At 36.6% G+C, this 72089-nt stretch overlaps 3 protein-coding genes across 3 annotated transcripts; 2 read left to right on the forward strand and 1 right to left on the reverse strand.

Moving 5' to 3' along the window:
* Positions 1 to 5284: 5284 nt before the first annotated feature.
* LOC139139322 (transitional endoplasmic reticulum ATPase) lies at positions 5285 to 22398 on the reverse strand. Its single transcript, XM_070708200.1, has 15 exons — positions 22225 to 22398; positions 20084 to 20198; positions 19306 to 19559; positions 17914 to 18106; positions 17591 to 17722; positions 16717 to 16819; positions 16118 to 16251; positions 15526 to 15661; positions 13750 to 13862; positions 11038 to 11202; positions 10035 to 10370; positions 9430 to 9608; positions 8848 to 9136; positions 7761 to 7918; positions 5285 to 6200 (listed from the first exon to the last, which is right to left on the reverse strand). Exons 1-15 carry the CDS (start codon positions 22239 to 22241, stop codon positions 6092 to 6094), a joined length of 2433 nt encoding a protein of 810 aa, XP_070564301.1. The 5' UTR covers positions 22242 to 22398; the 3' UTR covers positions 5285 to 6091.
* A 10836-nt stretch (positions 22399 to 33234) lies between these two features.
* LOC139137983 (uncharacterized) lies at positions 33235 to 37100 on the forward strand. Its single transcript, XM_070706209.1, has 5 exons — positions 33235 to 33356; positions 33890 to 34024; positions 34637 to 34747; positions 35635 to 35782; positions 36899 to 37100. Exons 1-5 carry the CDS (start codon positions 33294 to 33296, stop codon positions 36967 to 36969), a joined length of 528 nt encoding a protein of 175 aa, XP_070562310.1. The 5' UTR covers positions 33235 to 33293; the 3' UTR covers positions 36970 to 37100.
* A 13429-nt stretch (positions 37101 to 50529) lies between these two features.
* On the forward strand, positions 50530 to 54152 carry LOC139139323 (uncharacterized). Its single transcript, XM_070708201.1, has 5 exons — positions 50530 to 50703; positions 51063 to 51194; positions 51759 to 51875; positions 52433 to 52580; positions 53978 to 54152. The coding sequence occupies exons 1-5, from the start codon at positions 50542 to 50544 to the stop codon at positions 54046 to 54048; spliced, it is 630 nt and encodes a 209-aa protein (XP_070564302.1). The 5' UTR covers positions 50530 to 50541; the 3' UTR covers positions 54049 to 54152.
* The last annotated feature ends 17937 nt before the right edge of the window (positions 54153 to 72089 follow it).

Below are 72089 nucleotides of genomic sequence, written 5' to 3' on the forward strand. Positions count from 1 at the left end.
ATCATTGAAATCGCCTCCTTCGTCGCTCAAGCTTCCCGGCGCAATTCTACCTTAACGGTTTAGAAATCGTCGTTAGGCAATTATTCTAAATATAATGAAAACAAATGGAACACAAAAGATACGTTTATCATTCCCAAAATATATGCATTTGTCTGCTTTGCATACGTCATTGACAGTATATTGGTTGTCATGGAGAGAAATCGCAATCATGATGGCAGACACCTCTGAAGTCTGGTGATACTCAGATTTGTCAGTCAGAGCTTTCATCTTAGGGACGGACCATTAGATCTTGGGAGGGGGTGGTCAAAAACAGAAGAAAAAAATATTCAGAGCAGAAAGTTAGGAAAAAAAAATCTTCAAACTAATTTGCAAAATAAAAAAAAAGAAATAAGAAGACAAAGGCGTAAAAAAAAAATCTGCAAAAGTCTTTAAAATTTTGAATTTTTTTTAGATTTTACCGACAAAAAGCAACTTTCTGTATTTTTTAGTACATCCCCCAGGCACATTTTTAATTTTAATTTATACATTTAGAGTGACTGTATCCCTTATACTGGAAGTTGTGATTATCTTATCTTTTCAGGACTTTTGTATTCTGATCACTTGAAAATATGAAATTATAGAGCCTGTTTTCTACTTGTTTCCTGCGTACAAACCAAGCAGGTGCACTAGGTAAAACATTGAAACTATGGTATGGTTGTCAAGACAGAAAGTTGTATTTGCCTTTTAAGATCAAGGTAAACAGATGCAGGCCACATCAGTTTCATTTATTTCACAGCATTTTATTGCAATGATGAATGCAAGAATGGGTGAACAAGTTAGAAACACGTCAATAATGATAAACAACATATCAAGTCATTATGTATTATTTTGCTTTTAAAAAGGCATTTTCTCAAAAAACAGCCTCAAAAAACAACAGCAACACATGTTTTAACATTCAACAATACACTACGTAGAATGCCATCTATCCAACAAATCCCAACACAAAAACACACAAAAGGGTTGAACTTTGAAAGTTTCTCGATAGCAAATACTGAATAAATCTGCATGAATAATCGTTTTTGTGTAGCAAATTTCAAAGAAATTGGACAAGCCCTTTCAGAGAATACAGATTTTTTGACCATGAATGGCATAAATTGCCCTAAAAAGACAAATGTTGAAATTTCAACACATCTATACACATCCAATCAATTTGGACATGCTGCTACAGAGAAATAGATGTTTTGATCAAAAAAGGGCAACAATTGCTCTAAAACACAAATATGCAAATTTAACTATATTATTTAGCTTATTTAGCTTCTCAGCTTGTCAAAATCAATTGTAAATCATGAGATATGCATGATGTTTGGTGGGGTGAATGTAGGCATTTCACCACGCAGTAGAAAGGGAAGCCAGGAAACCAAAATAGTCAATTTTCAAAACTATAGGAAGCTACTGAGGAGCAAGAAGACCATGTTTCAGAGGAAGATGTGTAATCCGAAAAAAATGCTCCCAAAGTGCCACCAAATAACACCATTTTTATCTCTATTTTTCAAAAGCTCCAACAGCAGGAGGGAGACACCCCCTCCTGACCACCCCCTGCAAAAATACTCCCCAAGTGCCACCAAATAACACCATTTTAATCTCTATTTTTCAAAAGCTCCAACAGCAGCAGGGGGACACCCCTCTAGTCCTGACCTGACCTCCCCCCCCCCCGTGACCGCTTGCTTGGCCGCTTGTGGTGCTTGGCACCACATCTTTGCCCTCTTTATCTTCAGACAGCGACGAACTAAAAAAAAATCATAAATCTGAAAATTTACCCTGAAATAAAAAATTTGCACAGCTAATCTCAATTGGAAAAAAATAATTTCAGAAATTTACAATAGTAAAAAAACAATTTCCACAATTTCATTGTGACCACCCCCCTCCCAAGGTCTAATGGTCCATCCCTTACACGAGTATACTATGAAGTATATGTTTTCTTTCATCGCCTGCTCTGTTGACATTTGAAAGAAGAGTGGTGGTAAAATCGTAAACTTACGAGGGAATCCTGTGTTTGTGTCTTCGTAGCGTTTCTAAAAACACATGTATATCATGCGACAACACCCTATTTCAAAGAGCTGATACTGGACGTTGTTCAGCCAAAGAGGTTTTTCTTGCTACGGATTAAAGGATGTATGATGCGGTGCTTAGAAAGCATAAATCCAGTTCTTTATCTACCATTGTTCAACTGGAACACATCTCCCATATCTTGTATTAGAAAATTATATAGTGGTTGTAAAACACATGTATACCGAAGGCCGAAAATAAAAAAAAAAGGTCATTGGGTCAAACGTATCGTCAGCACTGTTGCCATTAAATCTCTTAATTCAATTTCTTAGATAGATAGATAGATAGATAGATAGATAGATAGATAGATAGATAGATAGATAGATAGATAGATAGATAGATAGATAGATAGATAGATAGTTGGTAGAGAGATAGATAGATAGATAGATAGATAGATAGATAGATAGATAGATAGATAGATAGATAGATAGATAGATAGATAGATAGATAGATAGATAGATAGATAGATAGGTGGATGGATGTATGGATGTGGGTGGGTAGGTCGGCGGATGGATGGATGGATGGGTAGGTGGGTGGGTGGGTGGGTGGACGGACGGACAGACGGACGGATTGATGGACGGATGGGTGAGTCGATGGATGGATGGATGGATGGATGGTTGGTTTATTGGATGAATGGATGGATGGATGGGTGGATAGAACCTTCAACCATGCGATCCAACGGTACATCGGATCATAACCATCCTTCCTCTTCAAGTCAATTTTTATTAAAAATGTATTTTTTTTTACAAAGAAACGAAAATGAAAAAGCAAAAGTTAACAAAAATATTTGAACTGTAAGAAGATTAAATCTGTCTGTGTCATTATTCGACTTCCTTCATTTGCATTTGGAGGAGGAAAGACAAGAAATGCATTAAACGTGTCGATGATTACTCTGTGACATACTTCTCCCTGTTTACTTTTCCTTGTATTGACTGATAAACAACAATTTGAACTTTTAGGAATCTGCTTAAATTCGAAACAGGATTTTCCTGTAGCATAACGACATTGTTTTACATGCAGTTGATACTTTGTTACAGAGAACGGTCAATTTTGGTTCCGGCGGTGACACTCTCAAAGAGCATGGGCATCTGTGCTCGTTAGACAGAATTTCAAGATACCCCTAATCTGGGATTTCTCAACAAATTTGTCCGCAATGAAAAAAATAACTTTAGCTTTGTTTTCTGGATCAAATTTCACTAGAAATTGATACTAAATATGACAAAATTATCTTCACAGCCTTAAACACTGTCTCACAACATATCATGGGTTGGTAAAGGTCATTTAAGGTTACAGACTGAGAAAATTACCTAAATTATAAAAATTTTGGGGGTTTCCAAACACTTTGAGCAGATTTATCTAACTAAAAGCATCCTTCGGAACTTTTATACCAAATTGCAAAGCTATCAGGCAAGTAGGTTTTGAGAACAACTTTTCTTGACCAAAAATGACAAAATTGTCGTAAAAATACATTTTCTTGATGGAAAATGACAAAATTGTATTAAAAATACGAATTTGCGTATTTCAGGACAATTTCCACATATTCAACTATTGTCATCCCTGGGCATCTGTACATCAAATATAAAAGCTGTCAGTCCAGCAGTTTTAAAGAAAAAAGATTTTTACGATTTTATGACTAAAATGACAAAATTGCCCAAAAATGGTAATTTTGCCAATTCTGTCGTAATTTTAACAAATTAGAAGGGTAACACCCTTGCAAATATCCAACCGAAATTTCAGAGCGATTAGGCCAGCGGTTTCAGAGAAGAATTTTTACTTAAAATGAGAAAAATAACCAAATTCGGCAAAAATACAAAATTCAAGATATCTTCATGATATACCGGTACATATAACTGTATAAGGTCCATCTAAGGTACTAGCACACTAATTTTCAAAGCAATCAAAACAGTGATTCTTGAGTTATTAATTTTTGACCATTTTCACATTTTTAACCTCATTTGCATAATTTGGGAAATGCAAACTTCATTTGAACAAAATCCCATCTATAGCCCAGGATGCATCCACACACCAAATACCAAGCTAAAGAATGCAGCGGTTCGTGAGTTTTTGATGTTGACAGACATACTATACGTACACACATACATACATATATACATACAGACGCCACCAACTTCAACATATACGATAACCTCACATTGGTATACCAAATGTGAGCTAAAAACACCCTTCCCCCTGATTTTGGGTACCCATTTCCCCCGATAGTGCCACCACCGGGGTTCCAGCAAGGGACCTAACCCCCAACTCATAGATTTTATCGCAAACCCGGAGGTAAAAGACAAGCCTAGTAAACATACATACATCACCAGTGAGTCAGACGAAAAGACCTGTAGCCTGGCTAGATATATAACTGGTGGTTCTAGCAAGTAAGACGTGTTTTCTAGGTAGGTCCGATAAGCTATATCTCTATTTATGTATTTTTTTGTCAAAATGAACCACAAATGTACACCTTCACCACATTCTCATCAGTTTAAATAAAATATGAATCATAGTTTGTTTTTAGGAATAGAGGGATTGGAAAAACTTGTTGAGTTTAAGAAAAACGGTAAATGTACGAGGGGTGAGACAGATGTCAGAGTGCATACTAAGAGCAATTGGACCCAAAAGATCAGGTAATTTGTGCCATGCATGGGTCAAACCATTACATAAACAGGTGAAATGAATATAATACAGTGACTAGGTGCAGTATGTTGTGAGTTGGAACCCAATTGAAACCACCATATCAAATGACTATGAGGTTAATGAATTCATACGGACTTGAACTCGTAATGCTATTCACATGCCAAAATTCAATGAGTCAATATCAAAGACATCTGGATGGGTGTTGATATAATGTCATTAACTTTCAGATGGTTGACACAAATTGACACTTAACTTGATGCACACCTTAGTTATTGTGACTGATTAGAATCTGTGGTAGAAGACACTGACTTGTGTTGATTAAATTTAATCTACCTTTGTGACATATCATTATTTTGACAGTAATATCCCAGAATGATAGCTAATAGTTTTCACAGTTGAAATTCTGATTGACTCATGTCTAATGTTGACACAAATGTAAAGCTAATGTTCTCACTCTGACATGGATATAACCACAAAAATAACACGCATCAAAGTGTCCTCTACCAGCAGAATATAACTTGACATATGATGTCACTCAATAAATACCACTGACAATATCACATGTAGTTTTAGAGCTTTTAATAAATCATTTCATTGTACACACAGTAATTATAGAAAAGTACAACATTTAGATCAACCACAATGGACATCGACCAAACATTGGACACTCATCATCTTTAACTTCAAAGAGTCTAACATCTGAATGAGTGGATCTTTTTCATCCCCAATTCTATGCTTATCAGTAGAATCTGCTCACAACACATACTATAGAGGGATGGAAAAATTCAACATTTTAAACTTGTATATGTTATCAGATACACCTCTTCACTTTACAATAAAATTCATGTCAAACTTAACACAGTGTGTGTAGACAATTTACTAAACTAGTTTTTTTTCTTGAAACTGAAAACTTAATATAGAACAAAGGAATTTCTTATGTTGAAAAGTTTTTTCTCATGTCATAAAATCTTTCGAGCTAAAGAACGGTATGCAATCTTTCAGGAAATTTACATTTTATCAGTATTACCAGAATGTACACACTGATACAAGTCGTCGGCCACGCACTGCTGAAAAACTACAGTGACTTGGCAATATGTCAATCGTTCATAGTAGAGTATTTTCATGTAAAATTATTCCTCACATCGTTAGAGTATCGCCGTCGGAAATACAGAAAGCGTGCTATGAAATAATTAATTTATATGATTGTTCAATGACTAGGGTTCATTCCTGTAGAGATGAGTCACGGATACCAGTTGCGTCAACTATTCTCCACAAGTTGTAACGCAATTGCTGGTTGTCTGTGTATTTAAGGGCGAATATGATAATAATTTAAACAAAAAAAAAAGGTAATCAGAAGTCACATTGATTTTCAGTTGTACAAATCATCATCTCCATTGTCAGCAAAGAGATTGGGATCGTTGCCACTTCCAGAACCACCCTGACCACCATCGCTACTACCCTGTTGGGAATCTGGGAATCTGAAAACAATGGATAATGGCATTAGTTAGTACATGAATACCATAACATATCACTTAGTTCATAGACATCAAAATATTGCACTTGTAGAAAACATCCCAGACTTAAGAAAAAATCAACTTTATTACTTTTGATGTCAATGACTACCTATACTGACAGTACAGAGATAATGTACAACCTAACCTTTCATTGTCTTACATAAAAGTGTGTGACACAGTACAGCTGATTTCATGAAGTGCATGTTCATACTGCAATGTAGCACTAGAAATCACTAATGAATTGTTGATCTCTCTCACACAGACACACACACTAATGCACTGATTCTATCAGCAGCTCTATGCTGACTTTAACTCACATAAATGTATCATGTCTATAGTCTGGGTGGTTACCCTTACAGAGATGCTTCTCAAAAAAGAGGTCACCTTGTGTCAGTCCTGAAACACTTCATATATAAAATACCCTCTATAGAACAGCCACCTCCCTTGCGGCCACACATAATTCATCTAATTACCAGGTACAAAACCTGTGTATAGTGGTCAACTTATCTGACTCTGAATGACCTCTCTACATAACTGCTCTAACTGAAGGCAAGAAGTCTATTTTAACTGAGTTTACGTCTTTATCACAATTGCTTCAGAAATTCAAAGCACGCATCATGATTTTCAAGAGATTCATAATATAGGAATTTATTATTACTGTTATCTTTTCCTAAATTCATCACTCACCAACTAAACCCAAAGTAATTCAACATCCAACCTCTATAAAAATGCCACCTCCATATAGAGGTGACTTTTCCTTGATCTCTTGCCTGACCATAATACACAGGTTTGAATGTACATGTTTTGTTGTACTGTAGGTTTGACTTGAGGAAATTGATTCAAGTACAAAAATCTTGAGTCAATACCAAAGGATTCAATTGCTGAGCAACTATTGCAAGGTAAAATCCAATGTGCTTGAAAACATGAATTTTCATGATTTCATTTGTGAATGAATAGACAATGATATAACTCTGAGCATTCCCATGCATGATTTCTTAAATCATAGACATGCAAATGAGATTGCAAAGTTTGGAAAAGTTTCAGGTTGTACCAATGTAAAAACAACATCTTTATGGAGTTTGTACACTGGATACCCTTCTATACCGTATAGAATGAAGTGGGATGGATGCCTCAGTCAACAATATGAAACAGCAAGAGTCCACTTTGTAATTTTGTTAAAATTTGAACAGACCAAATCTGGCAAAACATTTTTCAAAATTCTATGCACACCCATGTTTTTCTAGACGGTAATTGTATCAAACTTTGAGACCATAGACTCAAATCTGCCTGACTTCGTATTATAGATTGTAAGATGTTAAAGTAATACTGAACCCCTACAGTACAAAGCAAGCTGTACATGTACAAACATGTGCTGCAGGAGCCATTGCCAGCATTAAGACACCTGTGCTCATTAAATCCTTTAGTTTTGCCTTAAATGCTGAGGGTACACAATACATTATTTGCAGTACTATATAATTGCATTGGGAATTTCTCTAAAAGATTGGTTATGACTTAATCACTGACCTGAAACCTGTGCCAATTCCTCTGCTTTGTTGTAAAGTCTGTGCAAACATCTCATATTTCCTGATATCATTATCAGTGACAGAACGACGTGCAAATCTCATGGCTTCTTCAAAATGATCACGACGAATCTCTGGCACTGGATCTTCTTCTTCAACTTCCTGTATTGAGATTAGCATCAAAATATAAACATGATATATTGAGATTTCTGGTTTTGACGCAGTAGGTCTCAAGATTCAAAACTCCGTCAAGGCATCCTTTACTGTACACATTCTAGAACTGAAGTGTTTGGTGTGTATAGTTGAACACTTAATTCACAAAAAATACCAAGTCACTACAACTTCAAAGTTACATTTCTTTTTGTTCCAAGGAAAGTAGCATCCAATCATACTGATAACACATTTCTGAATCTTGAGTGTCAATGGTCACAGTAATACTACAAGAGGTGGGAGATATAATAACAATCAAGACATTTAGTAAGGAGCCCAGCCTGGCCTTAATCTGCACTTTTCAATGTCCCATCAGGCATCTGTGCAACCACCTATGGATACAATACAAAAACTACAGCCTAACCAAATCTCCCCTACTTTTCAGCGACATATGTTTTGAATGAGTACAACTTACTAGCCACAAAAGTAAACTATCACTTAACCTTTGCTGACCTGGCAAGTGTAGTATTTCTACAGCAGATGATGTCTTACCATCAGACAATGTCCTCATTAGTATTGTGCCCTTTCTTTTGATTTTGGTACAGCTATGGAACATTTAATATCAAAAGAATGTGTGCCCACCAGCTCAGTGCGTGGTATTTCATACATAGCAGGGTGTGTGTTCATTGGCTAGTGTGGAAATACATCAAGTAAACAGCTTGGTTGAGCTAGTCTTTTGGTAGCCTACATGCCCACCACTGAGATTGAACACAATTTGCTGTATGTGCCTTGTATACGTAAATAGCTTGTTGAAATTTCCAAGTGAAGATTGAGTAACTTGCTGGAGAAGGCATTTCATGGTAAAACAGTAAAAGAGAGTCGTTCATCACAAATTGTGTGTTTGATGGATACAAAATACAACACAAATGAAAGCTACATACCATATCAAGGTCTGGGTTTTGCGCTCTTTCTCTTTCTTTGCGAATTTCTGCTTCAATGTTCTCACGGATGGCCAGTTTGCAAGATCTCTGACAAATTTCAGTCAGATCTGCACCACTGAACCCATGAGTTACTTTAGCAAGATACGCCAAGTCGACATCCTTGGATACAGGAGATTTCCTGAGGTTTGCTTGTAGGATAGATTCTCTGGATTTCTCATCAGGCAGTGGGATGTAAATGAGTTGATCAAGACGACCTGGACGTAGGATGGCAGAGTCGATGATGTCAGGCCTGATTGGAGAAATGCAAGCTTGTTAGATAAGAGTGACTGAACTATGAATAACAAATACATGCAACAATTTTGAGAATAGCTTTCAAATTTTACTTATGGTGCCATTTTTGTAAATGCTTGATTAGAACCACCTATCTTCCAACCTGTCTTTAGTAAGTACAGCCAAGAGAAACCTACTCAGTTAAGATGTGAAGTGTAATTCTCAAGTTTGTCTTACACTCTGTGAATTGCTAGAAAAATCATCTTTCATCACATTCAAATTACTAAGGAAACAGTGGCTGATATCACTGACCTGTTTGTGGCTCCAATGATAAATACATTCTTCTTGTTACTCATACCATCCATTTCTGTGAGTACTTGGTTGATAACACGATCAGAAGCTCCACCACCATCACCAACATTGCCACCACGAGACTTTGCAATGGAGTCTAATTCATCAAAGAACAACACACAGGGAGCTGCTTGACGAGCCTGTAAAAATAATAGCGTATTTACCAGATTTAAACATTGTCACTACACATTGTCACTGCACTGTTTGGCTGCGCGCAGGAACTTGTGAAATACAAAATCACTTTTCTTGTGCTACACACTGGAATGGCTTTTAAATGGATACATTGCAAAATTATAAAATGATCTATTCTGTTGGCAAGTGAATCGCTATACAGGTTGATGTAGCACTTAAATTACATTTCTTAAACCTTTTACCTCTAGATTTTGGTAATACCAATTGTTAAAAGGTTGGGTGTTAAGAAAATTGGGTAAAATGCCTAGGTTTCATGTTGCATGGGTGAGCATGCAAAAGTGACGTGTCAATCCTTTCAAATGGAACATACATATTCACATATATAAAGTAATGAACAAGATGATATTAAAGCCTAAGGATAAGACAATACTTACCTTATCAAAGACATCTCTGACATTGGCTTCAGATTCACCAAACCACATTGTCAGCAATTCAGGACCTTTGATGGAAATGAAGTTGGCTTGACATTCATTCGCGATGGCTTTTGCCAGTAAAGTTTTACCACAACCTGGAGGACCATAGAAGAGGACACCACGGCTTGGTGTCATTCCGAATTTCAAGAACTTGTCTGGATGTTCCACTGGATATTGCACAAGTTCCTGGAGCTCTCTCTTGACATTCTCTAATCCTCCAATGTCACTCCAAGTGACATTTGGTACCTCTACAACTGTTTCACGGAGTGCACTGGGACTGCTCTTTGACAACGCAAACTGAAAAACAAGTATGGTGTCATGGTAAGATGTACAGGTCAATGTGGGAATAAAATATTCATCATTACAGATACACACTAGTTTTTCTATAGCTGCTACTCATCGTGATATTGTTTAGGGTGATGTCTCCACTTTGCAGACACTATTTCACATTCCTGGTATCACCACATTGACACACATTCTTCAATGCATATCAACAAACTGTATTTACTGCAGCTGAGTAGTGTACAGTAAGATTAAATATGAAAACAAAGAATTACTACACATCCGTGTGTGAGTGAGAGTTGCATAAGTGATCAATGGAGAGTAAAATGTATACAGGGAACATCAGCCTGACAACCAAGACATCAAACTTGAGAAACCCACCAATGAAAGCTTTACTTTTGGTTGAAATAAGTGGTTACAACTTACACATTCATTGTTCAGGTATTCAACCTGCTTACATGGAAGATATTTAAGCAGATCAGCCACATTCAGTATTGATTGTGCTATTGAAGGGTAGCAAGAAACATGAGTTTCACTCAAGCTACTTTTGTAGCATGCAATCCCTTTACTTTGGAAATCATCTGTACTCCCCTAATGGTAATTACTATCAGTGAGAATAGAACATGTTTGTAAAGTATACTGTAATCTGAGAAAGCATCCAAAAGAGAAAGTTGTAACTTACCCTGAAGTTGTCCATTGTAACTGCCAATGAGTCCATCACTTCAGCATCAATAGTTTCATCTTCTAAATCAATCAAATCCATCTTTTCTCTGATCTGTTGCAAAGCTGCTTCTGAACACAGGGCTGCCAAATCAGCACCAACGTGACCATGAGTCTCATTGCCAACCTATCAAAAACACACATAATAGATGGTTTACATTGAGAGGACCACACTCTCTTCTGCTACAGCACAAGTACATGTAATATCAAAGCAATACACCACTCCCAGTGACAGGTATAGCATAAGATTTTGATCAGTTCACTTGATATCACCTGTGTATATATGGAATGAAATGGTCAAAACCAAGTGTTGTATCTGTTGACAGACACCTCCTTTTTTGAGTGACTACATCAACTCATTTGATAGTATATATCTATGTGTCTCTACAAAGACAAGATTGGCTTCAGTCTACCCATCGTTTTCCTGATAACTTCAGGCTGTATGTTTGTGTGTTCTACCTAAACATTTGAATGAGTCACTGGCCTCTGTCTACTGTTCTCTATAAAACTTGTGTGTGCTGTAAAAGAGAAAACCTATCATGTACAGTGTTTTTGCTAAGATTGGGGAATATTTGTAAATGATTTGGGTACCCAAGTAACATTTCTACTGTCCCCTCATCTGATGGCATTGATATACCAAGGGGAACCTTGGTAAAATGACTGGAACCCCGGTAACATTTAACTGCTTACAGCCCTTAGCAAAAACACTGATGTAGGAAACTGTCCAGCAAGTCTTATTAGCCCTGTATATCATTACAGATTCAGTATACTAAAATTAGAACTTTAAAGGGCGGTGGTCGTCGCGCTGCATAGCTCGTGAGGGGGTCTCCCCCTTTTGAAAACATATACAAGAACACCATACAAAGTTACGGGTTGATTACAGTGTTTGGGATATTGCCCACTTGTTACTGTAAAACGGCGGCCGATCTGTCTCAAGCATTCCCACTTACCAAAGTTAACATGTAATAACAGGTCAATTAATCTGAGTTAAATATCTGCTGAATATTGAACAGGAATTACACGCTGTATTGAGATCACATTTGATCATGATTTTCTTGAATTGGGCTTGGCTACTATTATTGCTTGAGCGTACTTGAGAACACTTACCCATACGCATGTTATATGCCCACACACTATGACATGACATCGCCATCAAAGACGAGAGCTTTTATTTCTAGAAGCCCAACAGGAGTCCAGTCGGACAATAACGCAAATGACAGAAATCTATGGCTAGCCGAGCAATGCCCGCTGTGACAACTAACTGAGCAAGGAGAATCTGTTTCGTGGTCTGCGTGAACGTCCATGTCAAGAAAACAGGGTATATGGCGCTCTTTTCAGCTGTGGAGAATCCGACTCCACTACAAAGTTTGCCCCCGTGGTGTGGTGCAACCAAGAATTCCAAGTACAGGTATCAAGCGAAGGACCTTTCATAGGTCTTTTTGTAAGGTTATCTCATTTGAATGAGCATTCAGACCAGCCCAGCAATCAGAAGGTAAAGTTTGTGTAGCACCAATAGCCTACACTAGGCTGTATGATCACTGTCGTGACTGTTGTACTGTAGTCATAGGATCTCTCAACAGGTTACTATGCGTAGCCGAGCAATTTTCCTGTCAAATGCCATGAAAACCCGCTTGCTTTGTCTATTTTTTCCTGTCTTTGACAATTTCTTGCCACGTATTACTAGAAGAAGTTAGCAATAGCGATCAACAGTGGATCGTGCGTCAATTCAGTCGCCTGGCTGTACAGTACAGTACTAGACAGTAGAGAACTACTGTCTATGGTCAACGCGGTGACCATTCTCCCTTATCGATGCAACAGCATGTCCCATGTCCTGCTCTTGCTTGCCAATCATGGTGTGTAATTTTTGTGTGAGGCATTCTGCTTGTTGCTGGTCTAAATATATATACAATGTTGATCATTTTAGTGATGTTTTATTGCTGTACTGTACATAGCATTGTGTACAACCAACATCACCGCATGCGATCAAACCCCATTTGTTCACGTTGACTGTGTGCAGTAAACTCAGCGACATAATATACAGAGTGTATGGCTAAATGTTTGTAGCCTTACATGAGTAAGTAAATGGAAATACACCACTGAAGTTTGTTTACGATCTTAATATTTTACTGTTGCATGATGTTTAGTCTTACAGAGGCATTTACAAATTGAAGGATCGCTTCAAACTCATTCCGATGGAAGTTGAGAAGACTTGTCTCAAAAAATGTATGTTTATCACAAAAAAGTTGTGCATGCGCTGCGCGACCACCACCATCCTTTAAAAGGGAGAATTTTTTCTAAATGAGAGCTTGCATGTGTTCTAACTGTGCTAACTCTCAAATATAGCGCTGTTATTTTCACATCTCACCAAATATCGCTGTATTTTTGCCATCAATAGTGACATAATACAATTGAACACAGTGTGCAAGAATCAGGTAACTGAGTGAATACTATTGAGGTTTGGGAAATAATTCCACACATGAACCCTGAGATAAGCAGAAAATTGTCTAATAAAGCTGTGTAAAAGCAATGATAATGATCACAGATTATTCTGTGATGAACAATAATGGTACTTGGTGTCACTGACATGCCTTAACTGGACAAATAGCAATCACATCAAATGGACAGCACAGCATGGTAGAATTGCTACTCTCGGAACAACATTGCAAATCCTTACCTGTTCCAAATCAACATCATCTGCAAGCTTCATGTTTTTGGTATGAATTCGTAGAATTTCTAACCGTCCAGTAGCATCCGGTATGCCAATGTCAACTTCTCTGTCAAATCGACCTGGTGAATGATACAGCCAAGGTGAGTCATAAAGTGACATGATTTGCCTTTTACATTAAAATACATAACATGTGACAACCACTTAACCTTTCAGTTAGATAATGGAAAACTGTCATCAAATTATAAATGCTACACTGGCATTTACAAATCATTCTTTACAAACAACATACAGCCTACAATGCCCTGTTGGTCTCAGAGTACATAAATTTGTGAGTACGGAGAACTATACAGATCATCTGTTACAACTGTCTTATAATCATATTGTATATAACTGACACAAAAATGTAGTTGTTACTTCTGACTGCACAAAAAAATGAAACTTAAACATCAATCAAGTATTTTATTTCATGAATATTCACATCTGTTAGCACACATATTACTGAATAGCACTGCAAGCACAGGATAATGTTGTGACAAAATTGTTTGAAGTAGTGAATTCCACAAAATCTGACATCTTGTAGAGATGATTTGCCGTGCTTCCGTTAACCTAACATGTGTTGTATTTTAATATCAATCCTCCTTAAATTAGAATGCACCACTTAATTCTGTTCAGTTTTAGTCCAAATCACCTGTACCAACAACTAAAACCAAGCCTTCATTTAGCATGGCCAAATTTGTTTCATGTAGAACACCACATATGTGAAAAAGGCTGACCAAAATTATCAAGCGTGTTTAGCAAGTTAAATTACACATTTTTGTTACTTAACACTCTTTGACACCAAAAACTTTGTTTTGTGTCCTTTAATTTTGCCGACTTTGCTTTGGAAGATCTAAGCATGATTTCAGGTTAACTTATTGTTCTATGTGGTTACAGCTCTGCTCACAGCTTTGCTTGCTCTGACTTTGTCAAAGGGCACATACAATGTAGGTAATGTGCCAGTCTTTTGTATTTACAGACAATTACTTTACCAGGAAGTTATTGACAATTTCTACCAAAGTCAGAGTGACGGAAAGATTTGACCAGGCCAAAATCGAAGTCACTTCTGGTACAAATGTCCGGCAATCTGGCTTTTACAACCATCTCAGAATTAAATGTATGTCTGAAAAACAGTGTGCAAGATGCATTTCACAGTCTACAGGGCCCTTGCTATGATGTTGTCTACAACCATTTACATCTTTATAGCAATGATGTGTAGGAGTTGACAGAATCTAATCATGATGTAACTAATTTACAATGCTGAGTTCTGAGAAATTATCCCTTGAGACATCTAAACTCCTATATGATAAAATGTTGATATCAATGCCACATCATACAAATACCTGTGTGGAACTTATGCTTAAGGGACAACTTACACCTCAAGGGATGGTAAAGCTAATAGAGGTACTGAAAATCAGCTGAACATATGTGCTTGGATATGTTGAATAACAATTATTAACAATTATTTTCTTCACCTCTCTACCAATATGAAAAGATGAGGAATAACTTAAAAGGGGTACGGTTTTTATTGGCTTTATTTCTCATCAAATTAACAAATCAAACAAATTACAAAGGAGAACAAATGACAAAGGATTCAAATCATAGAAACAGGCAATGTAAACTTACACCCTGCCCATAATATCTCTGCCTTTAAAGGAAAAAGAGGGGAGCAGGGCAAAGTGACTGGGCCAATCCACATATCTGATATTGTCTATTTGGTTATACTACATTTCACAGAAAACTCACCAAATCTCCTGAGAGCAGGATCCACACTGTTTGGTCTGTTTGTTGCTGCCATGACGATGACATGAGATCTCTGTTTCAACCCATCCATCAAAGTAAGAAGCTGAGAGACAATACGTCTTTCTACCTCACCATGTGTCTGTGGAAAAACGTGAGCAAGTGTCAAACGACAGTCTGAATCAAAATATTTTTCCAGGTCTTCGTCAATAATAAATTCCTCTTTGTACCATGCCACATTGGATTGCATTGGAAAGGTTTACACAAAGCTAGCATAGGTACTGTCCTTGCACAAAGTATGAATAAAATCATAGAGCTGATTTCAATCAAATGACTGTCAGCGTTGAAAAAAAGATTGTTCTTGAGAACAACAACGTCAGGTGTTCTGCAGACTCAGTACACCCAAGAGATTGTACGGCAGTACACACCCATATGTAGGAATGTGTGTGGAAATACCCATACTTCTTTGCCCATTTTACACACATGGTTTTGTGTATACCATGGTACACTCCAATTCCAAGTTTAAGCCATTGCCATACTGGGTCAGAGTAAGAATCATAACCAAGGTTCACACAGAAAATAATTCTAAATAAGTTACCTTCTCTCTTTTTGGTGCGATGGCATCTAACTCATCAATGAAAATGATGGCAGGGGAATTCTTTTCAGCTTCTTCAAAGGCTTTACGTAAATTGGATTCCGATTCACCGGCTAACTTGCTCATTATCTCCGGACCTGTTTCAGTAAATCACAGTACAGTAAATTTGTGAGAGTTGTCCTGATATTCAACATTTTTCATATTGTTGGAATTGCCCTGATTTCAATGAAATTACACACAATACAAACAATTTCATTATTTACATGTATATTAAATGCTACGATATTTAGGGGAAAGATAACGTGATAATGTGGATGATTGCATTGACATTCTACTTCATTGTCAAGTAAATCACAAAAACCAAGAGTGAATTCCTATTTTCGCCAAACAAACACTAAGCGGTGCTTACTACAATGTAAATACTGTGTAGCCATGAAATTTGAAAAGAACTGCAGTGATTTAAAAGAAAACCATTCTAGCTGGAGGCACTATAAGGTCACATCCACAGCACTGGCAGCAAGGACATGGCTATTGTTGTGTTTCTTTATGTTATGTCACACCAGCAAGCAGTGACATTGAAAGCACACACAAAGATGACTTACCATTGATTAGGAAGAAGAATGCACCTGTCTCATTGGCTACTGCTCTGGCAATCAATGTTTTACCTGTTCCTGGTGGTCCATACAACATGATACCTCTTGGTGGCTACACATGAAATAAACACAATATATAGACATTACCGACACACTCAATGATGTACAATAAATGTGAAACAGGTCCTGGAATCTTACTTGACAAAAGAGTAGTTTGCAGACTAGTGTTTTTATGCAAGATTGAACATCTCTATAAACAGTTATTCAAAGGCCATGTCATTGATAATATGCAATTGGTGGTTGAAAAGGGGACTGAAAATGTCTCTACTGACTTACAATGTATATGAAGCACACAGACTACCTTTGAAAAAGTATCTGCATTATTAGATCAAAATAAAGATATTTTTCATTGAACTCCTATACATAGAATGGACAGATGTAAAATCTTGCATGTATTAATAGGTACTTAACTTGTTTTGAAATTAGCATGATTGGTATTGTTATGATTGACATTTACTCTTTGGTTTGACAATATGTCATGAAACTAAGTAAAATTATTCCTTTTCCTGCCAAGCAGTATCACTTCCCCATCTGTCATGTCAGTAAAAAAGTGGTATTAAGCCAAAAAATATGTATTTTCACCCACTTGGCTTGTAGCGCTTTAGTGCACATAAATCCTGTTTACACTATCTCTGTTTTCAGAGGCCTTAAAATGTTCACGTTATATGTTAAAATGCACCCTACGGGACATGTTGTGCTTAAGTAGTTTTCACCAATTTGACCTGATTACAAAACTTGAACTTGGCAGGATAAAGGTTAATTAAGGTCATCCACTGCAGTCAAGACCTGAAGTAACATGGCAGGGTTTTAAGCAGAGACTTACTTTAACACCAATGGCTCTGAAGAGTGCTGGATGTCTCAGTGGTAGTTCTACCATCTCTTTGATCTGTGCGAGTTGTTTCCTGCAACCACCGATATCATCATATCCAACTTCATTCAATGACTCTTCTTCTTCCTGTAATGTTATCATGAAATTGTATGAGCAAGCAGTCTAAGAAAATAAAACTCAGATCAACTTGAGTTTGTCTCATAAAGTTGAAAACAATTCACTTTCATGATCTTGCTTAAACACAAATATTCTTGCACATTTTGTAATTTTTCGATGCATATTACAGGAAAAGGTAAAGCAATATATGTGCTACATACCTCACGTTTGATTGGATCGCCTTCACAATGAATGACAGTGTCAGGAGCCACAATGCAGTAGGGTGCAGGATCTGTTTCCACCACTTTGAACTCTACAGCTCTCATTCCACCTCTCACAAGGAATATATCATTCTTACGAACTGGTCTGTATGCCTCTAGGAAGTATGGCTTCAAGTATACTTCAAACAGATTGCTGTGACAGAGCAAAGAAATTTTCTTTTAGGCAAGGAAGAATAAATAAATTGTCCCTAAGAATTGACACTTCTACTTAGTTTGAAATGTTTTTACTCTTCAAGACTGCAATTATTTGTGCTTGCTGTTTGTCAGCAATAATATCCCTGTGTTTCATTAAGATTAGTGCTTCATGAGTATTAATTCGGAGTATTAATTTGATCATCTGCATTTTACGTGACGGTTGACAATTAGTTCAGAAGACATAGCTAGATACATGACCGTTCGGGAATATGTTCCATAAGTCTTTGACATTTGATAAAACGTACATCCATTTGAATGAGGAGTGCATTGAAAGCACAATAACTATCACAATGAAAAACACGTGGTTGCTTCTATGTGAAAGCTTGGTTTGAGGTGTCCGTCTGTCGCAAATTCAACATGAAATTTGTCATGTTCAATGTGTTTTTTGTTGTGGTGTATGTACGCATATAAAATTGGACAAATGACAAATGAAAAAGCTCAAACATTAAACCCCACTTTGAGGATGTTAAGAAGACAGTAATGCAAATGTTTTGCTTTCAGGGCATTTTTGGTACGTATATGTTTACAGTTTTTGTTTTCTTCTGTGAGCATGTGGAAATGCTTAATGCTTCTATCAACACTTCCTGTATATGTGATGCCTCTAATTATAATAATTGTGGACAATTTGTAAAATAAAAGGCTATAATAACTATGTATAGTATATGTAACTAGTGGGACATTTTGCTGGCTCATAAAAACATAAAAACACTTTCAATTGCTGCCTCTATAGCTTTGCCAAACATATGCGAGGAACACTTGTTTTTTCTCTATGGCCTTAGCAATTATTTGCAGTCGTCATCTACCATGTTCATATTTCGAATTTCCATTCAGCTGCTTCACTTGAACTTAAACTCCTTCAACACTGTCAAGCCATACATTTAATTTTCTTTGGTACTCATGAATTGTAAAAGCCTGGTCTTTTAAAAACTTTAAAATAATGAAAAGCTATTCTGCATGACTTGATAATTTGCATACTTTGAAATAAAGTTGTATTTTCTAACTTTAACCATCTGTACATGTAATTATATAGTAATTATATCTTTACCATTGATAACATTACCATTAACAACTTCAATCAGTGCGTTTAACCAGTTTTCTGGTGAATACACTGGTCAATGAATAGAAACTTTCACATACCCAGTCAGTCCATCAACTGTGTCATCAATTGGGAGAACATGGATTCTCTTCCCATATTTGACATCTGGACAGGCTTGAACACTGACAATATCTCCAAGACGCACTCGCAGATTATTCCTGACCACACGATTGATTCTGATCTTGTCATTTGCCACTCTGTCATCTGAAAGTACAATGCACACTGTGTCCCGACGTTTCTTGCCTTTCAACAGAACTGTGTCACCACGAAATAGCTGTAGCTCATCCATCTTCAACTGTGAAAACAGAATGGAAACAAGTTCATGCTAATTCATAGTGAAAAAAAGAGTGCATTATTGTAATAAGTTGAATGAAATAATGAATGCACTGACATGGATTCAACTATGCTTGTTGCTATTTCATAACATAATACACGTCTGTGATATTTGACCTCTCACATTTTTACAATTCTGTTCTGATCAACCACTTGTGGGGGCTCATTTCAAAGCTCTTTGAGGAAGAAAATTCTTCAGTTTTAGTTCTTCCAAAATGGAAATTTTATTTTTTGCCCATAGAGTTAACACCCAGATATTGGCCATTTTGAATTTCAAATATCAGTAAATGTTAGGTAATTTGTTTCTCTGGTACCAAACTTTGCTGGGTGACCTGTGATTTTTACTTTTATACATTATTTTTAAAGAGGATGGTTAAAGTTCCATTGAGGAAATTTTGAGCAAGAGTATAAGTATTTGATTTTCGAGACACATACTATGAATCTGCAGATCTAATCAGACATCATGGGAGAATAGGAAGTCTTTACCTGTGACATAGATACAACAGAATTGTCTTCATTGACAGCCTCTTCAACAATCAGTCTGTTTGGTCTTGATTTTTGCTTGAGAATGGCAGTGGCCAAGTCATCTGAATTCTGTTTGCTGTAAAATTAAAACGTTGAAATTAGTATTACATTCTCACTGACATTTACTACACATTGATAACACTTAACATCAATTACAAAGCTGTTAAAACTTGAGGAATTAACCAAAAAAGAAGGGTTTCAACCATACTCAATAAAATTTCCTGTTTTCAGATGTACATTATCATAAAAATCTGCTGTAGTTTTGTGTTATACAGTGCTTATAAACACAAACTAAACAGTAAATGTCACTGCGATAATATAAACATGACTCTTAATCATTCACTAGTATTCAGTGAATTAATACATAAGGGCAGTTTTATTTCCCCAAAATTTTGTGTTGGGTCATACCCATAGAATTAAACTTTATCAATAAGTTTATGTCTGCCTGCCTACAGTCAGTGAGCAGTCAGTTTCACATTAGCATTGTGCTACACTTTCTTATCCATATTCCTCCCATTTCTCGTCTAAAATCTGAATGGCCCTTTTGCAGGGTTACCATATTTAAACAAAAATATTGTACATTTTCATCATTGCCCCTTGTCAACAACAAATTGCTGAAGGGGTTGAACAATGTTAAAAGCAGTGTTTCATCTAGTGAGGGGGATAGGGGATTCCCCCTCTATTGACACGATGGCACCCCCTAGCAATTTGTCAAGGTGGGACCAGCCCCCCCCCCAATGAAATGGTGCCAGTCACACCTTAGAGACAAGAAGAACACATGAACTGGTGAAATTTTCCCTAAACTTTCTGATTAAGGGAGAAAATCCCCTCCCTGATAATGCCATCGTGTATGAAACTCTTTAAACGCATGATGAGAAAGTTCACACTTTGCAAAATTGTTCATTATATTTACCCTTTCACCAAAATGGCTTGGCCTAAATCCATTGTTACTATCATTATTGATGCTGGTTGTGGACCTCATTATAGGGAATTTGGGTAAAATTTGGGTTTAATATTATGGATTTGACTCATGGTATCAAATGATGCAGTGCGACCACTGGGTCAAACAATGTTGAATTAGATGCAATGTTTTAATTATAACAAGTTCTTTTATTTTGCAAAGGTCCTTCCCAAATATTCAAGAACAAAAATCAGGAGTTACTGTGCATGTCTTCTTTCAGAACTTGATGCATGCCAGAAATTATCCACTTCCAATTATATGATAACAATGGTTCAGTGGTAGAGAAAAACAGGGGCTAACTGCTGTTATCGACATACGTTTACATTACAATATGGCAGAAGATCACACATATCATACCTATTCATAGTACTGAAAAGGCATTTGTTTACAAATTAGATTGGAGTTGTGTTCGTCATGAAATACCATATTTGACGAATCGTGCTTCCATTAAAATTACGAATTAATTTCCATCTGTGGTGTACGGTTGAACATTTGCTGGATATGCGTTTCTCTGTTTAAACTGATGATCGAACTTATGCTCGAGCGTTCCATTTTCGTGATTGGTTTAACGATCAGCTGTGATGGCGGACGTGGATGATGTAGCAAAATTGGAGCTTCAGAGCTTGAATAAGAGCGTCAACAATCAGAAATCCATACAGATTTTAGATGATTTCATCTAGACGTTAGAAGAAAGGCATTATAATGGTTTCAAGAGCAACGCTAGTGAACTAAATTGCCGTCGAGTGTTTTCTTAAGAGTGGTGATATTGAGAGTTTACGATCAGCTGATATGCTACACAATGCTGAATTTATCTGGAACGCCAAATCCAAGCGAGACAGGGCGAAACCAAACAAACACTATTGCTTATTACGTGTTTAAAAGCATATTTTGTGAAACAGAATAAACTATTGAAAGGTATATCAAACAGATCCGAACAAGAAGATTACAGTTCCTTTGGACAAACTAATGTAAAACTCGGTACGCCAGTTAGGAAGAACGCTTCGCTCGCACAATGACAATGTAAAATTGAAACTCGGGGAGTATTGAATCGCAAACACTATATTCGGAAATGTAAAGGTAGATGATCTTTTACGTTTCTCCAAATTGTAACTGTGGATCAGTAGCGTATAAGGATACTCACTGTGCTCCCTCTGCCATATTGGTTGATAGATTTTCGGTTTTCTCAAGATTTGTGTTTCACAACAATCCCCGTTACGCTGTACGTCTCTCGCATACAAAGTTCAAAATGGCTGCTATTACACGTGTGGTGACGTATTTCAAGCGTACAATGAGTTAAATTTTACATATCTAGTTTGACGATTCGTCAAAGGTAATATGGAATCTTTACATTACAAAAGTAAAAAGGTAATATAAATCACAGTTATCGACATTCTTAGCCTTTAAAAATAGTATTTATTTTATTTTTATAATTTTAAGTGCTAAAATAATTACGTTTTAAAGATTACGATTGAATATAAACCTAGAAAAGTACAACACCATAGTAGACACTATCTATTTTTAGATTGGACTTCATAGGCTTGTCGAATTTTCTCGACAGAATTAATGAGTCATCGAATTTGACAAAGACATGTTGTTATCTTGGCTTTACAAAATATTCACACAATGAAATTGGTACGACAAGGACAATTGACACAAAATATATAAATGCAATATGGATATGAAGATAGCTTCCGGGTCGTGACGTCAGCGTAAACTTTAACAGCGTCACGCGTCACTACACGGTTACACGCGTACAGCATGCAGCATGTACCAACATGGCTCCCAAGGGAGGGGTGGGGATTGGAGGGGTGAGAAGAGAGAGTCATATATGAAATGGAAGGCTGGATCGAAAATAATTTTTATTTGGCAGAGAAGGGTTTCGCTATTTTATCAAGCACACTAGACTGCTACTTGCTTTGGAAAATTAGCCTAGATCAAGACCCTTCGTCAGATCGTTGGTGAGCTGCTTTTTAGTCAAATAAGTACTGATCCAGACTCCTCCATTGTCAAAATCACTCATCTTTGCACAAAACATGGAGGTAGTAGGACCACAGCACCTGTAACTTTTGATGATGTTTTCAAATTATTTTTTGGTTGTCTATCAAACGTAAGTTCTTGTTCAACTTCCTAAAGCTTGTTGAAACACCTGTTATTTAGCGTGTCAGCACAACGTCGGAATGTGTTAAAATGCACTGACATTATTTACATTTCAGTTCCAGTCCGGACCAGAATTCTCTTGTCAACAATAACAATGCAGTTTATTCTTGTAGGCTACAGACAGTGTTGACATTTAAATTCAACATCGTACCCTCAACAAGCTTTTTGGGTGAACATAGACTTGGTACATGGTCCACGTCTGTAAATAAACTAAGTTAGTGAATCACTCTATATTCTGGGAGAAACCACAGTCCCTGCAGCTGCAGGGACTGTGGAAAAACTTACTGCCGAAAGCGTTCACTCCACGCATGCGCAAGTCCATAGCCCGGATAGTTCGCCTCTCAGGAGCGTGAAAGCCCGGGCGTGAAAGACGTCGAAGGATCATACTGAGGAATCTAAGTCAATCATTTCATTACAAAAGTAATGATAATGAGTTGAAACTTGCTGAGATTACTTTATTTTATACAATCACCGACTTAAACAAGGCCTAGGGTAAACAAGAAACTGCAGTTTACTGTATATAAAAAACATACATTATGAAAAAGGTACTGGCCTTACGAGATATTAATAGGGTTTGTAGATTTCACTGGTCATTAATGACATGAACCCTTGTGATGTATTATTCCGTTACTGACAGTTATATTACCATGCCCTGCCCGTCGCATTTTGATTGGTCGAGCTGAACCACGTGACTGACCACAAATACACAGTAATGGTCTGTTTACATGCCCGTGAATATGGATAATAAGATTAACAACTCAAAGTATCGTAAGTTTACAGCTCAAACGTAAATCATAATCAATCACAAAATAAAATGGAGCACTTGTAGGTCAAGTTGAGATACTTTTTTTCTGAAAACATCTCCGGATTTGCCAATTTTTACAGCGCGCGTGACAGTGCGTCGCGTATTGCTCAGTTTCTGGGGCCCAGTTGTCGTTCGCTCCTGAAATTTTCGGGAATTTTGACGGTTTTCTTGGGTTCGCTGATAATATAATGGAAATAACAGACTCCGCTCTGACCATTAACGTTTATTTGTGGGCGCGGGCTCGAGGAAAGCCAAATTAATGGGCTCGGCAAGCCTCGCCCGTTAATTTTTTGCTTTCCTCTCGCCCTTGCCCACAAATAAACGTTAATGGTCAGCGCGTCGCCCGTTATTTCTATACTGACAGTGAAAGGGGTAAATACGGTAGTGTCGGAGAACAAAAAATAGCGTCAATACACTGTAGCTCCCATCCTGGACTATTTAGTGTTTGTTCTCTGGTCAGATATTTGAACATGTGTGAAAGGGATAAAGTGCACGAAGTGAAAATACTTAAATGTAATGTACTGGAGACAGTGAAATATGTTTATTAATGTATTTATTCAGAACATAAAATGGAAAAAATACAGAATTAGAATATCGAATACTGTGATACAACCATTAACTAAACAAGTCATTGACAATGACAGTCCCCACTTGTAATAGGAGTATTAGTCTTGATGGGGCAGGGAAATGTGGTCATTGAGAAGTATCACTGGAGTGTATATGTTGAGATCTATGGGCAAATAGGTCTATGTCGTTGTTCCCAATTTGAAACAAATGAGGCATGTCTAAGTTATGGTTCTAAATCGGGAAAAAAGATCAGACCTCTAGCAGTATTGGACAGCCAAGAATACATATGCGCATAATAATGAGGTACAAATTGTGACATCTTAAGGTCTAATATCCTATCAAAATTGGAGGGTATAGAACTTGTGGTTATTGAGATATGCATATATATGTATAATCAAGGTCAAAGGTCATTGAGGTTACATGACATTTTGAAAAAAAAATTATATTGCTAATTAATCCCTATATGCCAAAAAATCAGACCTCTAGCTCTATTCACTTGCCCAGAATTAGATGTGTGCAAAATTAATGAGGTAAAGCGTGTGTTGTCATAAGGTCTCCCATCCTACTAAATCAAAGGACATAGCACTTGTGGTTACTTATTTATTGACATAAAACATATATTTTAGGTAAAAGGTCATCAAGGTCACATGACATTTAGTCAAAAAAATTCTCTCCTATAGTTATCCCTTTATACCAAAAATCAGACATCCAGCTCTCTTGGCTTGCTCTGAATGAGATATGTGCATAATTAATAAGCTACAATATGTGGCATCATAAGGTGTCCAATCATACCAGATATGAAGGGTGTAGCACTTGTGGTTACTGAGTTATGGACAAATATGTATATTTGAGGTCAAAGGTCACCGAGGTCACATTACATTTTGTCAAAAAAAATTCTCTCCTATAGTTATCCCTTTATATCAAAAATCAGACCTCTGGCTCTATTGGCTTGCTCAAATTAGATATGCACATAATTAATGAGGTACAATATGTGGCATCATAAGGTGTCCCATCATACCATACATGAAGGGTGTAGCACTTGTGGTTACTGAGTTATGGACAATATGTATATTTGAGGTCAAAGGTCACCGAAGTCATGTCACATTTTGTCAAAAAAATTGTATTGCTAGGTTATCCCTATATACCAAATAAAGTTATCAAAACAAACCACCAATTGTATGAAACATGGGCCTAAATACAGACAGACTGACATTCACAGACTGGCACAGAGTGATGACATTGACCCCAAGTGTGCCTTGGCCCATGGAGAGTGATAAAGATATAACAAAAAGCTGAATGTAATGATAAAATAGTTAAGTATAGGCCTACAGACACTGAGGGTGAATATGTTACAGCAATTTGATTAGTTTCTTTTCGTTTTCTACTTCTGTGATAATTTTTAAGACAATCAAACTGCAAGGCAGTTTTAATATGTATTGACATACATGTTATCTTTTACAAGCACACAGCAAACTGTTCTTGATTTTTCATTTACAATATTTGACATAGACTGAAATACATAACATCCAACCAATATTTACATTTTGCCCATGCACCAGATACATGGAGAGATTTCAACATGCAATCATTAACTCAGAAACCCTATAGGGAAAGTAAACATTGTTTTCTTCCAGAACAGCTGGTACATCCACATCTGGAGCAACTTACAAACTTAACCAATTACACAAGGATGATGACACAAGATAAAGTTAAACTGTGGTGAACTTGACTATTCCTTTCAAATCCTTACCTAACTTGATTGACATCTTAACTAAAATACACTGCATTATTAATGGCACACAAAAATACATCAGGGTGTACCATTTGATAAAAGGGGGCTGTCTGAAAGATTGATGAGGAACATCTTTTTTATCCGATACACTGTACATTCTTTTTTTTCCCACTATCCCACCTTTTCTTTTTGACAAACCTTCTGTGGCTGATTTTTTTATTGACATTTGTTTGGATTTTTTCAAAATCTGCCAGGACCCCCCCCCCCTCCATCACTCTTTAACATTGAAAAAAACTTTGAATATATTTGTTGGAAACCAAACCTGCTGAAATCACCTCAGCTATGTTTTCTCATTATTTTTTACCGCATTTCAACACCAAATACAGTTTACCATTTCAAATGCTTACTGAATCACAACATTATCTTAAACATAGGGCCAATGTCCCTGAAGCTACTATAGACATGGATACAAAATTAAGTATTTCCTGACTGTATGAAATCATCTCACTAAGGTCATCCTAGGGACCTGTTAACCAAATATTAAAGCTGTCTGACCAGCGGTTTTGAAAAAAGAAGCGACCCAATAGTCGACAGAGCTCTGCTGTGTTATGTAGAGAGCAACTTTTTGTGACATATGTATTGATGAAGATGGTTGAGATCTTTGATGGCTCATTTCAGGATGGCCTGACCTAAAACGGCAAAATTAGCTGCAAAAATACAAATTGATGATTTCATCATAATTATGTATAAAAATGTATACCAAATATCAAAGCTATCACATGAGTAACTTTGAGAAACAAATATTTTGACCAAAAACGGCAAAAATTGACCCAAAAATACAAAAATTGAAGATTTCATCAAATTTCACTATATCACACTTGGATAACCCCCAGGAACCTGTATACCAAATATCAAAGGCATCAGACAAGTAGTTTTTGAGAAACACATTTTTTGACCAAAAATGTCAAAAATTGCACAAAAAATACAAAATTGCAGATTTCATCATATATTCTATATATCATATTTAGTTTATCTGTAGGAACCTGTATACCAAATATCAAAGCTGTCAGACGAGCGGTTTTGATGAAATAAATTTTTGACCAAAAATGACAAAAAAATTCCTTAAAAATACAGATTTGCATATTTCATCACAATTTGAACAAATCCAAATTGGGTTATCCCTAGGGACCTGTATACCAAATATCAAAGGCATCAGACAAGTAGTTTTTGAGAAACACATTTTTTGACCAAAAATGTCAAAAATTGCACAAAAAATACAAAATTGCAGATTTCATCATATATTCTATATATCATATTTAGTTTATCTGTAGGAACCTGTATACCAAATATCAAAGCTGTCAGACGAGCGGTTTTGATGAAATAAATTTTTGACCGAAAATGACAAAAAAATTCCTTAAAAATACAGATTTGCATATTTCATCACAATTTGAACAAATCTAAATTAGGTTATCCCTAGGGACCTGTATACCAAATATCAAAGCTGTCTGACCAGCGGTTATGAAGAAGGAGATTTTTTACCAAAAACGCCTTTTTTGGCACTAATTTGTATATTTTCAACAATATCAAAAATTAAAAAAAAAGCACAATTATTTCAGGTCAGCCCAAAGTACTTACATGCTAATTTTTCATGTAATCTGCTCAGTGGTTATTGAGATTTTCAATTTTGACTGTTTTTACATTTTTTCACTTAATTTGCATATTTTTGGCAATGACAACTTCATTTGAACAAAATCTCATCTACAGCCCATCATCCATGTACACACCAAATATCAAGATGAAATGTGCAGCGGTTTTGGAGTTTTTGATGTTGACGGACAGACATACAGACATACAGACATACAGACATACATACATACAGACATTTCCCTAGCCTATAAGAATAGCTTCCATTGCCATATATACATATGGCTATGGGAGCTAATAACACATCATTTGAACATAGGCACTGTAGGACACACAAGAAGTAGACAAGTTTCAGATTTCATCAACGAGTCTCTGAAATTTAGTTCCGTTCTGACAATTTTTCTTTGAGTGGACAAAGGCTTGATTGATTTGCGAATTTGATTCTGTGTTACTTCATTGGTACCAGAATGAGTGACGAAACATATATGTGCACTCTGAATCCAATGTAATGCCATCACAAGTATTTGTAATTGTAATCGAGGAGAGAGTAAATATGGGACTACGCAAAAAAGGGTTCAAGTTTGTGAGAGAAAACTTTTCTTTTCACGACAAAACAAAACGGGAAGTCTCTCCTCTTAACAACCTATTTTTACATCCTAAACCCGATCGCTTTAATTTTGTATGTTTCCAAAAGCCACAATAGAATCCCATTTTCACATTTCGTATTTGAAACTGTTCTCTTTTGCAGATATTTAATCACGTCATTTGTATAATATGACATACTCCATGCCCCGAACAAAAATCTCAGATTCATAGGCTTTGTGCAACAGTTAAGATAAAATTTGATCATGTCAGAATTGGAAACGAAAATATCAAAATAGTTGATCATGTGAGGAGTCTTGGTGGATGGTTAGATTCACATTTGTCCATGGAATGCCATGTTAATCAAGTATGAAGAAAAGTGAATCATAATCTACACAACATACGATGTATACGTTAATTCTTGAGTTAAAACTCAACTGAAATATCAGTTCATTCATTCTTTGATTCATTCATTCATTCATTAAATGTACCTCCCATCTGGATTATGCAAACTCGATTCTGTACGGAATGCCTCAGTTTTTAGTATTTGATAAATTAAAGTGTTTACAAAACAATACAATGCGTGGGTCTAAAGAAATTTAATAATTTGTCAAGATGCGATGTTCTAATTGTAATTGTCTGGAGTTTTGAACTTATTTTACTGAGTTTATGATCGCTCGCTGCATTTGTACAGCGCTTTTGAATATTGTTATGATAGAAAAGGCGCTTTAGAAAATAAATAAATGTAAAATGCATGATAGTTTTGTTTCAAATGCTGGAAACATGAAACTGTTGTCTAAAATATTAATGTACTGCATTTCACAGCAATTTATTTTAGCTGCAATAATTGTAGCCCTAGGGCCGTGCGCCGGCTTTTTCTGCCGTATTAGCCGTCCCTACAGCTAGGTAATTGAGTTCAATTTCACAATTCTGCTAAAATTGTTATCGTTATTTATAATTAAAGCATATACACTGTAGTTTCTCTAAGGTCTACGTTTAAAGTGAATGTCCTCAATTCCATATTCTCGTATTAATAGTGATTGTTGACATTGACTGTAATATCTTATTTTAGTTCCATGTTCTCCTTTGAAAATAGTGCGTTTACGTTAATTTGCTTAGAGATAGAAGTTGACAAAAACCTGCTCTTTAGTTATTGGTCTATTTTCGTTTCTTGAAAGGCAAGGTGACCTGACAATGAATTCACAATAAGGTCTTCTATTTTTTAGATCGGTAGCTTCGATCCCTCGTAAAGTCATATAACAGTAACAAAACGTTACATGTAATATAGGTGATGTTCGTGTTAGAGTATTAGTCAAGTCAACACCTCAGCGGTAGATGTGTCAATTACCAAGCCAGACCAAGTGGCAAATGTGTTGATAGTGACACTGAGGTGCGCCGATTGCTAACTGACACACTGGAGGTTGTGCTAGTAGCCTATTGGCACCAATAAAATGAAATTTGCGAATACTCAGTTGTACCACTGGCATATATGCTCCGCTGGCAGATGGTTGATGTGCGCGTAGATTTGTCGGCATTCACCGGCATATGTGATACCATCAGCCAATAGGAACGGTGGCAAACTCACAATCGCTGTGAAAGACCGATTTTGGTTCTTCGGCCCGATATGCACTTTCACAGATGGAACTCTGCCTGAGTGTCGCTCTGAGGTCTGAACAATCGCGTGCTCGTTCACGACCTTTTCACTATTTTCACCGTCACTTAGGCCTATCTCCGTAAGGAAAGGACTATACATCAAATCCGTTGCACATATAAGTTGATAAAATAATAAAAATCATTCAATTTTACAGCGTGTAATGTGGAAATGACAGAAGTGACCTATCGGTACTGATCAGATCAAAACCTTAATGAATTGGCTGGGTGAAAGAAGCACAACAGGCAAACTTTTCAGTTCTATTAAGGAAGTATGCGCCTTGAAATTGAAAAACTTAAACTTTTTCTTAAACTTTGCCATATATATGAAATATTCAGCCATACTCTTACTGAATCAAGAATAATATTTAGGGGTCATCGTGCAATTTTTTGTAGAGATGAAAATTGCCAAATATTTACCGATATTTGGAATTAAAAATGGCCGCTATCCCTGTGCTAACTCTATGGGGAAAAATAAGAATTTTTATTTTCAAAATAATTAAGACAGTGAAAATGTTTCTTACTCCAAGAGCTTTAAAATGAGCACCAACAAGTTGTAGATTACGAGAGAATTGTAAAAGTTTGAGAGTCTGAATATCTGGCCCCGATCGAGGCTCAGTTTACCTTAATGTCACTGCCTTAATGAGATTGCATTGCAGAGTGAAAAGGGAAGGTGTACATGCCCCTGACGATATTATAGAGGGTATCCTATAGAAACCATCCATATTATAAAGCTAAATAAATCTTCACTATCACTCTCAATGCAGACGTTAAGTAGAGCTACACAAATACTAATAAGTATCGTAAACACGATTTATGATAATTATAATTGTGGTGCAAATGTTAACTCCATCAATTTAGTCGTCGGTGTTGTCAATGCGTAGTAGGTTTTTCCGCTTGAATAATTTCTCGTTTTACTTTCTAATGTATTCGTAAAACGCTTTTCAACAACTACGTCTATAGCTATATTTCAAATCATACAGAACAGCCCTATTGAATCGAACGATGTGTACATTATGTTATTTTAGGAAAAAGTTGAATATTGCAAAAAAACTCCGCTTTTTTGTATTCCACAAGTCAGATTTCAATGCAAAATTATTGCAAATATCTTACTTGGCGATGACTTATGGAGGTTTTTTCATTCAAAGTTTATATTTTGATAAAAACATATATTATTGTTTTTATTTCACGTTTCAAACTTTATTCTTTAATCTTGTTTGATACTTTGGTTGAAAGGCTCATCGGGGCGAGATAAGTCATAAATTCGTCATGAATTATGATCAAATGTTGAAATTTTGTTTTCTCGTGATATTTTATCATTTTTGTTATAACGCATAACGTGAAATATGTATCAAATACGTAAACGTTTCTTCCAAAAGTCTACCACAATTTTTCTCCCTTCAAGGTGCTTTCTCTTCAAAATAGGACGTTAAATTTCAGAGATGTTATCGTGCCCTTACTGTATCTTCTCTTGTTTAAAATTTGCCCTCAATCAGAAAGGTTATTAGTGACATATGACTGCAAGTCATGCATCCGGCGACAGACGTAGGCTAGCCGTTCTTGAATATCATTTACAAGTGCCAACAGTGAGTTTTCTCTTCGATTTCCAGCAGTGTATATGATTTTTAGTCAAGCACTTTTGATTTTACGGCAGCATAAAACATAAATTATGATATTTTCATCCGACAGGTTTAGGATGGAACAAACATGTACTTTCCATTTTATGATAGCGTCATGCATAATGAAACTTTCATTCGACATGTCTGGGAAAGAAATATGTAAGTCAATAACTATTGTTCCATTTGAAAATTACAAAAAAATAAAAACTTAACTATTTACCTGCTTCAGCTGCGCGGTTTGTGTACGAAGAAGTATTTCCCTCATTTTGCAATACAAACGTTGATGTTGAACAACACACCAACAGAAAGCATATTGTATTGTATTTTGTTCGCGATATATTTTTGTCACAGTGAATTGATATCGTATCATTAAAAAGTTAAGTACACTCTGTAAAAGTCTTCAGCACACATTGAAATATTTTAGAGTGCAACATTTCAAAAATTCTTTAAACTGTAAAGATCATTTCCGATTTTCCGATGTAATATTTTGTAATCTGAACACTAATGATTGTGATATGACAGTTTTCTTCTTTGATATTGTTTATGGCGGTTACAAAGAAACCGATTGTGCTCATTTAACCTTTTCCAAAAGCGTATAGGTGATAAGCAGGGCTGCCATGCTCTGCTATTCACGCATTCTTTTATAGAAAACAACGACCACAACATATTCACAGATGTCGAAATTCTTCAAAAAGATACAAAGAGAACGGCTTTCTAAATTTTAAAGTTAACATACATTTTCGAGTTAAAGGGACATAAGCTGTAACTTGCGGCACATTTTCCAGTATTCTGCTTCTGTATATCAACTACTATGTTCTGACCCTAATCCGTTTTGTCATGCTGAAATTTCGAGTATTTTTGTCTACACAGCTTGTATGTGTGTAGTGGTCATTGTTGATTGTTTACCAATGAATTCTAGTCCGGACTTGAATACGATTTTCAACAATAACAATGGAGATTATACTCATATAGGTTGTGTTCATATGCTGAATACTTGGCAGTAAATTACAATTTAGGGATTCAATGCAGAAAGTGTAGGGAAACCACAAAACAAAAGTTCTGAAAAAATAGCCAAAAGACACAGCTTATGGAGCTTTAATTCAACAGCCACAGAAGTTGTGCGTAGCTGTACATTTATGACGATTAGAAAATTATTAGCTATTACATCAATAAATTACACATATATTAACCTATTAAGGTTAATGTACCGAATGAAACGAATACTATTTCATTTAACTCTGTTTATTTAAAAGTTTCTAAAGTATACTTTATTCATTACTTACCGTGACCACACAACCATTGAAGCCTATTTCGTGGGAATTTCACTCACTTGATGGCCTCCCTCTGTTGAGTCAAATGTATAAATAAGCCTCGTACTGGCTGTTGGATAACAACTTCTGCAGAAGACAACTCAGTACGTACTCAGCTGTAAGAAGATTGACAAGATCGCAAGAATGAAGGACTTCGTCGTTGTATTTTGTCTGTTGGTCGTCACTGGCTGTATTGGTCAGACATGGGTAAGCGATTATCGAGAACTATGCTTAGAATGTTTGTAAGCAGTACGATTTTTGCAGTGCGTTGGTTTAATTAATCAAAGAAAGCTAAAATTTGGTAGCAGACATTTTAGATATGTATATGGTTAAGTTTCCCGATATTTTGTGTAAATGTACGATTCGAATTCAAAGAAAGTGTGACAATTTTAATAACATTTTGTGTGTTCACTTAGGCTGGTTTTGTATAGTGGTTCAATTTTTTTGTCAGAACCATTTCAGGCGTTGATGATACTAACTAACAATTGCAGCTAGTTAAGCACTAACCCAAAGTTCACAACTCAAAATAAACACGATCGTACAATGGAAAATCGACGGTCTCCTCTGCTCAAATTTTTCGTTTTTCTTCCGTATTATTTTCCTCATTACTTGCCATTTGTAGGAAAACCGTAAGTACAGTCAACATAAATATTAAGCTTTTTATTGGAGTGTGTAAGCTCACGGAGGTTAAAAGTCTACTCCTATGAAACGATTTTTGTTTCTTAAATTACTGTATCTAGGCTAAATCATACCCTTTGATAGTTGAACACAACGGAGAAAAGAAAGAAGAGTTAGTCATTGTGGATGAAGAGAAAAACGTTGAGATATTCAGAGAATATGGATCGGATGCAAAAACTGTGGCTGATTTCGACACGGTAAGACTAAGTATATACATTTGTCTGGATCTGTAATCTTTGCATCTCATTGTCGATTTATATTAACCTCGGGCGATATGTGCATAATGTTAGTAAAATTGAAATGTACATATTCAAATGTTGAGCCACAGCTAGTGACATCACGCAGGACGTTTTCCTCCATACTCACCATAGACTACAACAGGCTGAGTCAGGAGAGGCATTAATGGTACAGTTGTCATTTTCTTTCATCTATTTTCCCTTTGGAAGAAGTTGATATTACTCTTGCATGTACGCGCACGTGTGAACCGTCTTCATGAGTTGATAGAATTGGCACGATGGGCATCAACTTTAAGGAATGATACGGAAACTAACACATTGAAGTTTCAACGCCTGCGCGCATGTAGGCCTACAGGAAAATATACTGAGCGTGGAGCTAGCTGTAGAGACTGGTAAAGCGTTTAGTTTTGGCAATTAGTAAATTAAAGTAAAACACTATAGGACTCAAAAACGATCATGACAATGTTAGATATGTCAGCTATGTATTTTGAATTATCTTTTTTTGCGATACTTCCATCATTCAAAGAGTTTAATATTTTCTTAATGATGTCAACCTTACCTTTACATTCACAGGGACTTGCTGCCATCGTCCACGAAGAACGCAATGCTTGTTACATACTGCCATTGGATAGTAACAAATTCATAACTCCAGAAGAACTGAAACCTATACTGGAATCCGGCAAGGTAACGTTATTTCTACTCTCTACTTGCAGGCCGACGACAGAGAATTTTCAACGAACATAAAGAAATCAATTACTCGACAGGCGCTTGGCACATTGCTGGGATAATAATCGTATTTAATATGTAGAATGCCTATATTGAACTTGATTATTCAATAAAAGAATCACCGTACGTGATATTAGTGTAGGCCTATAGGCATACATGTTGACTGGCGAATGGCTATGGCTGCCTGGCTCGGGCCCGGCGAACGCACTGCATAATCATCAATGTGTAGAATATCTACATGACTTGATTATTTATTAAAGAATAACGGTACGTGATATTACTGTACATGTCGGCTAGCTTAACCGAGCGGCTGTAGAGCTCTGCAGGGCTTGGGCCCGGCTTTGGCCCGTTGTCCACTGCTGCACAGACAGGAACTCCTGTCTGTGCAGCAGTGGACAACGTGCCAAAGCCGGGCCCACCGAGGAGATCGGCAAACTTTCAGCGGCAACCCTAGACTCGGCACTGACAACATTTTACGCTGAGGTCCGGACTCAGAAGGCGAACTGTACTCGAAGAAGTCTTTGTGTTTTTGTGTCTTTGCATGTTTTCTTGTTCGGTGTAATAAAATTAATAACACACGCCAGCATGGGCAAGATCACGATTGTTGCCTGCCCTCGGGCTGGTGCTCATGACGGTAATATTGATGATACCCTCGCCTTCGGCTCGGGCATCGTCAGCATTACCGTCATGAGCACCATCCCTTGGGCGGGCAACAAATCGTTATCTTGCCCTTGCTGGCGTGTGTTATTATTTGAATAAACATATTCTTCTTCTTGAGAATGAATGAATTTGTATCCATTCCTCAAAGAATGTCCGTCTTTCCGTTCTTCAATTATTTACGATAGGAAATCAAGCAAGAGAATGGATACAATGAGTATTACACTGTGGCAGGTGGTCCTATCAAGAACTCAATGATAGTCGGAGAAACTATCGAACAGGAGTGTGAAGGCAAGGCTATCTATTGGTTGAAATCTGGACAGGCCGCTGATACCGGTAAGCAATACTTTTATTTTATGGCATAGCTAGGTGTGATGTCAACTGTAGTTTTGTGAAATGATAAGGGAGAGGTGATAAGTTTGAGAGAAATGGGACGAGGCGTTAAAACTACATATCGATCTGGGATTAAATTATTCTTGTAACTTTTAGAAAAGTGTTCAGATACTTCGGATGTAAGGAGATATTTTTTTAACTTATTGTGTCAAATAATTTCGGCGACAAGAGCAGCAACAAAGACAGGCTGAACAAAGACGGGGGTGTATAGAATAAAGGCTGTCCTTCGGGTAGTTTAGCTATCCAACGGATTATTGGAATTGAAGTTAATATGCCATGGTAGGGGAGAAGGGGGCACAAGGCAGTGACGACAGAGGGTGCCAGGCTGGCCTACAAGAGAGCTTTACAAGATTTATAAGAAAGGATAAGATGTACAGTGGGGAGGGGTGATGAGCTGGTCTGCACGCATGAGAAACGAAAATGTTACTTTAGGTAAGATCACGAAGCTGGCCTTCGAAATATTAAAGTTTCCTCGAGGGAGGGCGCTATGTCAGAACTAAAGTTTACTTTCGGAAGAGCAAAAAGTTTGTCGGTGGGATATAAAAGAAAATCTTCATTCTAGGAGAGAATGGTAAGCCAGCTCTTATGACAAAAGAAAACTTAAGTCTCATTGTCGTGGAAAATCTGACTCTGTTTTAGGATATCTAGAGGTGAAGAAAAGAATTAAGCTAAGGAAAATCTTACGTGATTTTCGTGGCGGATATAGTCACTATATGGTAGATTAAGCTCGGTGACGCTATTTAGTGACAGCAACAAACATAGGAACAACATACGACGGGCAAACATGTTAACATTTTCAATGTATACTGAAAGAGTCATTTCTACATTACGAAGCATAGCAGCAGTATTCGTCAATGTTGATACGAGTTAGAAGTAAATGAATACTTGCCTGTATCGTTTTGGTCGACTCACACTTTACTTGAATTGCAGCTTATCAGAAGACAATTCTTAAACTGTCTAATAGATGCATACGTGATTATATAAATGTCTTAGTGTGTAAACAAGACTTTATTTTATAAACAAGAAATTAAAACGCAATTAATGTGTATTTTCTTTCAGTTTCACCTGTCAAACGGGGTGGTTGCTGGGAAGTCTGTGTGTTTTTTGTCTGTTTAAAAGTTTGTGACTGACTCAAAGAAGACCGGCTTTCTTCCTGAAAGTCTTCCTAGCAATCTCCATTTTATTGACTTCATTGAGATGTCATGTAACTTATGATTTGAAGGTAATGATTTGAAAGGAAATACAAGATATATTATAGCATAATGAATTGTGTGTTTGATTGTTACTTGGTTTTTTTCACAGATGAAACCTCCATACTGACAGAATGACGGGTTTCGGACTTCGACATGAAAACATCACATCTGACAGCAGATTCCACACAGTGGCATCATAACATACTCATCAGTTGTAAATTTATTTATAATACTTATATACATAATCGTGTAATGTATGATAAAGAGTAAAAATATCATTAATTATTCCGCTGTGCCAGTATATAAATCTTGGGTTCAAGCTGATCCGTTGCTATAAAAGTATTGAAAAATCTATCCATCGGAAGAAATAAATGCTACGAACGAGGATTAAGGTAGTTTTATCACCAGAAAGACCAACTTGTATGAAAGTGGTGCGTTATAAACATTTGCGGCGTGGCACATAAATGTTTCCGAAAAGAGGATATCTCAAAATGCTTAAGTTTACGTCAACAAGTACTTTCAAGTCCCGCTCTAAGTGTGTCCTCTCCCCATAGAGATATCCAGTGAGCCACAAGTTCTTGTGAAATTTAAACTTAACTTTGGCCAAATGACTGATCAATTTTAGACACGTGAATGATGATGGATATGATTTCCTGATATCTTTGTAGCCTTAAATTCTTTAATTTAGCTCAATCGAATTAATTTAGCTCAATCGAAGCGAATCGTCACTTCCTGGTTGTGGATGTCCTTGTCCTGTCCAAATCGTTCACACGAACTATATGTGATAAAGGCGCAAATTTTTTCTCAAGTTTGTCTTAAATGAAGATTGGCGTCAATGGCCTCAGAGATGGTTGCATGCTGCGGATCCCCCGACCAAATAAATCGAACGACCCATATCCCCCCGCGGCAACCAACTATCTTGTCAGTATTTCTCAGCGTCTCCATATTCCTTCGATAGACCATTTTCATCGTTAGTGGATACAGTGTTCTTAGATATGGGCTACAGACTGCTATCAAGGTATTCCAAAAAATGAAAAATAGTCAAACCATTTTTTTTCTTCGACAAGACTTGCGCAGAGTCATATTATTTCGGAAAAACACAGAGGAGAGTAATGGCATGGTATGACAGTAAAATCACCTAGTTAGGCTATAACCAGTTTGAATTTCAAATTTCGTAGTCTTAGCGATTTTGTAAGTGTCATCAAAAATTGCGTCCTACTCTCTGCTTAAACAATGTAAAAGAAATGATCATTTGTGTCCGGAGATTATTAAAAAACAAAAATCAAAATTTAAAGTCTTTGTTATCAAAGCCTAAGGCATTCATTTGAAACGTTTCGACAGATTTCCTGAGAGAGAGAGAGAGAGAGAGAGAGAGAGAGAGAGAGAGAGAGAGAGAGAGGTTTATTAAATAAGTTTTATTTCGTAGAAATCCTGTGACATTAATCAAATAATCGTTGCGAGAGATGTAATGTTCACCTATCGTAAATAGTGCTACATTCCTCGTCCCTCCTCGACAAATATGTTCGTGCGTGGCGTTAACGTTGGCCATCCCTTCACAGGGGCCTCAAATAGCGGACTATTACAGAAAGGCAATCAACACATACAGACAAAAGAAACAAGAAATAAAAGGACAACAAACAAACACATAATTAATGAATAAATAAATAAATAAATAAATGAATAAATGCTTAGATACATACATGCATAATTACACAAACAAACTGACTGTATGGTAAAATACGTGAAATATATCTTTAACAAAGGTTGCGACAATTAGACTTGTTCGTTCGATCGTTCGTTTAGGCCTAAGTTTAATGCTTATGTACTCATTTGTTTTTGTATTCCGCGTTTTTTGTGTTTCTTTTCGTATACTATTTTGATTTATTTTGTCTGTATACTTTTTATTTCTTTGTTTACTGTTCTTTCAGTCTAAAAGACATTGTGGTATTACAATGACAGTAGACAGTCTCGTTTCTATTATGACGAAGTGGAACATGTTTACAATGAAAAATACAGTCCCTTGTGAATCCGTACACAAAGGCCGCCGTGTGATATGCATTAGAAGGCAGTTGGAAACAGTATGGTCGCTATACGTATAGTCAGGTTCGCAGACGGATTTCCCTCACAAAAAAGTCACCATTTATTCAATTAACCACAGGTGCTACCAACTGGTGAAGTTCGTCACTTTTTCTAAATCACGAAGGCTGACCTTTACCTATATGAGGGGAAGTAGAGCTGTTCGTAACTGCCGACCGACTGGCATATGCTGGAAATATGCCCTCCCACTGGATTGTGGTGCCGAATGACCCCCCGTCCCGCTCCCCACTCCCCTAAACAGTTCAAGCTCCCTACTGGCCTCTCGCAACCACCAAATTTCCTTTGCCCACTAAATGTACATCAATGTACATAGTCCAACATGTATGAGCTATATGGGACAGAATAGGATCGAACGTGCGTGCGTTTGTGGTAACCTAGACTTGCTCCAAGTCTGTTGGCACATAAATGTCAATACAGACTTAATTGAAATGAGACTTTCGCGCTAAGTGTTGGACTGTTGCGTAGATCGTGGGGACCGTGAATGTTTATGTCCACAGAACTTGCTGCCAAAAAGGCAGGCGACTGGGAGGCAGTCTAGTCATATCACCTGTTACACGACGAGTTTCCAAGGCATTTAATCCAAGCAAAGATAATTTTTCAAGATATGATTTGCCTCTACATTCTTTGATAGACTTGGTAAACCGAGCCTGAACTTTCTCCAATAAACGTATATCCTCAAGGAGACCATGTTTGAACAGCATACTCCGGGTGAGGTCTCACAACTTGCTTATAAAGCTTACGCATGATATCTCCTGTGTGAAGTGAATGATCTTGATTATGCTAATTAGACGATCTGCCTTTTTGACTGACTGAACACTGAATACTTGGTTGTAAACTTTTTTTGCACTATAACTCCAATATCTTTGTAATCATCCGCTTCTTCTAGTGGCACATTTTCCATAACATAATTCCACTTAGGATTGTTTATATGTCCAACATAACCATTTGTCAGACCAGTCCACAAGACGATCCAAATCTCTCTCTATGGTCACTGAAGCTCTGAATTTCTCTATTAACTTTTGTGTCATCATCAAATTTCTTGAGATGCGCTTGGATACTGTTATCAATATCATTTATAAAGATTACGAAAAGAGCAGGCCCCAGTACGGATCCTTGCAGTACACCACTGGATACTGGTTTCCAAGAAGAACGTTTACCACTTTAATACGACCACTCTGTGTTGATGGTCAGTGAGCCATTGCTGTATCCATCTTGAGATGTCCTCCAATATGCCGTGTACAATCATGTAATTTATGCATCAGCTTCTTTATATATGAGGGACCTTATCGAATGCCTTGGTAAAGTCTAAATATATGACGTCAACTGGAGACCCTTTGTCAGCAAACTCTGTTATATCCCCAAAAATTCAAGCAAGTCAATTGGTCAGGCATGATTTACCAGATACAAATCCATGTTGAGATGTGTTAGTTAACGATGAATTTTTGAATGGTTAAAGATACTGTCTCTTAAAAATGATTCCATCAGCTTCCAAAAAGCTTATGTCAAATTGGCTGGTCTGTAGTTACCCGCTTCTTTTTTCTTCCCCTTTTTGAACATTGAACATGCATTAGCCATCTTCCAATCTACTGGTATGTATCTTTCCTTTACAGATCTGCTGAATAGTATTGACAGTGGGTGTGTTAATTGTTCCTTACACTCAAATAGTATTCTGGTGATGATTTGGTCTGGGCCTTTCCTTTTTTCGCATCCATGTTCCTAATCTTTGACCCTATCATACTCGCTTTCTTCAATTACTATGGTAGAACCTGTTCCTGAGCTGCATCTAACATGTGCACTCATTCTTTCCCTGTAGTGAATTTTTCACATGTGTACATTGATGAAAAGATATCATGCACAATTCTGCCTTCTCAACGCTTGAAGAAATCACTTCCCCATTATTCTTTGTCAATGGTTTCTTTTGTCTTTTTCTTTGAACGTACAGATGAATAAAATAGTCTTGGATTCTCCTTGATATCAGACACTAGCCTATTTCACTGTCCTTGTCGTTATATTCCATTAAAAACTAATCAGCAGGCGGGAAGAAAAAGTCAATATTTTCTGTGGGCGGGAAGAAATTTCAGGGTTTTTTTCATGTGCTCGGACATAAATCCTGGTATTTTTTGAATAACCTTTTATTATTTCAAACTTGGCACATTGCTTCCCTGTAAGTTAAGAGCTTAATCTCTCCTGAAGTTCTATAAGACATAATATGCGAGTATCATTAAGTAAGTACTATAGTAGTAGTAGTAGTAGTAGTAGTAGTAGTAGTAGTAGTAGTAGTAGTAGTAGTAGTAGTAGTAGTAGTAGTAGTAGTAGTAGTAGTAGTAGTAGTAGTAGTAGTAGTAGTAGTAGTAGTAGTAGTAGTAGTTTTCAAATATCTTTATTTCACATAGGTCCCTACATACTAAAACTGTAAAAAGAAAATTTTACATTTCAAGGAACCAAAGGAAATATAAGATACAAATAAAAGAAAATCACTATAAAGTGCTGGTCGGCATTGAACAGAACACGTCATGAATGACAAAAGTAAATGTCAGCAAGAAAGACATATCTTAAACCTATCACATAATAATTGAAAAAAGGTGACACAACCTAGCGATGGCCAAAAAAAGGAAAGCTTCTTAAATGTGAAAATTGAGTTGACCATCAGGAGTGTCATCAAAAGCCCAAATAATATTAAAAGAATGTAAATTTTCATTGAGACGATAATACTCAAATTTAAGTCTCAATCTGGAGAAAATCTTGCTTTTAAATATGTCCAAAGGATCAACAGGACCCTGGTTCCTAAACACATTTCTTCTTGCTAAATGAATACACAACTTAGCCATTGTAGAAAGGTAAATAAACAGAGACAGTGCACGTCTATGAATAAATACAGAGTTTTTAAAAGGAGGATTTATGACAAACCATGCAATGTTTACTGCTTGCCCCGGTTCAACTAAACGAGACGTTATAGTGGAAATAACACCTAGAAGCGGTTGAATGTTTGGACACTCAAGGAAAGTATGTAAAAGTGAATCAATGTCATTACAGAGAGAACAGTTGGCATCTGAACGAAAACCAGCACGGAACAAAAAAGAACTAGTTTGATAGGCTCCGTGCATAATGCGTCATTGTAAATCCCCTTCTTCCTTTATGATGGGATCACAATAACATGAAGCAAAGTTTGGTTTGATGGAATGTGGAATGCTCAAAATGTCCCTCCAGAAGGTGTCTAATCTGTCTGGTAAACATGCATAATGATGGGCCATTATCAAGTACTTGTAAATTGCACCTTTTTTCTATTTTACACAGAAAATAATTGTGCTCTGTAGAATGTTGCAGCTGAAAAGAATACACAGTATCTGGCGCATTGTTTGGATTGTTGTTACAAAAATGATTTTCAATGTCGGATTTCAAACGAACAGGAATAGCCTAAATACATTGTAAAGATAAAGAAATAATGCGCTGTGAATGAATCGCAACTCAATCACACAAATCTGAAGAAGTTAACCAACGGTTTTCCACAGAATTGAACAGATCACCTATAGTGGTAACTTTAGCATTGACAAAGGCTGGTGCAGTAAAAGGAGACTTATCAACGGGATGCAAAATGAGTGGATTTTGAAAAAGAAGCTCTTTAAGAATGTCAGGAACACTCAGTGGGATTCCTTTACGAATTTTGTCAACAGAATTCCAACAATGTAATAAATCACGATTGAAAGCAGGAATAGAAGTATTACAAAAATCAATGTCTGTTGTGAGAAGTAACTATTTGTCATAAGTGAGACCATCAACTTTTCATGAATATGATCAATAAATGTCGTGTATTTGACCTTTTTTCATTATATAAGCCTTACCTGTGTCACATTTGTACCTATTACTTTACCATCGCTAACTCGTCATAGTATTTCAAAGAAAACAGTTTATATCCTTCCTGTTCCCCTTCATTAACGCGGGGCTTATCGCCCTGACCAAATATCTCGTTAGCATATCATGAGAGCTGCTAACGAGTCATTGGTCAAGGCTATATGCCCCCGCACCGGTGATCGGTAGGACAAATTAATGAAGGGGATCAGGGAGTAAATGATAACGAAAATTAGACGCTTAACTTATCAGGGATTTTAACATCGTCCTTGACTCAAGCATTACTTTCAACGACCGCATCGATCTCAACTTGAAGTAAACTTACCTTGGTTTAATGAAGCTTAATTTAGTCTTACTTTGATGTTTCTATCTTTATTCATTTTTGTTACTACTGTTGGATAGATATTAGGACATGGTAACAGGGCCAACCTGATCATAGGTTGGAATTCATCTTCAAGTTCTATACGAACTGATGATGGCATATGATGTAATTGAATATATCACCGTGTCACACTTTTTGTTTCACTGCATGCCTGGACTACACTATCGCAGAGACTTTTTCCAAATTGAACTGTAGCCCTAATATCTGGTATCATGAAATGTTTTCACTCTCCACATATCTCGCTTTTAGTGCAGTTAGCAGGCACGGCAATTAATGTACAGACAATCCTGTTGAAGTCACAGAAGTAGACTTATTTGTCACATTTCAAGACTTTGATTTACACAACAGTGATGTTGGTATATTTTTGGTCATATTTTCAAATGTTGCTTTTTTGAAAAATGTCCTTGATGTCAGTAGTACAGTAACAGTACTTTCTTGCTTAATCAATAGCTAGCCTAGATAGGGATATCCTACATGGAAAGAGTTTTCCTGGCCTTTTCCAACTTTTGCACACATTTTTCCATCACATTTTCAAAGTGATAATGATAATGAGTCATGAAAGCAGAACAAAGTATAAATTATAATTTACTACCTCCAAAGAATAAAGTTATTAAAGTTATTTTTAAAGAAAAAATACACTATACCAACCATGGAAACCACTGTCCTCATTTTAATAAAAGACTACTTTGCAGACTCGGGGCTGTATTCTTGCCTAGTTTTCGCGCCTTGCTCTGTCTTTGGTAGCTTGTACATTAGAGGTGCGCCAAGTGGCTCTGCATCAAGGTGGGCCTGTGCGGGTATTGAACTCTATTCGGCCTGACTTCTAGTGACTATGGTTCCAAAGGCTTGGACTCTACCACTGCGCCACGATGTTTCAGCCCACCTCCACCCTTGATCATTCACAATTTAACCAATTTTGACAAATTAATGCTTACATTTGATTCCACTATTCCAACCATACGGTATGATGATGGAAAAGTCTTTGATTTTTCGCAGTTCAAGTTGAACACATTGAGCCTTTTGTTGCACAAAATGTAATGTATTATTGCTTTCATGATATATCAGGCACCTTTGCAACTATCAGTGTCGGTACTGCAAGACAGTAGCCGCCGTTTTGATCTTCAACGGTAAACATTACGGCAATAAGTTGTATTCCTAAATTCGATCAGTGGTATATAGTATCAGTTTTCGAAAACAAGAAATCTAAGCAAAGACCATCTTGCATGTATCCCCATGCACGTTGGGGTAGAGCATGGAGGTAGGAACTCCATGGGTAGAGTAACCATGGATGTAAAAAATAGAGTAACCGTGGTCCGTGCAAAAACTGAATCACAGGACTGTGACCCAAAACAAACGTACCCACATAATTATTCACTGTAAAAAGGTATGTACACAGGAGAACAAAAGTGTGCAGGAGGTGCGAAACACAACAAAGGAAGTGTTAAAATGAGTATAACAACGACAACAAGTGAAACTGCCAACCAGAAAATACAGTAATCTCACTTGTACCTCAATCTTTGTAGTGTGCAAGAAAGATAAATATAAATCCTTGTATAGACTAGATTCTTATTGTTGGTAAATTCAGTTTCTTGTCTTTCCATACGACCGGAGCCGAAGAACTATCTCTCATCACACAGTCAAACAAGCTGTCTTGCTCCCTTCCCACAAGCCTTGCTGAAGAAATGCTTGAATAATTTAATTCTGTAAACAAACCGTTAATCGCTCCCTACAGTCTGGAAAAGTACCTTTATTACGTTATTCAAGTAAGCAATAGCCTAAAATGCTATTGCGAACATCAAAATTTGCATATAAGCTCTGCGTATGTGTGAATAATTCGTGAAACTTTGAGGCGTCACCGTTGTCCAGCGCACATGGTATACCGTTCTTCTAAGGCTATGATCTGCAGGTATTAATGTCAAATGACTAGAAAATTCACTTCCTGGATAGAATCATGCAAAATAAATCGTTCATTGTCTAGATATAAATAAAAATATCCTTTACAAAAAGAAAGCTCTTCATTCATGCATGGGCTACCAGACCTTGTCGCTGGGCTACCAACTTCAGAAAATGGTAGCCCAATGGGACTACCAGGGAAAAAAGTTGATTTCGAGCCCTGATATTATATATATATATATATATATATATATATCTATATATATATATATATATATATATATATATATATATCTCGCAAAATGTTTCTTCCGAAAGTCTATCATCGTTTTTCTGCCTTCATGGAATTTCTGTCTCATTAAAATTAAACATTTCAGAGATATGCTGTGTCATTACTGAACTTTAAACTGCTCATCAAAGCTAATTGAAACTAACGCCAGAAATTAGTGTTTTGATTTGTCGAACCTCTTCAAGAAAATCTGTTTACGTTTGCAATTTAGCGATGAAAGATGGAATGATGACAACAGTTAATTTACTCTTTAAACTTTACACTCAATTTGAAAGGTTGATAAGCTTAGTAGCAATTCAGTGCAACGCATACTAGAGAAGTAGGCGTTGTTCGCTTTAAAAGAACCAACAGTTGATTCGTCCTCGAGTGTATAAATTATAACTCTCAGTCAAACCCTTTCGATTTTACGCAAACATCAAGCATATACGATAATTTTACTCTACGGGTTTAAGAAAGAACATACATGTTCTTTCGATTTTAGGACAGTATTTGATGTAAACTATTGTATTGCTTCGATAAAGTCTGTGTGTGCCATGTGTGATAGTGGGTGTACGAGCGTGAGTGCTTCATGAACTCAACGGCGTGCAAAGGGGACGCAGTCAGAGAAGTTGTAGCAACTTCGGCCTGTGGCTTCTCCGCAAGGTGACTGACTGCCGTGTGTTATGAGTTCAAACCCGATAGAATGCATCGTATTTCATTTGATAGATTTGAAATATTTTCAACTGCAACACTTCCAGAAATACTTAAATTAAAAGTATCCTTTCATCATTTCCTTGTAATTTTAGTAACATGGTGGGGAAATGACGCAGTTTTCGTTTTCGATCTTGTCTTTGGCGGTTGCAAGGACACTGACAGTGCTCATTCAAGCTTTTCCAAAAGCGTATAGGTAAAGAGCAAGGCTGCCATACCATTCACCACATACCTTGCAAAAACATTCGCGATGACAACATCTTCCCTGAAATGAAACTTTTAACAAACAACAGGGATTAATAGGTTGTGTCAAAATTCTTCAAAAAGATACAAAGCGTATGGTTTTAAATTAAAAAATTATCATACGTTTATGAGTTAGTTTAACAGCCTCAGAAGGTGTGTCTATACATGTATCTGGGGATTTGAAAATAATTAGCTATATTTATTTATTTAGCGGTTCAACAGACTACAAAGCCCGATAACAGACTCCGAATAAATAAACGTAATACAAACAAACAAACAATCAAACGGTATAATAGTAACATACAAAAATAAATAGAAGAATTTGAAATACAATATATACAGTATACAAAGAGTCGACTCTAAGAATAAAAACGTCTGGACACAAATGTTCTAAAAGCAGTATGTCGTTACACAGTGTAATAGTCCTAGGGATAAAAGAAAATTTTCTCATATTCAACCTGCAACGTATGGGACAGATGTTCGGCTTTAAAGGTTTTACAATTCTTTTGTGATCAACCGCTTTTTGGGCTCATTTTAAATCTCTTGAAGTAAGAACGTTTGTCAGTGTCTTAGCTGTTCCAAAATCAGAAATTTCATTTCTAGGCTGTATTCACAAACATCTCTAGAGGGTGGGGGAGAGGTGGGAGATTACAGGGGGGGACCTGAAAGAAAATACAACATGCTAGGGGGATCTGAAAAAATTGACATTGGAAAGGGAGACTTGAAAATGTATTGAATATCTATTCCTCTTCAAATATCTTCTGGCACTTTCATTTCCTGCCATTTCCATTTTCGGCGCGCCCTTCGTCGGCGCAATTTTTTTAGGGTAAACAAAACATTTTATGATTCATACAGCCACCTTGAGGCAAAAGATTTAGGTTGTCGTGATTTGTACTTACCCAATCCCTCTGTTGCTAAAAACTGTCCTCAATGATGACTAAATTCAACTCAACCTTTCAATAACAGTTTGGGAGATAACTTATTTGATAACTTCATCGCTTTGACAATACATTTGATTTAGGTCAGTGTCAAACGTTCATGTCTCCGTACGTAATTTTTATCACTTTAGACGTTTGACAGAATACAAACTATTTAGAACAGTGCATAGTGTCAACAATAAGAATTGGAAGCTTCAGGTCAAACAAACTTTTAATAACAATTAGGGAGATGATAACCTATATTCGCAGTTTCCTCACAGACTACAATGTAGGCTATACCGGTAGTGAATCAAAATTATCAGTGCAATCAAAATTTCAAATTTCTTGGTCACACATGCACTTGTAACCACGTTAGTCTTATCAACGACATTAATATCAATTATCAAACGTCTATAAATACACAGATTTAGCTAGTTTTGTATTGTATTGTAAAAAATATTCACAGTTTTGTCATGACGCCCATGTAAAGTGGATCAACATATTTAGCGAAATTCCAAAATTAAATTTCTTGCACGCATGTGCACTTGTAAACACCTCATGCTAATCAATTACATTTACATCAGTTATCAAAAGTTATAGATCTGCAGATATTGCTAAGTTTATATTGGAAAATACGCGCTCATACTTTTCTCATAGACTACAATGTATTGTGAATCAACAATATTGATGAAAACCAAAAATCAAGTTTTTGTACACACGTTCATTTTTTACCTGCCACTTCCAGCAGAGTACTTTTGCATGAATTATCACACACATATAAATGTAGAGATATAGCTTGTTTTATGGGGAAGATGTTTATATTTTGCCAAATAAACTTCCATGTATTATCATTTGATAGTTTTGGACGATGCACTTTATCGGCAACGTTTTCCCTTCCTTCGAGGGGGACTTCAAAATTATAGCAAGTCAGAAGGGGGACTTGAACACATTGTGAGTTTGTAAGGGGTATTTGAAGAAATCTAAGAACATTTTTCAATCTCCCGCCCCCTCAAGAGGTGTTTGTGAATGCAGCCTGACACAGAAATGGTGACCATTTTTGAATTTCAAATATTGATAATGTTAGTTAAATTTTTTTCTCTTGTGAAAAAGTTTACATGGTGACCCTTGACATTTAGCTCACCGGTTAACACACGTGAGTTAATGTCGCAGCGATGTCTGTCTGTCTGTGTGTTTGTTTGTCTGGATGTTGGCATGAAATTTCAATAATGGCTTATCGGATCAAAATCAAATCTGGTACATAGATTTGGTTTGCAAATTGCAAGAAATGACTAGTTTTTGGTGGGCGTGACTTTGATATTTTAAATTCATTGGCATAATTAATGATTGTAGAAAATCAAAACATTAAAATCAAGACATGGAGTCAGCAACCTATATGTCTGTCAGCTATGCAAATATGCGCCAGACTTATATATCTGGTTGGTGAAGCACAGTGCTGTAAATCAATTCTATTATTGCAATAAAAAAAATGGACTTTTCAGGGACGAAAACCGAGTGTAATTGATTGTAGGCAAAACGTTGTTCCTCGCTTTATGATTCAAATATATGGAGGAGTATGCATTAATTTTCAAAGCCTATTATCAGAACATCATTTATTATTATTCATTTATCATAAGTTTTGATGCTTGTGATAATAACTTTTCTATGAAAGAATAATTTCTTTTCTCGGAAACTCTAATCAATCGTGCTGACAATTATTGATTGTATCATACAACGATGTCCGGATACAATCTCTAAAAGCTTCATTAACTCACACTATAATGCATTTCACATGGTTTGTCTATGTCTGTACAATTTAGTTTCTTGTCGTACAGCAAAATATTGTGTATTGAAAAGCTCGGTGTTTATCTGGATGTTGAATGCTATTTTGTAGATCACGGAATTTTTAGTGTTAAGGGGAAATCATTTGCCAACAATAATTTTGCAAAGTTTACACTGTGTGATAATTTTTTGAGGCTGAGGTTCTGTATTTTCGCGAAATGCAGGGAGACGGTTTATCTATTTATTTATTTGACGGTTCAACAGACTCAAAGGCCCGAAATAGACTCCGAGAAAATAGACAGAATACAAAAAACAAACAAACAAAATTATAGCAACAGACAAAACAAAAATAAAAAGCAACAATTTGAAATACAATATGTATAGTTAAGTAAATATTTTAAAAGCAGTATTAAGGAAATATATATCGACAGAAATGTCGTTACACAGTGTAATAGTCTTAGGGATAAAAGCAAACTTTCTTATATTTAACTTGCAACGGGGAACCGGAACATATGGACGGGGCCCTACGCCATCTGAATGATGCATTAAATGACAATTGAAATAAAAGGTAGGGACAAGAAAATCTCCCTGAATTTTCTGCCGAAGCTACTGAGAAGGGAGATTAAAATACATGCATGTAATTTCTATTATAGTACCCCGAAAACTTCAAACACATATATTTCAGAACACTTGTTTGATCTTTCTCTTCACAATCACTCAAATATTAGCAATTGGGAGACCAGACCACAGAGCGGTACTCTAATCAGCTCCTTACTAAAGATACATACAAGGATTTCAAAGCTCTCGGAGAAGAAAATTTATTACAGGATCTCGTAATCATGAAAGCTCGTTTAAACATTTCTTAAACATGCTATTTGAATGATAGGTCAAAAACTAGGACAACACTCAAAAAATACTCTATTTTACTGACAACCATCGATAGAATAATCATACAAAATGACATTTCTCATGTTGGCTAAGGACACAATATTGCATTTCAGAACATTGATGTTAATCTTCAACAAAATACACCAATCAACAATCCTTAACAAAGCCCCATGTAAGAGAATACGATTTACAATCACGTAATAAAGTTAATTCCACGAAATAGTTTAGAGTCATCAGCTTACATACTGATCTGACTGTGAAGAAGGATATTGGGAAGCTCATCAATACATCAGACAAAAAGACAATCAATTACTCACGTATTCCTCATCATGGTTAATGTACCATTTGAAACGAATGTTATTTAATTTAACTTTGTTCACTGAAAAGTTTCTAAAGTATACTTTATTAGATACCACATAACCATTAACCATTGAAGCTTATTTTACGGGAAATCACTCATTTGGTGGCACCCTTCTGTCGAGTCAATGTATAAAATAAGCCTCGCACTGGCTGTTGGATATCAACTTCTGCAGAAGACAACCCAATACGTACCCAACTGTAAGAAGACTGGCAAAATCCCAAGAATGAAGGATTTCGTCGTTGTATTTAGTCTATTGGCCTTTGCTGGCTGTATTGGTCAGACATTGGTAAGCGATTATCAAGAACTATGATTAGAATGTTTAATTTGTAATCAGTACGATGTTTGCAGTTCGTTGGTTTAATGAATGAAAGATAACGAAACTTTGGTAGCAAAGATTTTAGATATGTGTGTGGTTAAGTTTATCTATATTTTGTGTAAATGTACGATAGATATTCAAAGAAATTGTGACAATTTTAATACCATTTTGTGTGTTAACTGAGACTGTTTTTGTATCGAGGTTCGATTTATATTGAAAGGATCATTTCATTTCAGGCGATGATGATACTAACAAACGATTAAAACACTACTCCAGAGTTTACAACTCAAAATAGACAAAACTTGTTTCGTAAATTACTTCATATCTAGGCGAAGTCATATCCTTTGATAGTTGAACACAATGGAGAAAAGAAAGAAGTGTTAGTCACTCTGGTTGAAGAGAAAAACGTGGAGATATTCAAAGATGGATCGGGTGCAAAAGTCGTGGTCGATTTTGACACGGTAAGACTTTGTACTTTTCATTCATTTTTGGGATTTCTACTCTTTACATCTGGCCGCGCATAATTTGATGCTTGATGTTAGGCCAAAACAAAACGTACAGAAAACAATTGTATTCACTTTAAACCTCAGCTCCTGGCGTCACGCAGGTTATTTTCCACCATTACTCATCATAGATTATAACAGACTGAATCTATAGAGGCATTAATTGAATACATTCGTCATTTTGTTAAATCTATTTATCTTTTGAAAGACGTTAATATTGCTCTTGTGTGTGCGCGCACGTGTGGACCGTTTTCATCAGTTCATGGTATCGGTATGATGAGTCAATTTTGAGGAGTGATACGGAAACTAATATTGTGAACTTTTTAATGCCCAATTGCATGTCCTACAGACAAACATTGACATATATCATATGAGACAAAAGCGATCATGATAATGTTAGATATGCCAACGTTGTCTTTTGAAATTGTCTCTTTGCTAGACTTCCATCTTTCCATGATGGTTCAATCGTTCCATAAGTGTATATTTCACTTCTTATGTCAACATGTACTGTTACATTTCCAGGGACTTGAAGCCTTCGTTCATGAAGAGCGCAATGCTTGTTACATACGACCATTTGACAGTAATAAGTACATGACTCCAGAAGAATTGAAACCTACACTCAGACTGGAAGCCGGCAAGGTAACGTTATTTCCACTCACTACTTATATGACGACCACAGAGAATTCTAAAACCAACAGAGAGAAATAAATTAGTCAACATAGTACAAAACCAACAGAGAAGAAATAAATTAGTCAACATAGCATAGTACAGCCCCGGCATGGCTGTGGTGTTGTGTCCTTGAGCAAGGCACTTTATTCCTCATTGCTTCTCCCCACCCAGGAGTGATGGGTACCCTGGTAGGACAGTGGTTGTAATGTGTGTGTTTAGCTCTGCTGCGCTTATTGGCTGCACATGTGAGCTGTTGTTTGCTCCCCAGGGAGTTGAGTGGTATCATATTAGGTCCAGTGACCAGGGGTATATTAATTGTAAAAGCTCCTTGATCACATGTACTTGTGGATGTGTGCGCTATATAAGAACTCAATATTATTATTATTATTATTATTATTATTATTATATTATATAGTTTTGGATGTCTGCTGCAATGATATTAGAAAGACTTTCTTTTGTTTGAGAATGAAGTTGTATCCATTACTCAAAGAATGTCCGTCTGCTCGTCCTTCAATGACTTACCATAGGAAATCAAGCAACAGAGCGAAGACATTGAGTATTACACCGTGGCAGGTGGTCCTATCAAGAACTCAATGATAGTCGGAAAAACTATCGAACACGAATGTAACGGCAAGGCTATCTATTGGTTGAAATGTGGACAGCCCAAGGATGCTGGTAAGTGATAGTTTAGTTGATCGCAAAGCGATATGTGAGGTCAACGTGAGTTTTGTAAAATGACTTAGGAAGAGTAATAGGTTAGCGAGAACTGAGGAGGCGATGAAACTACTCATCGACCTGGGATTAAATTATACTTGTATCTTTCAGAAAGGTGTGCAGATACTTCGGATATCAAGGGATATTTTTTACCTTTTTGTGTCAAATGATTTCGGTGACACGAGCAGCATGAAAGACACATTGTACAGAGACGGGCGAGTACATAATAAAGGCTGTACTTCGCAGAGTTAAGGTAGGATGCGCTTCGGAGGCAAATATTCGGACTCTCAAATTTTTACAATCTTTTCCGATCTACAACTTTTGGGGACTCATTTTTGCACGCTGGTGTAAGAAATTAATGTTTCACCGTCTAAGATTTTCGAAATCGAAAATTTTATTTTTCGCCTTGGACTTAGCACATGGATGGTGGCCATTTTGAATTTAAATATCAGTAAATCTTGGGTAACTCGTTTCTCAGGTACCAAAATTGATATGGTGACCCCGAATTTTATTCTTCATTTTGAAAGAGAATTGTTGAAATTATCCTGGAAGTAAGCTTGAGCAAAAGTGTAAGTCTTTCACTTTCGAGGCGCATACTACCTTAAGCTATAGGATTGGAATTGAATATAAAAGGCAGTGACGGCAGAGGGTGCCAAGCTGGTCTATCAGAGAGAGCGGTTTGCCTTTGCGATAGAGCTTTGCAAGATCGTCGCGATCGGAAAGGATATAAAGAATTACTATTGGGAGGGGTGATAAGCAAGTCTGCACGAGAAAAAAAAAATTGCTTTAGCTAATGCCTCTAAGCTGGCCTAGGAAATATGAAAATTTCCTCAAGGGAGGGCGCTGTGTCAGAACAAAAGTTTGCTTTCGGAAGAGCCAAGAGTTTGCCGGATATCGCTTTTGGAGAGGATGCCAATCCCGCTAATACGTCGAAAGAATACTTAAGGCTTGTTGTGGAGAACCAAACTTCGTTTTGGGAGATCTAGAAGTGCAGTAAAAGAATTAAGTCAGAGGAAACCTTACGGGATTCTCATGGTGGATACAGACACTACGATTAATTACACTCGGTAACGCTGTTCAGTGAAAGTCACAAACATAGGAAACTATTTCTGGTGTATGAAGCGCAGTATCCGTCAATGTTGGTACATTTTTGAGGCAAATGAATCATTGCCTGTATCATTTTGGTCGACTCACACTTTACTTGAATTGCAGATTATCAGAAGACGGCTCTTAAACTGTCTAACAGATGCATACGTGATCATGTGAATGTTTCAGTACGTACATTGTATATAACTGTTCAAGGTTTTATAAGTTAGAAAATTAATTTAAAAACATAATTATTTTGTATTTTATTTCAGGTTCATCTGTCAAATGGGATCCTTGCCGGATTGGCTGTTTTAACTTCTACTGTACAGTTATTTGTGACTAACTGAAAGAGGATCACCATGCTTCCTAGCAATTTCCATTTTATTGGCTTAGATGCCATGTCACGTATGTTATGACCTGAAGGTAAATAAAAGATAATCAATTGTGTGTGAACGTGATTGTTACTTCCTTTCTGTGACAGATGAAACCTCCACGCCGACAAATTGATGGGCTTTGAACTTCAACATAATAACAACACATTTGACAGTATATTCTACAAAGTGGCATCACATAGTTTTCATCTGGAGAAAAACCTACAATGAAATAACATACGCATCAGTTGTCAATTAATTTAGAAAACTTATACATGGTCATGCAATGTATGATAAAGATAAAAAAATAGAAAAAAAATAACTGTTTAAATGTTCCACTGTGTCGTGCGTGCACGAATCGCAGGTTTAATCTGATCACTTGCCATTAATACATCGATAAATCTACTGACGGGTAGAAATAATAGATGGTGCAAACCACAGTGAATTGAGTAATCTTGCTGTTGTTGTTGTTGTTGTTGTTGTTGTGTGTTGTTGTTGTTGTTGATGGTGATGATGATGATGATGACGATAATAAAAAATATTAAAAAACAATGTCTCATTCCTTGCTGTTGTTTGTCGATGTTGTAGATAATTGTAAAAGAAAACTGTAATCGTGACCAAAAACGACGTAGGTCGCCCAACGTCACTCCCGTCCTATTTTAATAAGTTTTCATGCTTGTGATAATAACTTTCCTGTGAAAGAAAAATTTATTTTCTCGGAAAATCTAATCAATTAATGGTGTTATGTAGGTCATTTCCCCCACACTCATGACCTGATTTTAATTAATCTAGAACAGTCTTAAGGTCACTGTCCTTCATGACCTTGAATTCAATTAATGTTCAGGAAATTCAATTAGTCGTGTGTTTACTATAAGTGGAGATAATTTTGGAACAGCAATTAGCATATCAATAGAAGTTCTAGATTGTTCTTACATTCTCTTATATAACCATTAAAGTATAAATATATACTGGGACAGCAGGCTTGCAGTCAGACATTTTGGGATCGTGTCTCTTGCGTGTTACTTCAAGACTTTGGAAACTCCAGCAGTATTAATTTCAAGACTTTTCAAGACCTTCACTGCCACGCTGGATTTATACTGTGGACTTTGTGCAACTTCAAGCCTGCAAGCCAAAGGACTGTTCATTCATCCGACTGACTGACACAACTCTGAGACTGGAGCTTTGCCGTCCCAGCTGAGATAAGTAGCCTGTACACTTTTACAGTTTGTATTCTATCCCTTGACTTAGCGATTAGTTTTATTTTTTGTAATAAATTTCGTTTTAAAAGGAAACTGCATGCTGAGTTCACCCTTTCGTTCGGTTTCTTTCACGTAACACTGGTGCAGACAATTGTTGATAATGACATAATCACGATGTCCGGGTACAAACTCTAAAAGCTTCATTTACTCACACTAAATCATTTAACATTGTTTGTCTTCTGTCTGTATAATTTAGTTTCTTGTCCTACTCCAAAATATTGTGTATTGAAAAGCTCGGTGTTCATCTGAATGTTGAATGCTATTTTGCAGATCACGGATTTTTTTTGCCAAAAAGGAGAAGAAGAAAAATATTAGGTTTTGGCTAAAAAGAGATTTGAAACAATTCAGGGAAGGCAAATTGACAGACTAGGTCGGAGGAGCTTTAACTCTTTTAACCACCGTGGTGTATCCTAATTGTTAGGGTCTTTTGTGTTTTTTTTCTGTTTTATTCTGAAAAATTGGACTTCAACAGGCAGAAATATTAGTGTAAAAGAGTCAAAAAAAGATGTAAATTGGATAATATCAAGTATTTCGGAATTGTTGATCTGATGTCCAATTTTATCGATGCTTGTTTAAATGTTGTTAGTTCTCCACTTTTATTGGAGATAATTGCCCCATAAATCAAACTATCCTATCGTACCTTGATACATTGCAGAGGTTGAAACTGAGCAGTATGAAGATGTGAATGATATGCTATGTATAGTACTCGGGAGCTCATCGGCATGTAACATAGGAGTATCTCTTGACATGAAACCATATTATACTGTTACAGTACAAACTACTATGCAAAGCAAATCCATTGCATTCATATCGCATTACATGTAGTGAATTTCAAACTTCGGCATTTTAAACAGCAGTGAAAACTGCTAGTGACTGAATGTTGTCTGCATGAACACAACACAGATGAAACCACCTGTTGCATCACAGAATAATACGTAAAGGCATTTGTTTTATGTTTTTTTGGGGGGAATAGGTTGAGGTCTGCAGTTTTGATCCACAGTTGCTTGTGTACCATTTTTAGCTCACGTGTTTACACACGTTAGCTAATGTCGCAGCGATGTCTGTCTATCTGTCTCTCTGTCTGTCTGTCTATCTGTTGGAACGATATCTCTAGAACGGCTCATTGGATCAGAATCAAATTTAGTGCATAGATTTTGTTTGAAAATGGCAAAAACCGATTACTTTTTGCTGGGCGGCTTGGATATTTCATGCTCATTGCTAAGTAATCATTTTAGAAAAAAAAAACAGACATACAATGAGAACGGCTGCACAGAATTGAATGAGATTTGCTACAAACGTTGATCACAGAAGGATTTTTCCGCCATAAAGACATAAAGGTGTGACATGACAAATAATTACTAATTTGCATATTGATGAACTTTCCTAATTAGGAATATATCATAAGATATAATCAGGGTAATTTGTATTCGGAGATTTATTAAAAACGAGAAACTCCGATTCAAAGACTTTGTCAACAAGGTTAAGGTATTCATTTGAAACATTTAGACTAGACAGATATTTTTTAATACTTAAAATTGCTTGATCACTTATCAGTTCCAATACATGTCACAATGATATACAGTGGCCGATATTAGTAATTCTGTTCTGGCTTTCAGGATTAAAAAAACAACCCGTTGTGAAAAGCTTCTCACCAATTTATTGTGTCATACCCTCACTCGTAGATCGGCAGAACAAATCAATGAAGGGGATTAGGAAGGGCAATTAACAGATATGCATTTGCGCTCGGCGCCCGTACCGCGTTACTCTGCAACTGAACCCTTAAGTTCAGGTCTTACTTTCTAGTACCGAAAGTACCCCTACAAATAATTGCTCCGGCCTGAGAGAATATGTCGGGATATTAGTCGATTAGAGATCTGTTTCATTTAGTAGGAATCAAGTAATTTTGATCAAATAATCGTTGCAAAAATGTAATGTACGCCTATGGTAAAGCACTATACTCTCACCGTCATCGACAAGGACGCTCATGGCACCACAGGGTATCGCGAGCAATATTCGTCCAGATGTTATGAATATGATCAATAAATGTCATGTATTCAAGTCAACTTTTTTTCATTATAAATTACCTGTGTCTAGTGAGTAGAAAGGAACTGACTCTGTCGATCTAATCTACGGTACATCAACGTTGATAAAATGCTTACATGAATATGCTGAATATGAATGAATAATGAATAATGCTTGAAGTCATACAATTTTAATATGGCAATGGCAGAAGTGACCTATCGGTACCTATCACATCAAAACCTTACTGACCCTGGCAAAATGAAGCACAGCATGAAAACCTTTCATTAGTATTAAGGAAGTTCGTCCTTTGAAATCGAAAGCTCAATTTGGACCATACCTTTCGAAATAGAGAAGAAAAATCAGGGGCCATCGTACTACAGAAGCAAATAAACTAATATTTTTTTATTAACCAAAATTTACCAACTATGGGAATTCTACATGACTGCCATTACCGTTTTAACCCGGAAGAAAATAATAAATTCGAGGTACCTTGTTTCCATGGTACCAATTTGCATAGTGACTCCCGATTTTGAAAAAGAATGAAATTTTCAAACGGGAAAATTTTAGCAAAAGTGCAAACCTTTCAATTTCAAGTCGTTTACTACCTTAATTTGGATTGCATTTTAGTGAAAATGAAGGCGTTGGTGCTCCTGCTGATATATCATGGAGGAACCATAGAAACCATCTATTTTGTAAAACTATTAAACAAACGTTCACTGCTCAATTCAGACGTTGAGTGGACCTGTACAAATACAGATAAATATTGTGCGCACGACTTATGATAATTTTATTTGCAGAGGAAATGTTAGTAGGACTTTAGAAAATTAACTCAACTAATTTAATCATTAGTGCAGTCAGTGTGTAATAGTTTTTTTCGCACGAATTCTCTCTTTCACTTTAAGAGTAACAAATACCTTGCAACAACAACGCATATAACTATATTTTAAATCATAAGTGTGCGTTATCTTATTGTAGAAAAGTGTTGAGCATGGCAAAAATAACCTCGCCATTTTGTATTCAGTTAGTTAGATTTTCAATTTTAAAATTAATTGCAATTATCTGACATGATGATAATCTGTGGATGTTTTTATTCAAAGTTTGACGAAATAAAAACATATATCATTGATGATATTATCTCACTTTTCAAAGTTAATCGTGTTGTATATCATAAATTTGTTATGAACCATGATGAAATGTCCTAATTGTGTGTTCCTGGTGACATTTACAATGTTTCCTCCAAAAGTCTATGACCATTTTCTCTATGCATGGAGTTACTGTCTCTTTAAAAGAAAAAAATATTTTCCCCTATATTTCAGAAATGGTACCGAGCACTGACTGTCAGACTTTAGTCAGAAAATGGTCACCAATAATAGTACAACATTAAGGCTAGAAAGAATTTAACCATTTGCTGTGTCGAATCTGCTAAATCTGCTTGAATTTCAACGATTTGACTGCATGACTTGTGCAGTTCGTATACGATACTCTTTCGATCATTTTGTGAGATGAACTTTGATATTAAACAGCAAGCAAACAGAAAGCGTACAGCTGTATTTTAAATACGATTAATTGTTTTTGCCCTGAATTGATATTGCATTTTTCATAAAACAAAACTATAATTCTGTAAAAGTCTGGAGCAGGCGTTGAAATATTTTCAACTGCTACATTTGGAAGACCCTTTCCACATTCTTCTGTAATATGTAATATATTAACACTGATGTTGGGGTTTTAATACTGTTTTCTTGTTAGATTTTTTGGTGGTCACAAAAATGGCAGTGTTCATGTAAGCTGCCATGCCTTGCTATTCACTATACATATCTTATAAGAAACAAGCGACCTCAACGTCTTCCCTGCAGCGAAAGTTTGAGCAGATAACAGGGATTTAGTGAGATTGTATCGAGATTCTCCAAAAGAGAGAAACGAGTATGGCTTTGTAGTCCTCAAGGATGTAGTCCGGAGGGACTAGTAGTTTTGGTCATGTCCCTGCGTGCGTGCGTGCGTGCGTACGTGCGTGCGTGCCTCCGTCACCACGCATTTCTCAGACATGTGTGAACCTATTTGTTTCAAGTTGGTACAACAACATTGACCTATGTCATTCATATGCATGTCAATTGGTTTCACAATGTGATGCAATATGGTCATTTTGTTACGATTTTTTCAAGTCCGGAGCCGTAACTCAGACACATTTTTACCAATATCACTTGTGCAATTTATATGTTGAACCACCCAATTCGACCGAGGTATTTAGTTGTGTATGGCTGTCACTGACATTACTATTACTATTTGCCACAACACTGTCTTCAGATATAGGACTCTGTCCTCTTCGAGGATTTGTAGTCAAAATATCCATTAACCAGTGGGGACTGTGTCATCGACGATGACTTGTTAATTTTAAATTACCAAACATTTTTGGGTTAGTTTTACAGCTACAAGAGGTATGCATAGCTGTACGTTTACGGCGATTAACAAAGAATTAGCTGCTACATCGAGAAATTACTCACGAATTCAACATTATGCTTAATGTACCGAAAGAATGCTATTTCATTTAACTTTGTTAATTTAAAGTTTCTGAATTAAATTATTAATTACCACAAAATCATTGAAGTGTATTTATGGGAATTTCACTCATTTTGTGGTCCCCCTCTGTCGAGTCAAATGTGTAAATAAGCCTCGTACTGGCTGTTGGACAACAACTTCTGCAGAAGACAACTCAGTACGTACTCAGCTGTAAGAAGATTAACAAGATCGCAAGAATGAAGGACTTCGTTGTTGTATTTTGTCTGTTGGTCGTCACCAGCTGTATGGTCAGACATGGGTAAGCGATTATCCAGAACTATGATTAGAAAGTTCGTTTGTGATCGGTACGATTGTAGCAACAGGATGGTTTAATTAATGACAGAAAGCAAACATTTGGAAGCAAAGATTTCAGATAAGTCAGTGGTTTTGTTTCTCAAAAATGAGTGTAACAAAGTGTGACAAGTTTACAAGCATATTGTGTGTTCACCGAGATTGGTTTTGCGTGTAAGTGGTTCAATTTATTGTGGTCAGAAACATTTCAGGCGTTGATGATATTAACGAACGATTACTGCTAGTTTAGAGTTCACAACTCTTGACACGATCGAACGAAAGAAAGTCTGCTGTTTTAGTTTTCGTTTTCCTTCGCTATTATTTTCCTATTTCCTCGATATTTGTAGAAAAAGCCGTAAGTCCAGTCCACACATCTTAACTTAGGTAATATTTTAGGAATGAGTAAACTTACACACGAATCATCGTTGAAAAGGTTGAAGTCGACTCCTGTAAATGATTTTTATTTCTTAAATTATTATATATCTAGGCAAAATCATATATAGACCTGAACTGAAGGGTTCAGTTGCAGAGTAACGCGGTACGCGCACCGAGGCAAATGCATATCTGTTAATTGCCCTTCCTAATCCCCTTCATTGATTTGTTTCTGCCGATCTACAAGTGAGGGCAGTATGACACAATAAATTGTGAGCAGCTTTTCACAAAGGGTTGTTTTTTTAATCCTGAAAACCAGAACAGAATTACTAGTCTCGGCCACTGAATATCATTATGACATGTATTGGAAGTGATAAGCCTAGCTCTTGTTAAGCAATTTTTAAGTAGTAACATATATCTGTCTAGTCTAAATGTTTCAAATGAATACCTTAACCTTGATGACAAAGTCTTGAATTGGAGTTTCTCGTTAATAATAAATCTCCGAATACAAATTATCCTGATTATATCTTATGATATATTCCTAATTAGGAAAGTTCATCAAATATGCAAATTAGTAATTATTTGTCATGTCACACCTTTATGTCTTTTATGGCGGAAAATCCTTCTGTGATCAACGTTTGTAGCAAATCTCATTCAATTCTGTGCAGCCGTTCTCATTGTATGTCTGTTTTTTTCTAAAATGATTACTTAGCAAATGAGCATGAAATATCCAAGCCGCACCCAGCAAAAAGTAATCGGTTTTTGCCATTTTCAAACAAATCTATGCACTAAATTTGATTCTGATCCAATGAGCCGTTCTAGAGATATCGTTCCAACAGATAGACAGACAGACAGAGAGACAGAGACACAGATATCGCAAGAACGGCATGCAAAGTGCCAACAAGTTATCATTTGTAATGTATGTTTCAAGAGTCATTCTTACATTATAAAGCACAGTAGCGCAGTATTTATCTCTGTTGGTATGAATTTGAGGTAAATTAATACTTGAACAATCATTTGGCCTACTCACACCCATTTTGAATTGCAGCTGACCAGAAGACAACTCTTAAAATGTCTACGCATACGTGACCATGTAAATTTCTTAGTACGTAAAACTGTTTGTGTTGTTTTTAAATTAGAAATTTAAAAACACAATTAATGTTTATCTTATTTCAGGTTCACCTGCCAAACGAGGTGGTTGCTGGACTGTCTGTGTCTTCTTTGTCTGTTTAACTGTTTGTGACTAACTCAAAGAAGACTTCGTCCCTCCTGAAAGCCTTCCTAGCAATCTCCATTTCATTGACTTCATTACGATGTCATGTAGCTTATTATTTGAAGTTAGTGATTTAAAGGTAAATACAAGATATATTATAGCATAATGAACTGTGTATGTGTGAGTGATTGTTATCAGTCACAGATTAACCTACCATAGTGACAGCCTGAGAATGACGGGGTTTGGACTTCGACATGAAAACAATACGTCTGACAGCAGATTCAACACGGTGGCATCACATACTTTTCCTGGAGAAAAAAGTGCAGTGATATAAAATACCCATCAGTTGTCGATTGATTTAAAAAACTTATAAATGATCACGCAATGTATGATAACGACTAAAAAGTTTAAATACTGGAAGAAATAGATGCTGCGAACGAGGATTATAGTAGTTTAATAACCAGAAGGGCCAACTTGTTTTAAAGCAGTGCGTGGTAAATATGTGCAGCGTGGCATATAAAAGTTTACGAGAAGAGGTGCAGAAGACATGGCAAAATGATGAAGTTTTCGCCAACAAGTACTGTCAAGTCCCTACAAACATGTTCCCCCCCCGTACATATATACAGTCAGCAGCAAGGTGTTATGAATTTAAAGCTTGCTAACTTTGGCCAAATGACAGATCCGAGTAAATTCTTTGTTATGTCGACGACAGGCAATGGATGGAATAGGATCTTTCCCGATGAATAAAATATGGACTCGACTTTGCAGTCTTAACTTTTTGATCTTTTTTTCATCATGATGTCAGAACAGCCTGAATACGAATCATCATTTCTTGGTGTGAATGTCCGTGTCCTGCCCCAATCTTTCACGTGAACGTATATGTGACAAAAGTGCGAATTTCAAACTTAATTTTTTCAAAAGTTGTTTTGGATGGGGGATACTGGTTACTGGCTTCAGAGATGGTTGCATGCTGTGGATCCCCCAACCAAATGACGCGAATGATCCCTACCCCCTCCCCCTCCCCGCAGCAGCCAGCTACCTTCTCAGCTTATTCCCTCAATGGAGCATTTCAAACATCCGACTCGTTTATGGATACGGTGTTCTAAGATATAGTCCTATAGACAGTTGCCATGTTAAGGTATTCCTATCAACAGTGGTTAGGAAAACTTTGCTGTAAGACAAATTTTAGAAAATCAAAACAGTCAAGCTATCTTTCCTTTTCTTTCGGTAATAATTGCACAGAGTCAAACAAAAATGGTCAAGGTAGACTTTGCATCCACGACAGAATTTTTAGAAAATGAAAATTGTCAAAATATTTTCATTTTTCTTTCGGTAATACTGGCGTAGATTCATATTCGGAAAACAAAGAGGGCAATCATGGCATGAAATGTCATAAAAAATCACTGTTCTATGGCGCACCAGTTTGAATTTCAAGTTTTGGCAGTCTTGGCGACTTTGTAAGTATCATCAAAGCTGGCAACCTACTCTGCTTAATGTAAAGAAAGAGATAATTGGTATTCGCAGATTTATTAAAAAAACAAGAGACTACAAATTTAAAAATCTTTGTTACCAAAGGTTAAAGCGTTCATTTGAAACATTCAGACAGATTTCCTTTTATCACGTAAAAATTGCTTGACAAGAGTTTAGCTTATTCCTCCCAAAAGTATCACATGATATAACATGATATTCAGTGGTCGAGATTAACAGTAATAATTTTCGGCTTTCCAGGATTAAAACTACAACCCGTTGGAAAAAGCTTCTCACCTATTTATTGTGTCATACATACTGCACTTACTCGTACTGAACACTGCACTGAAGCTGGGCGCGCTGACATGTTACTCTGCAACTGAACCCTTTCAGGTCTGACTTTCTCGTAATTAGGCCTATTCCTATCAATGCCTGTGTTGCCTATGTTAAATGGTGCTACATTTCTCTCCCTCCTCGATAAATGCGTCCTTGCCTAGCACAGCGTGGGCTATCTTATCACATGATAGCCTACAGAAAGGCAATTCAATCAACACATACAGACGAAACAAGAAATAAAAAATACAACAAACAAACAAACAAAAAAGCAGACACATAAAACAGTGGGCATTAAGGGATTTTTACAACAACTGACCGTGTGGACTCGGCTTCATACCTAGACATATTGTTTGAAATTAGACAAAATACACTATATACTAAGCTGTATGACAAAAGAGACGATTTCAATTTTGAAATCATAAACTTTCCCTTTTTGTCGAGCAATATACCATCATCTCCAGCTTATGGTGTGTATATTTCACAACTCCTTAGATACAGTAGAGCATGCAATTCATATGAAGACTTTCGAGTTAGACACAGCCTATTAGCTCAAAAGTTAGTGAGGCAAAGATTCTCAGAAAGTAGATTAGTGAAATCATTTAAGAAGTTCTACGGTAGATACGGAGATGTTGTATCAAAATATGACCTGTCTGTTACTCAAATGATGAGTGACAGCATACCAAATTTTGACTCACAAAAGTAATTTGGTGAATTCACCAAATAACAATGGATTTGTCGCTTTGGGTCAATCTTGACGGGTGCAGCTAGCTGGCAGGGTACGCTTACCCATTCCGGACACCTGGTACCACCACTATTTTGTGGTTCAAGATGACCTCATTGCCTTGTCATTTTCAACATGTTCCTTGGACCTGGTAAATTTCTCAGTTACCTTGAATGATAACGATTATTGGACCTGATTTTATGTCTATTACAAATTGCAGCAAGAGTGCAGCTACGAACATCTTTCAGGGAACTTTCCAATTTAAACTCGATAAAAATAAGCTTACATATAACACAGAGCAGCGTATTGAAAATAATGTGAAAAACGCCCCGATGGCTATTTCCAAAAATCGGGTGCTTGGTTGCCCCGACAACAGAGATGAGAGGGGCATGGATGATGGATGTATCACACCCAGGCTTTCGGCTTGTGTTACTGAACGATCTGTTTTCTCAATGTTTCTGTAGTTTAATACCAAAACATACGTTTAACATTCCCCTGAAATTTTGAAATCATATCATCGTAATTGATCCTATAAACTGTAAACACCCTTTGTATTTCATGACAATGTCAACGAAATGCATAAATTGACATGACCAAGACGTAAGTCCTGAAATATTGAATAGAATGTCAAAAACCAATAGTAAAACTATAAATCCTGGAGGGAGACCAGGGTCTATGTATGGTAAACCATCTCTGTGGACGAATATTTGTAAGTTTAGTTCATTCAATGTTAGACTTGACAGGTTCATTTTATCTATTTTTGTTCTTTCGTTTATTTATTTGTTTATTTATATATTTATCTGTTTGTTTACATACATACACACGCACGCACACACACACACATATATATGTATATACTATATATAATATAATATATAATATATAATATATATATATATATATATATATATATATATATATATATATATATATATATATATATAACATATATACACTTTTAACGAGGCGGCCGATTTACTCGTCGACGAGTGAGTAAGTATTCTTCGGGACTCTCAAGTTCGAGATATTCCTTCAGTATACGCGATCAGTTATTACAGCTCACACATTCCAACGTTTTGCCTTTTATTTTTTTGAATTTAATTCAAATATTCATAATAAGCAGACTGTGGAGGAACCCGTTCGATATGTGTCCGCCAGCAGCTCAGTTGTTCGGAATGTCTTCGAAACGGCTGTTATCTGGATAAGAGCTTAGTGTTTGTAAACCCAGTGTAAATAGAACTGGTAAATAAAACGTAACAGGAGAGCGTTACACTTCAGGGATGGTGTAATCTTATCTGAATCATATACCTACTATATAGAGAACGTAAGGTAGAACGCCCCTCAGGGACAGATATCCAGACTCACAAGGTTTAAATTAATTTTCTGATCTGCCGCTTCTGTTTGGAGCTCTTGAAGTATAAAATAGAGTTTCCACTGTCTTATTTTTGTGAAAAAAAAATCATTTTCCCTTTAGAGTTAAAACGGGAATTGTGGTCATTTGAATTCAAATATCAGTAAGGTAATTTGTTTCCATTACATCCGAATTTGCCCGGTAACCTCCGATTTTTATTCTTGATTTTGGAAGAGAACGGTTGAAAGTTTTAGCAAAAGTAAGTCATCGAGGCGATAGACTGTGCACTGCAGAGCTGTGCATTGATACGCTATATCTCCTAGCGCACAGCGTCGGTGCATTGTTGAGTAAGTTCTGTATGACACAAGTAGATGAAGTTTCAGATTTCATGGGAACACTGAAATTTAGTTCCGAACTGACAATTTATCTATGGGTGCACAAAGACTTGATTGATTTTCGAATTTTGTTTCGGTTTGTCTGCATTGGATACTAAAATGAGTGACGAAACACGAAAGGGCACTATTATGAGGCCAAAGTAATACCCAACGTAAGTATATTGCATGTATAATCGAGTAGAGCGTAACTATACGGACAACGCAAGAAAGATTATGTGAGAGATTTTTTTCACGACAAAACACAGAAAACAAAACCAAACCGGAAGCCTCTCCATTTAACACCTATTTTTTTATGTCCTCAGCCCGATTGCTGTCGATTTTGTCTGTTTCTAAAAGCAACAATAGCGGCCCATATTGACATTGAAAATTTTCTCTTCGAAGATATTTAATCAAGTCATGCATTTTGTATAAGATAAATATGACATACTCAATGTCGTCAGGTGCAGCCAAGAACAATTCACTTTTACAGGGGTCCTTACTATCATAAGATATTTTGTGCACGATAAGTAATGTTAACTGACTAATTTTAAGTCATGAGGGTAATTAATTAGCTGTTCATAATTTGCCCTCCCACTGAAAATTTTTCGACTTACCCTCCCGCACTCAAACTTCATTTTTACCCACTCCCCACTTATTTTTGCCTGTTTCCCCTCCCCACTGTGAATTTTTGAAGCTCCCCTGCCCTGTGGCGAAAAAAAACTTGCCGATTTCCCCTGCCCTGGAAAAAATTCCCCTCAAAATTTTGTCATTCCATTTCCCCTGCAGACGTGAAGCTACCCTACCCTGTGATGAACAGACTTGTCGATTTTGTCGATTTTTTCGCCATGTCTTACTTAAAATTAAGGACCCGTTTGTTAATTTTCACACTAATAGCTAAAACACAATTTAGACACAAAACACACTAAAGCACACACAAGACAAGCTGGGTGATGTGTGAAGCCACTTTCCTTTATTACTAAGTAATCTGAGTAACCTGTAAAATGTATAAGTGTTTACCCTGTGTCCCCATCTCCGGAAACACCATGGCTCAACTTCCCCTGTCCCCGTAAGTAGCTTCCCCTCTCCTCGTTTTCGCCAAGCCCTGTCCCCAGGACAATCAACCGATAACTGCCATGCCCCGACAAAAAATTTGCTCCCCTGCCACCTAAAATATGTCCCCTGCCCGAGCAAAATTAAAATTTCCCCTGCCCTCAAAAATTGCTTCTGGAATAGCTTTTTCAGTGAATAGCTCCGTTGGCTGCACCTGTGTCGTGAACCAAAATTTCAGATTCAGAGGATTTGTGCAACAGTTCTGTATGAAAGTACTGAAAACATGAAACAGATGTCTGAAACTTAATGTACTGCATTTCACGGCAATTAATTTTTATGGCGCTTGGGCCGTGCGCCGGCTTCTTCTGCCGTGTTGGCTGTGTACGGCTAGTCTCTCAGTACAGAAAGCACGATAATATCTCCGAAATATTTCATTTTGAGGAGAAGGAATTAAACTCCATCAAGGGAGAAAAACGATGGCAGACTTTTGAAAGAAACGTTTTCGAATCAGATATTATTTTGTATATAATAATTTCTAACAAAAATGACAAAGTGTCACAAGAAACACAAAATACAATATTTTATCATAACTCATGACAATTTTGTGACTTTGTCTCGCCCCGAAGAACCTACAAACCGAAGTACCAAACAAGATCATAAGAACAAAGTTTGAAAAGTGAGACAAAACAAATATAATAATAGGTCTAATTCAGTTTTTATTTCGTCATCTAAGCTTTGAATAAAAAAATCTTCAAATTATTATTATTTCAGATATTTGCAATTAATTTTTACTATCAAATCTGACTAGAGGAATGCAGAAAAGGCACCTTTTTCTATGATCGACGTTTTTCTAAAATAACATAATATACATATCGTACAAGTCAATTGAGCCATTCAGTGTGATTTGAAATATGGCTGTATGAGTTGTTGTTTAAAGGCGGTTATTACGTTTGAAAGTAAAAAGAGAGAATTCAAGCAACATTACCTATTACACGTTGGCAGCACAGATGATTAAATGAGTGGAGTTAATTTTTTAAAGTCAAGCTAACATTTGCACTGCAAATAAACTTATCATAAATCGTGCGCACAATATTTATCTATATTTGTTCAAGTTACGTTAACGTCTGCATTGAGTAGTGTACATACATTAAGTTTTACAGTATGGACTAGTCATCAGAGAATTAAATGATGTGTTGAATCTGCTCCAGAAAATCGGTAAACATTTTCAATTCAGCGATGAAATATGGAATGATGACAACTGTTTCTTTCCTGTTTAAATTTCGCCCTCAATCAGAATGGTTAATAGGAACATTTGAAAGTGCAACGCATGCCACAGAAGACATAAGTAGGCGTTGTTGAAAGAAGAAGTAGACTACCAATCCTGGACCATTCCCAAACCTCTCGCTCCCTCCCCGAGGGAAGGGGCAGGTGCACTCGGCTTGCTGGAGGCGGTCGAATGACATTGCCAGCTACGTGCTCAGATCGATTTTGCATTTCTGGATTTTCCGGAAATGGTGTTGAGGGACTATCCTTTTTTTAAGGTCATGAATGAGAAAAAATGGTCCAGGATTGGTAGTCTACTACTACTGTTGAATATCACTCACAAGTACCAGCAGTTCATTTGACCTCGATTGACAACAGTGTATACAGTATTTATGATTTTTAATCAAGAATTTCGATTTTACGACAGCAACAAATATAAATTATAATATTTTCATTCGGTAGGTCAGGAAAGAACAACAACTGCTTTCGATTTTACGACGGCATTTGACATAAATTATGATATTTTCATTAGGTAGGTTTAAGAGAGAATATGTAAGTCAATAACTATGTTCTATTCGAAAATTAAATTTCAACTACATGTATTGAATTGCCTCGCGCGGTTGTGTACGACGATGTCTCATTTTGCAGGAACGTTGCTGTTAAACAACACGCAAATAGAAAGCATACAGTACACGATAAATTTTATCACCGTGAATTGATATTGTGTCTTTAAGCTAAACTCTGTGATAGTCTTCAGCACACATTACACATTTTTCGATTGCCACATTTCAAAAAATCCTTTAACTGTAGAGATCCTTTCCGGTTTTCCTTGTAATATTTAGTAATATGAACACCTATGATGAGGATATGACACAGATTTCTTGTTTGATCTTGTCTTTTGGCGGTTACAAAGAAACTGACAGTCTCATTGAAGTCATTAAGGGGGCCGTCGATAATAAAAGCTGACGCACAAGAAACGTTATTACTTCGTTTTACTTGAAACCCCTCCCTCCCCCTAAAAACGAAAGTTCTTATGCGAAATCAATTTCGTATTATGATGCCGTTTCTGACAAACCCACACACACACCTCTCTGATCTGCACGCCATGAAAAATACCGGAAGTGCACATTAATTGATAAACCTCGTCATTTTTGTATGTCATTTTTCCACGCATCCTGGGCTTCCTTCAAAACTGCTGCCTTTGTTCTCCCTGACCATGGTTGTACCAGTATGCATTAACAAATTATTCATAGTCACCTGGATGGTTCGAGTAGATCTGGCGACTTGTACTTGGAACTTGAGTTCCAAACAGGGTAGTTTTGTCCCCGCAGTTGTACATTTTTTCCTTTGAACTCATGGCTATGCTATGAAGCGTGGTTTTGCTCTCACATGTGTGTGACGCACGCTCAAAATGTCGGTCGACCAAAACGCTTACTGCACTACACATGTCACAGCACTGCGCAGCTATATACAAAAAAGTGTATCAATTTCAATTCAAAAATAAAATTGCGAGTTCTATTGTAATTATGTTTCAACTCTTTATTAAATCCACAATCCTGCAGTAAATTCACCTCCGCATTTTCCCCACGAGCGCAAGTGGTAATGGTTTAGAAAACAATAGACAAAAATCCTTATGTGATTTTGATGCACACAAAACGAAATGAACTTTTACCCCCTCCCTAAACGAAAGAATTACGTTTGTCGTGCGTCAGTTTTTATTATCGACGGCCCCTAAACCTTTTCCAAAAGCGTATAGGTAAAGATCAGGTTGCCATGCTCTGACATTCACTACATACCTTACCATCTTCCCGAACTAAAAGTTTGAGTAGACAACAGGGATTAATAAAGGTTGTGTTAATATTCTTCAAAAAGATACAAAGAGGACGGCTTTCTAAATTTTAAAGTTAACATAAATTTGTGAGTTAGTTTAACAGCCACAGAAGGTGTGCGTAGCTGTACATTTATGACGATTAGAAAATAATCAGCTATATTGACAAAGTACTCACATATTCACTTATTACGGTTAATGTACCGAATGAATCGAATATTATTTCATTTAACTTTGTTGATTTAAAAGTTCTAAAGTATACATTATTCCTTAACTACCCAAGAGCCACTGAAGCCTATTTATGGGAATTTCACTCATTTTGTGGTTCCCCTCTGTCGAGTCAAATGTATAAATAAGCCTCGTACTGGCTGTTGGACAACAACTTCTGTAGAAGACAACTCAGTACGTACTCAGCTGTAAGAAGATTGACAAGATCACAAGAATGAAGGACTTCATCGCATTTTGTCTGTTTGTCGTCACTGGCTGTATTGGTCAGACATGGGTAAGCGATTATCTAAAACTAATAGAATGTTCGTAATTAGTACGATTTTGCAGTGCTTTGGTTTACTTCATGAAAAGAAAGATAAAATTTGGTAGCAGACAGTTTAGATATATAAACGGTTAAATTTCTTGATATTTTGTGTAAATCTACGATTCAGTGTGACAATTTTAGTAACATTGTGTGTGTTCGCTTAGACTGGTTTTACGTGGTTAAATTTATTGTCAGAACCATTTCAGGCGCTGATAATACTAACGAATGATTACAGGTAGTGAAGCACTAGTCCAGAGTTCACAACTCAAAATAAAACACGACCGAACAATCGAAAATCGACGACTTCCTCTGCTCAAATTTTTATTTTTCGTTTTTCTTCAGTATCATTTTCCTCACTCCTCGCCATTTATAGAAAACCGTATTAAGTCCTGACAACGCATCTTAATATCTAGCATTTATAGGAGTGAGTATAAGCTCGTACACGGAGGTTAAAAGTCTACTCCTATATGAAACGATTTTGTTTCTTAAATTACTTTATCTCTAGGCAAAATCATACCCTTTGATAGTTGACCAAAACGGAGAAAGGACAGAAGAGTTAGTTATTCTGGATGAACAGAATAACATATTTAAAGAATACGGATCGGATACGAAAAATGTGGCTGATTTCACACGGTGAGACTATGTCTAAATCTGTAATATTTACATCTGATTGTCGATTTATATTAACTTCGCAAGATGTGTGCACTATGTTGGTAAAAAATGAAACATATTCGAATGTTGACCACAGCTTGTGACATCAGGCAGGACGTTTTCCTCCATACTCGCCATAGACTACAAGAGGCGTATAGGCGTAAAGCGTATAGTTTTGGCAATTGGCAAATTAAAGTAAAACACGATAAGACCCAATAAACGATCATAACAATGTTAGATATGTCAGCTAAGTCTTTGAATTATCTTTTTTGTGATACTTCCATCATTGCAAGAGTTATATTTCCTGATGATATCAACCGCACTGTTACATTCTCAGGGACTTGCTGCCATCATCCATGAAGAACGCAATGCTTGTTACTTACTGCCATTGGATAGTAACAAGTTCATCACTCCAGAAGAACTGAAACCCATACTGGAATCCGGCAAGGTAACGATATTGCTAACTGCCAACTTACTGGCCGACGACAGAGAGAAGTTTCAACGAATATAAAGAAATCAATTACTCGACAGTAGGCCTACAGTTACTGTATTAAATGTCTGCTGCGGCGATACTTTAAAGATATCTTTAGTTTGAGAATGACATGTATTCCCCGCTAAACGAATTTCCGTCTTTCCGTCCCTCAATCATTTACGATAGGAAATCAAGCAAGAGAACGAACACAATGAGTATTACACCGTGGCAGGTGGTCCTATCAAGAACCGAATGATA

This window comes from Ptychodera flava, chromosome 8 (assembly GCF_041260155.1).
Source record: "Ptychodera flava strain L36383 chromosome 8, AS_Pfla_20210202, whole genome shotgun sequence".
Lineage (NCBI taxonomy): Eukaryota > Metazoa > Hemichordata > Enteropneusta > Ptychoderidae > Ptychodera > Ptychodera flava.

Coding starts and splice junctions, on each gene's coding strand:
- LOC139137983 (XM_070706209.1), top strand. CDS start 33,294: ATGAAGGACTTCGTCGTTGTATTTTGTCTGTTGGTCGTCACTGGCTGT. Junction 34,748..35,634: donor CTATACTGGAATCCGGCAAG/GTAACGTTATTT, acceptor TATTTACGATAG/GAAATCAAGCAAGAGAATGG. Junction 35,783..36,898: donor TGGACAGGCCGCTGATACCG/GTAAGCAATACT, acceptor ATTTTCTTTCAG/TTTCACCTGTCAAACGGGGT.
- LOC139139323 (XM_070708201.1), top strand. CDS start 50,542: ATGTATAAAATAAGCCTCGCACTGGCTGTTGGATATCAACTTCTGCAG. Junction 51,195..51,758: donor TCGTGGTCGATTTTGACACG/GTAAGACTTTGT, acceptor TTACATTTCCAG/GGACTTGAAGCCTTCGTTCA. Junction 51,876..52,432: donor TCAGACTGGAAGCCGGCAAG/GTAACGTTATTT, acceptor GACTTACCATAG/GAAATCAAGCAACAGAGCGA.
- LOC139139322 (XM_070708200.1), bottom strand. Junction 10,371..11,037: donor TTACAATGGACAACTTCAGG/GTAAGTTACAAC, acceptor CTTGTTTTTCAG/TTTGCGTTGTCAAAGAGCAG. Junction 9,609..10,034: donor TCAGAGATGTCTTTGATAAG/GTAAGTATTGTC, acceptor TTATTTTTACAG/GCTCGTCAAGCAGCTCCCTG.